Source organism: Lissotriton vulgaris, chromosome 1_1 (genome assembly GCF_964263255.1).
Source record: "Lissotriton vulgaris chromosome 1_1, aLisVul1.2, whole genome shotgun sequence".
Classification (NCBI taxonomy): domain Eukaryota; kingdom Metazoa; phylum Chordata; class Amphibia; order Caudata; family Salamandridae; genus Lissotriton; species Lissotriton vulgaris.
In genome coordinates this window covers 133,012,729-133,084,387 of record NC_141685.1, presented here as the reverse complement: position 1 = coordinate 133,084,387, position 71,659 = coordinate 133,012,729, and the positions used below count along the sequence as shown (strand labels likewise).

At 52.8% G+C, this 71,659-nt stretch overlaps 1 protein-coding gene across 1 annotated transcript; it reads left to right on the top strand.

Annotated features, from left to right (window-relative positions):
- The first annotated feature begins 11,112 nt into the window (after positions 1-11,112).
- On the top strand, positions 11,113-68,922 carry LOC147737778 (uncharacterized). The gene is made up of 3 exons (XM_086924973.1): positions 11,113-11,237; positions 14,922-15,051; positions 67,660-68,922. The coding sequence occupies exons 1-3, from the start codon at positions 11,113-11,115 to the stop codon at positions 68,920-68,922; spliced, it is 1,518 nt and encodes a 505-aa protein (XP_086781099.1).
- Positions 68,923-71,659: the final 2,737 nt, after the last annotated feature.

The following is a 71,659-nucleotide window of genomic DNA, read 5'->3' as shown; positions in this document are numbered from 1 at the left end:
ACCATTAGACTAGCACCAATTTAATACAAAACATTTTTAAAGATTGTTTAAAATTGGACCATTACAATAAGATCAGTTAGCTGAGTTATGTGGAATCAGAATTAATGGCAATTTGGTTGTGAGAATTATTTGAGGATTAAACGGCATGCAGGAAGATTTCAAAACAGAAATTAATTGAGATTTTTATGCGGAGGGCTCATTATCTTCGCAGGGAAAGGAATTACAGAAAAAAGACGGTCCTTGCATATCATCTGATTTCCCCCAGGCCAGAGGGAGGATATTCCTATCTAGCATGAACCACTACGTGCTGGATAGGAACTATTGAGATTTTGTCTGACTCTACTCCCCTTGATGTTAGGTTATACGGAGAGAAGATTCAAACACTCCGATTAATGCTGTGTCCCTGCGTCAACCATTCCCCCCAATGTGACCTGCACCTAGTCTTGTTTTGTGGGTTTTATGAGACAGGAAGAGAAGACTTTATCTTTCCGATTTTAAGGCGCCCCAATTTTAAACAATGCCAGGTGGCACAGTACTTCTTTTAATCTCTGCCTGATCCCGTTGTCTGTTTTTCGATAGCCACCTGTTTGTGGGCCTGTATGAGAAGGAGAAAGGCGCGAGGTTGGTTTTAACTAACAATTATATGCAGAAATTAGTAATTTGATGTAAACTGACTGGATTCGGTCTATGAGGCACATGATGCACTTTATGAGATAAAATGTCCTGTAAAACTATTTGATGTTCTTTTAAAATAATTCTACTTGCTTTAGGATTTTAACTTGTTATGAACTGGGGCTGGTTGTTGATCACTGATTTAAATTGTGCTTTTATGATCTGTATTTAAGAGATTGAATAAAGATTTTATTGATTGATTTTTTAAATGTGTGTCTCAGAGTCTCACCCCTCTGTGCTCCCTCTCCCTGCTGCTTGGAGCTGCTGCAGCAGTGTCCCTATCATGGCATTGAGGCGCTCATGGTAATCCAAGGCCCCGGAGCAGTGTCTGTCCTCAGCGCATGCGCAGCTGTTAATGCAAGTCCGTCTTTAACCCGCGCTCCGATGCGGGAAGCAGTGTCTGTCTTCAGTGCATGCACAGCTGTTAATACAAGGCCCTCTTTAACCCGGGCTCCGTGGCGGGAGGAAGTGTCTGTCCCCAGCGCATGCGCAGCTGTTAACCCATCAAGACCTCTTTAACCCGCGCTCTTAGTTCAGTCCTGGTGTTTTCTGTTTTTCTGAATGGAAGACAGTGTGGACGGTCCCAGTTGCGTCCCCTCTCGGTTGGACTCTGTAGGCCGCGCTTCCCTGCGGGCCGCTCAATGACACACTCTTACAGTTTTATGTGCTTCGCTATTCTCAGCGCATGCGCTGCCATAACGAGCATACATCCTGCGCAAGGACAGCTACAGATCATCAGAGCGGCTCTTGTCCAGCGCGCGGTTTGTTGTCACGGGTGTGTCCCCTCCAACCAGGCTGACACTGTCCCCCCTTCTGCCCGGCCACTCCCCTCTCAAACCCACAAGAGAGGTAACGGGAGATAAGGCCTAGAGGCAGCAGTGGAAGCGGTGGAAGAGCATTAACGTATGAGACCTACAAGGGTGTGGTGTCTGTGGGGGCGGGGCCTGTGGCAATGGGGCGGGGTCTGTGAGTTGGGGGCAGGGCCTGTGGGAGTGGTCAGAACAATACACCTACACAGCCTGGAGGCATTGACTGTTTTGTGTTCCTCACTGGAGACTAGTTTGTCCTTACGCTTCAACTGTGGAATGTGTTTTTTGGGAACCCTAATCGCTCCAACTTTAGTTTGTATCGTGTAATTTTTGGCGGATTTATACTCTGTAAATATGTTACCATAATATCTAATCCTATATACTTTGCTCTATTGTGAAGCGCTCTGACACCGCTGGGTAAAGTATGCGCTATAAAAAAATGCCTAAATAAATCCAATGCCCTGCGACCAGGCTGTTGGAGGCTCGTCGTGGCCTTGGGGCTCCCAGTCACACGTCCTCAGGTCTGTAGACTAAAGACTATTGCACCTTGCAACTCAGAATTGGCAATTCCTCAAGCTCCGGCGGGCTGCTTTTGGAGGCTTCAGGCATGATTCTGAATGCCGCCATAGTCGCCGAATCTCAAGTTGCACATTCTTACCTTTCTCCTGGGACACTGCAACCACAAACTATACCCACTTGCTCCCCGCATCTATAAAATATGTTTTTGACACAAGTGTGTCCACATGAGCATCTTTTAATTTGGCTGATCTGGGGTTTGCAGCAAACATTTTTTTTAACCCTTTGCGTGCGTGCCTCGGCCAACGGCCTTCGCAAACACTACCTCAGTAGTGCTGCGCACGCCCGTTGGCCGACACAGCCCCGCCCGCGCATTCGAAGGCCCACACCGCAGAGGAATTGCCGCCGCAGTAAACGGGTTAAAGCCATGCTCTTGTATTTACAATCAACAGAAGCTTGTGCAGTGAGGGCTGGTGCTGTTCCTGACATCCCGTTCATTTTGTGGAAGTGCCTGGATCAGTCTTCAGCGCATTCCTTGCTCCCAAATGGTGCTTCTCAGGCCCTAGACTCTTGCTGTGGTTCAGTGGGCTCCTAAATCAAGCTTTTGAACTCTTCATGAGTGCAAATAAGCCCATTCGAACCCGAAACCCACTGCTCGCACAGAACTTCAGCACGAGCCCCTGCCGCCATTCTCCTTGCACGGAAAGCATCAATCGATCTGGAAGACCAACAACGTAATCCTCCAGCCCGACCTTCTGCGACACCTGGCCTGCTCTTTGTGCCATGTCCACCACCGCCAACAACTCTCTCCTTACTCCCTGCGATCCTCTCCAATGCGAACGGGGCTCTTGGCTCAAAACTTGAGAAGGTAAACTTTCAGCTGAACTAATCTAGGGCTCTATCTAATTCGCACTCCATCGTGATCAGCGTGAACTTTTGACTTTAACCTGGGCCAGCATGACCAGATTGCCTCGGTTGGCGCTTTATGTTTTTAGGTGCTATATAGAAGTTTATACTTTAAAATTCATATCTCCGGTTATACTGATTGGATTTTTGCCTTTTGGGTTTCGATTTGTTGATGAAACTGAGCTCTGTTGTTCTAACCTGGTGTTGATTTTGTGTGCTGTTTAAACTGTTTTACTGTTGCACAAATATTTACACATTGCCTGTAAATTAAGCCTGACTGCTCCGTACCAAGCTACCAGGGGGTTGACCACAGTTTAATTTGGGGTTTGCGTGTGCCTTATCCTGACTAGGATTGTCAAATTCTGAAAAGGAGCATACAGTTATAACTAGATTCTTTCATCAATTATACTCAAGCATGTAATTAAACCTCATTTCCTTTGCAAACTAAACAAAATATTATAAGATCCACCAAATCATAAAATACAGCGCAGAGTCTTGTGATTTCTTTTTTTCAATGTATTCTTTATTTGTACTCAAATGCATCAGCCCAGCCAACGCGTTTCGTCCAACATGGACTTCATCAGGGTTGGAATAGTCTTTTATAGTAGCTCACCAAGGTGCTATTTCTGTAATCAGATGTAGTATAGATATATAGGCAATCACCGTATAAATCATGATTGATTTAATTCCTTCGATCCATATTGAAATAGTTTTATTGAAAAACACCAAGTCGCTTATTCTTATTAAGAGATGCAATGTCAATAAGCTGGTAATCACCATCGCATCCAGTCAGATAAAATCATGATAGGATTATTGCCTTTGATAAGTCCTAGCATGTAGTCTCGTCGGGTACGCAAAGCCATCTATCCGATCTGATAGACAGACGGTCTTGCATGCAACGGTGATTGGCTATATATCTATCCTACATCTGATTACAGAAATTGCACCTTGGTGAACTTCCTTGCACCTGCTTCACTTATGATTGCTGCTCCTGTGTGGGCGTAGGGTAGGCTTCAGTGAGCTCTTACCCCTTATTTTTTTTAAAACTTTCTTTTGCATTTATGTATGAGTAAAAAAGTACACTAGGACAAGTAAAATCCTGTATAAGTACAGGTAGACATAGTACACACTGTTAAGGGCTCAATCAATGCCGCAGAGTGATCACATGTTACATAAAGCAAGTCCCTCGGCTGCTAACATATTTTCTGTTACAATCGTTTTTGACTCTGATTCACATAAACAATGTTTACCAGCATGGCATGGGAATACATCAACTGTACGAACGTCAAAAAAGGAGTTTAGCATCCGGTGTAGTTGATTATTGACATGTATCTCGGGACAGTCTAAACCACCCCTGTTGGGACTATGCCCTGTTCTTTCCAGGTAGGGGGGGTCTTGCCGCTGCGCCTCTAGGTATGTTCTGAAAGTTCCCCAGATATCTCTGAGCCTGGAGGTGGGGGGGACCGTTATTGCGTATAGGTCGCTGTGTGTGGAACAGGACGCCATGCTCTTCAGCCATCGCTTCACTGAGGGTGCTGTTCTGCCACCCCAATGAATGGATACCTTCCTTTTGGCCAGAAGTAAGCTGATGACAACAAACCTGCGAATTGCTGGTGGGAAATGCTTTACATATCCCAACAGGGCAATCTCGGGCAAGGGGGTCATCGGTACCTTAACCAAGCCACTCACTATCTTATGTATTCCTACCCAGTATGAGTGTTTGCGTGGACAGGTCCAGGCGAGGTGGGCGAAGTCTGCATTTGGAGCGTTGCATCTTGCACAATGGTGCGGTCTGGCAGGGTCTATCCTGTGGAGTCTGGAGGGCGTAATCTATATCCTACAAAGAAACTTAAAGTGTATTAGTTTGTGTCGGCTATTAAGGGAGACATTTTTCGTAACTGCACAGCAGGCAGCTCACTGTTCGTCTGTGATCGGATTACCCAAGTCGGTCTTCCAGGCAGTGCGTACTCTGCCTACGATTGCAGCGCATGCCTTATAGAGCTGGGATATTAGATGTACCCCTCTCTCGCTGCTAATCACTGTTGTGAGTGGGGGGGAAGGAAGGGGGTGCCAGAGGGTAGTCCGGTAAAATAGCTCGCAGGGCAGAACAGATTCGTAGAAGGACGTATCTGTCCATGAAAGTGGCACCAGGGAACAAGGACTCGTAACCTGGGTTTCAAAAATATGTCCATCTGGAAATAGATCGCCTATCTTAGCAATGTCAAATTTAGCGCATGTCTTCTGTATGAGCTTTTTGCTAGTTATAGGTATCCATTTAGGGTTCGAGAGTGGGAGATCTGAAGAATAAAGCAATGGTGTGTGTGTTATGCAACGCAATTTCTCACATGCCCAACTAGTGGTCGATGCTCGTTGGATATCTTTGGGGAAACCCTTCGGTAATATCGCTGCTAAAATGTCCGGGAGGACTAAAGCAGACTCTGGTCGGAGGTGTGGAATTCTGGCATCAGGGTAGTACCATGTCTGTGCAAAACTGCACTGTGCAGCTAAATAGCACAGTTGTAAATCAGGGACCCCAAACCCACCTCTATCGCAGGGGAGTGTCAAAACCCGCCAGTTTACCCTGGCGTATTCGCCACCCCATACTAATCTTATTAAGTGTGATCGAAGGGTCGAAAATAATTTATTCATGAGAGGCATCGGGATGTTTTGAAATAGATATAAAAATTTAGGAAGCACAACCATCTTAATGAGGGAAACTCGTCCAGCCATGGATAGTGGGAGCTTTAGCCATTTCTCTGTTTGAGTCTCTAATTTGGAAACAGCTGTCCGTAATTGCGGCGGATGATCGGCTCTGTTCCTAAGTGTATATGTATGGCCAGGTATTTAACCGAGTCAGTATTCCATTCCTGGGGGCATTCCAAGTCCCACTTGTCTGTCCTGGCAGTGAGTGGAAAAATTACAGATGTGTTCCAATTGATTCCCATTCCGGAATGTCTGCCAAAGCGCAGAATTTCCCGGATAAGGGGATCCAAATTAGTCTGGGGGTTGCGTACATATAAAATCGTGTCATCTGCATACAATGATACTAACAATGGGCCGGTGGTGAAGTGTAAACACTTATGAAGGTGTTTATCTTGGAAGTGCCGTATTGGTGGGTCCGTGGCTAAAATGAAGAACAGAGGCAACAACGGGCAGCCGTGTCTCGTGCCACGTGAAAGTGAGAAGGGAGCCGTCAATGTACCATTTAGTTGGAGTCGGGCCAGCAGTTGACTGTATAGCAGGGCAGTCGTGACAGTGAAACCAAACGCCATCCCCATGCGATCCATGATGGATAAAATAAAAGGCCATTCAAGGGAGTCAAATGCCTTTTCTGTATCCAATAGGATTGCTGCATCAGGGATTTTCGGGTTAATTCTATGCAGAGTGTTAAATAATGTGCGTAGATTGAAGGCTGTCGAGCAATTGGTTATGAAACCAGACTGGGCCGGGGAAATGATAGATTCAATTAAGAGAGACAGGCGACATGCCAGAGCCTTTGCCATTATCTTGTAGTCTAAGTTTAAGAGTGATAACGGTCGATAGGAACCACATAGCAGGGGGTCCTTGCCAGGTTTGGGGAGAAGAATGATGACTGCCTCAAGCAGGGTGGGAGGTAATATCTGCCTCTCCAGGGCTTCTGCATATACTTTAAGGAGATGGGGAATCAATAAATCTTTATAGGCCTTATAAAAATCCGCCGTGAAACCATCAAGCCCCGGGACTGAGGAACTCTTCAGGGCAGAGATGCCTCATCAATGCTCCCCTCAGAGATAGGCTCAACGAGAAAGTCCTGCATAAACTTTTCGAGATAAACTAAAGCGACCTCAGACAAATAACTCTTCTGCTGCGCCCTGTCTTGACCCAATCTAGTGGTGTATAAATGTTTTAAAATAGGACATAAATTTCCCCTGGATATCCAGTGGGTCAGTGATCTGCTGTCCCGACGAAGTTCTCAACTCGGGGATGTATGCCTTACAATATGGACGTCTAATCATCTGTGCTAGGACTCGTCTTGGCCGCTCGCCTTCGCCGCATTTCCTGGCATTGTAGTATTTCCCCATAAAAAGGATCTCCCTCTCACCGGTATCTTTGAATTCTGTGAGCAGGGACAAACTTCACTTGTATATTTTGGGACCTGTCGCCTGGCGTTGTTCAGAGTCTAACGGCCCTAGGTCCTTTTCCTGGCGGGCTAACTTACTGCACAAATCCCGCACTACACCGGCATTTTTGGATATACACACACCCGTCATGTATGCTTTAAAACCCTCCCATAACATTGCAACAGTGTCTACTGAACCAGTGTTAATGACGAAGTAGTCCTCTATCGCTTCTCGTTATTCCTGTCTAAAAACTTCATCATCTAATGCGCGGATGGGGAAACGCGGGACCTTCAATATTAATAATACCGGGGAGTGATCCGAATATGTGCGAGGAAGCGTCCGGATCACATGACACCAGCTGATAAGTTCTGGGGATGCCAGCCAATAGTCGAGCCTCGTCCATGTGGTATGACTGCCAGTGTAGTGAGTATAGTCAGTGCTATGCGGGTTTTGCGTACAACCTATGTCAATTAAGGAGAATTGATCGCAAAGCAAGCTCAATGCCTTTCGTGCTCACGGTTTGGGATCTAGTGCTCTCGAAGTGGTGTTAAGTGACTGGTCCTGCACTATATTAAAATCACCCCCCATTAAAAGGGGAACTGGGCCTAGCTGCGCCAGTTTAGAGAGTAGGGTATATTAAAGTCCAGGGAGTCGCTATTGGGGGCCATACACACAGACCAATGCCACCCTGTGACCCATTAACGTGCCCAGGACAATGATATACCTGCCTTCACTGTCACGTATTACAGAATGCAAATGGAAGGGGAGTCATTTATGTATAAGAATGGCAGTTCCCCTTGCGAAGTTGCTGAAGTTGGCAAAATATCGATGTGTTCCCCAATTTGCGGCAAAGTGGGCCTGATCACTAGGAGGCAGATGAGTTTCCTGTAAGAAAGCTACATCTACCCTGTGACGTAGTAAATACTGTGTTATCTGCCTTTTCTTGTGAGTGTTGTTCAGGCCGCGGACGTTCCATGTCACCAAAACCACCTCTGAAGGTACAGAATTACCCCCTACCTGAGCCATGGTGGTGGTAAAAATGAGTGCTTAATGAAATCAACGGTGCGTACTTACCAGTTACATCCAAGTGTGTACCTAAGAACATCTCAGTGTAGCTAAACAATGTCCCAGCCTCACCCCCCACCCAGCCTCCCCACCCTACCAGAGAGGCAAAAACATTACTATCTAAAAACAGTGCAGTACTAATAGTTCCTCTGCATCGCTGAAAAACAACCATAAATAGTACTTACTAAATTCACACAACAATTGTAAGGTGAACACCATTAGTGGTGGTGGCAGCTGCCCTACAGCTACGTGGCAATAAAAAATGATACTATAAAGTGATTGAATGAAATCCCAACTTATTAAACTCTCCATGTAAAGAAAGGCCATATTAACAGTTTAGCTGTGCCCAGATCCCGGGAATAGTTCCATGCTGGCGTCTGAACCACTCTGCGGAGGGGGAAGTCTTTTGTCCTCAGCTGGGCGTTTGTTGTTAAGTTTGTAAGTGTGACAGAACTCCTGCACCTCCGTAGGATTGTCAAAGACACGGGCTCTCCCATTGATCTCAGCACGTAACCGAGCTGGATAGAGCAGTCCTAGATTTCTGAGTGTTGCCTTAACTCCAGTGTATTTCCGCCTGGCCTCCTGTACCATGATTGTAAAGTCTGGGTATAGGGACAGCTTGGAGCCCTGCCATACCGTTTCACCCCGTTCTCGTGCCAGGCGCAGTGCCGTGTCTCGATCCCTAAAGTTCATGACACGGGCAGTGATGGGTCTGGGCGGGCATCCCGGATTGGGCCTTGGACCTCGTGATCTATGAGCGCGTCCTATCACAAAGCCCATAGTGAAGACTTCTCTACAAAACAAGTCTATCAGGATTGTTTCTACCAAGGTGTCCATGCGACCAGTGGCTGTCGATTCCGGAACACCCAAAATGTGCACGTTATTTTGGGGACTGCGCACCTCTAAGTCCTCTTTCTTGATTGCGACGTCTTTGAGGTTACGTTCCATTTGGCCGAGACTTTTCAAGGATTGAGCCGTTCCATCTCCTAGATGTGATGTATGCGATTCCACCACGTCGAGTTTTCTGTCGTGAACTTGGATCGTCGATCCCAGATCCGCTGGGTGCTTATCTAGGTCATCAAAGCGCACATCTAGGGATCTGAACCCCGCTCTTATCTCTTGTAGCAAGGAACCTAATTGGTTGGTATCACCCTCTGGTGTTGTGTCTTTCTGGCCACCTTCCGCCATGTTGTCAGGGGCTTCTTGGACTACTTCGGTGACCTTTTCGAAGGGGAGAAGGCGCTGTTTGGGGTCTTTGCTGCCCATACCGCAGTTCCACCCGCCAAGTATTAATTAAGCCCAGGCGGAAGTAACTGGCGAAGAGAGATTAGGCAAGCAGAACTAATCAGCAAGGAATGGGCATCCAACCCATGTTTGTATTTTCCTGGCAACAGGGGAGGTTTTGGGTATTTCATCATTGTCTCCCACAATGGAGCTTGTGGCGCAGCAGTGGTCAAGGCACAGTACTTCCACGGAGCAGGTTGTTTGAAGACAAGGCAATGTGCAGTGGGCAGTTAATGTTTCAAGTTTGCTGCAGCATAAATTGGTGGCTGGGGCAGAGACACTGCTGAGGTTTGGATTCAGTTGTTCGCTCCGGGAGCAGCGCAGACACTCCAGGAAGCGTTACAACAATGGAGCCCAGCGGGGGAAGAGAGGGAGAACAGCGCAGGCCGTGGCCGAGCGAGTGCATATGCGGGGAGGAGATCCCAAAGAGCGCTTTGGAAATGCTGTACCAGGTGTCGACGGGGGAGCGATCATAGGCACCGTCCCTGTGTGCCCCTGCGATCAGCGCAGACATAAGAGTGCCGCGCTCAGACCGCCGTAGGTCAAACGGACCTCCCGCCAGTACCGAGCTCTGCTTTGCCCAGATTGTGGCCGATCAACGATCCGGCCCGTGGCCCGGTGACTCGTAGCACCCCAGCTGCTGGCTCAGTCCCTCCGCAGCCTCACCCGGAGTCTCCTCATATCGTCGATGCCGCCATCTTGAAAGTCATCCGTCCGTCTGGAGTCGCCGATTTCTACCATTCCGGTGGTTTTCTCGCAGCACCGCAGGGAGACTTTTAATCAGGATCCCTTCCGCTGCATTATGGCGTCTTTTCCCTGCCCGGTAGCCTCGCTGGATAGCGGGACATCACGTTGTTGCAACGACTGCTGGCAGAGCTTCAAAGCCGAGCGACCATCTTGGTATCTGGCTTGGCCACGCCCCCAGCTCTTACCTCTTCTTCAGCCCTGGTGCCACTGTGCCTGCTGCGCTAATACAAGATGTGAATAAATTCTCTGTCCTAGGAGCATTTTGCACTTTGACCCCTAACTTTTCAGTGCCCTGAGAGTTGGCTGCACTGGGCTGTTTACATTTATGTGCCCTCATGTGACTCCGTCTGCCCTCATATGAACCATACATTAGATAAGACCCTTTCAACTCTGCGACCCGGAAGGGCCTCTCTGAAACCTGATATGCAGAGAATATATATAAGAAAACAAAGCAAGAGAGAAAATGGGGATATAAAAAAGAGTGAATGTTGTAGAAAACAGCAAAGGAGAAACAAAGGTTATGAAGTGCGTGTGTGATTAGGGTGACCAGGTGACCCGGATTTACCAGGACAACCCCGGTTGTTTCAAATTTCAAGAAATTTGTCTTGTGTCCCAGTTTTCATAGGGGGCTAACTGAAAGAGGCACATTTTTATGTATTCAAAAGGAGGACTGGCTAGTTTCTGTTATCAGAAAGCAATTTAATTAGCAGGTATGAAACAGGGTTTAAAATGGCATTTTATTTATTTCCTTGGCATTTCGATGTTGATAAGCACCGTCTTCCCATACCCCTCAGTTGATGTAAAATAGTCGTCCTTCTTTTAGATTTTTTAAAATATAGAGTTTTTTTGTTGTTTTCAAAATCTGGTAGTCTTATGTGTGACCAAAATAGCAAAAGAGATAGAAAGATAGACTAAGAGAATCTGAAAACTAAGTGAGAAATAGCATGCAAAATCAAGGGAATCATAGAATAGAGTGAAAAAGTCAAAGGTTAGCATTTATAATTTGTGAGATGATGGATATCAGCCAGAGATTGTCAGATATGATGTCCCCCTTATTCAGAGTGCTTAAAGGTGCACACTCTGCAAGGAGGGTGGAGAGTGAGAAAGATGAGAATGGAGAGCAAGAGGAAACCCAAAGGTATCAGAACAGAGTGAAAAAGAGGAAAGAAAGAGGGTGATGCAGACAATGGTTGAGAAGAGGAGCAAATAAGGCAAAAATAAAGAGAGAGATAAAAGGAGACAAAGATGAGGATGAGAGAATAACAGAGGGATAAAAAGAGCAGCAGAGCTAGCAGAAGAGAACAAGATCAAGAGAGCGAACATACAACAGACAGTGAGACATAAAAAGTAAAAGCAAGAAAAAAAGAGTGAGAAAAAAACAAGATTGAAAGAAAAAAAGGCTGTTGAAAAAGAGGAAGAGAGTTAAAAGAAAACAGTGAGATAATACGGGAAAAAGAAAGTGAGAAGCTAGAAAGAGAAAGTAAGAGATAAATTAAGAGCATGACGGACCACTAGAGTGAGGGAATGAGAGACTGAAAAGGATAGAAGAGGGACCACATTCGTGAGAGACATGTAAGGAGAGAAAGTAAAGTGGACTGAGAAGAAAGGATGCAGAGAAGGAATTTGTGATGTTAAAGGTTTTTTTCTCATAAATGGACGTACTTTTCATAAATACTATAACCAGGCGCAGGTAGCAATGTCTTTTGCACGGAGATTTACTAATGAAAATCAAAACAATTACACCACCTGTAGGTGGTGGGAATAAAGAAAAATCAGCAATATTGATCCATTAAAAAAATTCAGGATAAACAGTTTTGAAGTTAACTCACAATAGAATGGTACATCGACTTTCAGTGCCAACTAGTTCTCACAAGGAAATACTGTCTGTACACTGCTGTTTTAGGGAAAAAGTATGCCACAGAGTGATCGCAGGCACATCTGTGAAGTATAAATAGTCCAGTAATCATGATCTATACAAGACTTCTTTTGCCAACGTGCTGCACTCCAAAGAGTAGGCAGTCGAAGCAGTTACAAATGGAGGCTGCATAGATTGAGAGAGAGAGAATTTACTAACTAGCCTATGGCTTAAATGGAAGATCCTATTATAAATTGATATCTTTGAGCGGAGAGGTAAGGGCTGAGGAGCACCTTGGGTGTCAGTGAGTACCCGTAAGTGGATAGGATCACTCATCAGTGAGGCAGTAAAGCCAGAGTCTCAGAAAATGCAGACCACTGCCAGCTGGGGATCTGGGTTCGAGTCTCGGTAACAACGCCAAAATCTCCTGTGATTCTGGGCAAATCACTTAATTTCCCCGTGCCTATAATGAATGTATGTCTGTAACGTAACTGGTGCTATGTAAAGTGCTCTGATACCCGATTCGTTTTGGGTCTAGTTCGCGCTATATAAAACTCTGCAAAAAAAAAATAATCACATGTGAGTTTTAATTGCGACAGTGCCCTGTCCCTCAGGGCCAACTAGCCCTCCTGTTACCTCCAGTAAGCCCCATACAGCTGGATTGCTGAGAGTGTTCAAAGGCCACGCCACCTTTTTACACCATTCTACAAACGCGACTCCTGGCGCACTGCTGCTCAGGGGATGAATTTCACTTTAGTCCTGAGGGCACAACAGGACCTCATTGCCCCATCAGCAATGCGCCACAAGGCGCGTTTGCAAAGTGGTGTAAAAAAGGGCGTGGCCTCGGACCACCCCTCAGCAATCCCACTGCGTGGTGCTTGCTGGAGGTACCTGGTGGGCTAGTTGGCCCCTAAAGACCCATAAGATGCACGGGGACTTCATCCCCCAACCCAAAACGTGCCAGAAGGCGTGTTTTCAAGTGGTACAGGGAGAAGGCGAGCCTACGGTGAGATCCAGCTTCGGTTTTCTTTTTCGTTTTTTAGGAGGGGGCTGTGTGGCCCGCCTTCTCTTAACATTTTTTGAGCCCTAGGGATCCCATCTCCCAGGGCCTGAGCATTTAAAAAAAACAGGAAGGGGGCCGTGTGGCCCCGCTTCCCTGGGCCACTATTGGCCCCAGCGACCCCATCCCCCGGGGCCCAGCCTTGTTTTATTTATTTATTTGCAGGGAGGGGATCCCCATGCCCCTGGGTCACTTCCGACCCCGGGGACCCAATCCCCCAGGACCTGGCCTTGTGGTAAAACATTTTGCCGGTAGGGGGGCAGCGTGGCTTCACTCCCCTGGGCCACCTCTAGCCCCCGGGGACCACATCCCCCAGGGCTGCCCTTCCATTAAAAAAAAATCAATAAACTAAATGGGAGGGGTCTTTGTGGCCCTCCGCCCGTGCCATTTGTGGCCCCAGGGACCCCATCCTCGGGCCGACCCTCAATTTGGGGGAGCCCCAATGCCCCACGGTCCCTGCCGGATCCTCCCCTCCTGCGGGAGCCATAATTGCTTTTGGGCAAGGGGAGCTGCTAACAGTCAGCTCCCCTTGCCCATAAGCAATTCTGCTTTGCTTCTTGGAAGCGAGAGCAGGCTTCCTGCTCTCGCTTCCAAGAAGCAAAGCAGAGTTTGCTATGGCATGGCGGGAGACATTGCAGCTGGCCCTAGGGGATGATAGTCCCCAGGCCATCAAGGGCTCTAGAATGGGGGCTGCGCGCCCCCCCCTCCCAATGAGTACAAAGCCCCTTGGAGGTGGTGGTCCCGGGGTCCAGGGTGTCACGAATTCACCCACCTGTACTCTGGTTTGTTCCTTCGTTGATGCTTCTATTACCCAACTCCCTCTGAACTCCACCAAAGAGGCAAGGATAGGATTCACTTGCCGCCCTGATCGAGCCCCGGGGGAAGGGGGAATAGGGACGAGAGAAAAGAGAAGACACACTGGATTCTTGTAGACCGACTTGACAATTCGTGTAGAATGTCTCTCGAGAAAGGCAAAGTGTTACTGGGCTTCAGTTTTCAGCTCGTGTATAATCTGATAAATGTACCCGATTCATCTGAACACCCTAAATCACTTCTTTAGGTCAAACAACTGCTTTGGAACTCTTAATTAGGTATACCTGAATTACCCTTGACCTTTTCTCAAAAGGATTCTTGAAACTAAAAGAAAGAATAAACAAAAAAAACACTACAGGTGCACTAATAATCTGTGATTGCTTAAATTATCTCAAGAGTTACTGATTTCCTTTACAATATTTGCTCCGTAATTTCACATTAAGTGAAATTAGGTGAAGTAGTGTGGCTCACTGGTCAGAGGCGGCAGACCCGAGAGCAGAGCACGGCCGGGACCAGGGTTCGATTCCCGGCGCGGCAGGTTTCTGGACCAGGGACCAGGGTCAGCGGACTCGATAATTCTCTCGCCTCGGTGCCCACTCTGATCAGCGATCACACTCGGCAACTCTGGGCATTAGCTTGCCTCATCTTCACCCTGGAGATACCCATTAAGGGACCATCTCTCAGGGTAGCCAGGAAGGGTTTCGCAGCGGTCGAAGCGCCTTGGGACCCTCTGGGTAAGTAGTGCGCTATATAAATGCCTATACATACATACATACATTAAATATATATAAATAATAACAACAATCGAGCTCACTGTTTCCTTTCAGTCTTCTAATCAGACTCAAGGTATTTACACAAATGTCCGTTTTACTTTAACATTCTTCACTTACTCAATGTCCTTAAAGTCCATGGATTGTTACAGGAAGAGTTTCAAAATGTTCTCTTGATTTATAGAAGGTCAAGAGGTCTGCCACAGTTTTCATAAAGTTTAAATTCTTACTGGTATGCGTTCAAGCATGATAACGCTTTACCATTCAGAGCGAGGTGTTGCTTGGCAACCCTTTGTTGATTCTCTTATCTTTTCTCTTTTGCAGGAAATCAGAAACAGTGCCGGGAGAGGATTTGGAGCCGGAAATTCAGAAACAGGAAGGAACGTCTGAAATGTGCTCTGGGGGAGCAAGAACACAGCCAAAGACACTGAGTGAAGACAGGGAAGGAAGCAGGGTGGAGCGCTAAAGAGCTTCGGATGATCTGCCACCAAGGTCCGGAGTCAGGTGAGTGTTTTTCTTTCAAATGAGTATGTACTTGACTTAATATACCGTCGACTTTGACCAGCTTTGCATATTGATATTTAAATTATGATAAATTTCTGCCAGGTTTCATTTGCTTGCCACTTAATGCATTTTCGGGCAAAGTAATCTTTTATAACTATTTTCTATAATGTTCACCGCACTAAAAGCATTTATTACTGACAGTTTGGTGGTAATTTACATTCTACATTGTAAAAAAAACAGTATTCACAACCATTGTACTAATGCGATCCCCGGTGTACACGCTGACAGATTATATATTTATTGCTCCATTACGTATCCTTTGATGTTGGGAAGGAAGACTTGTGTCAACAAATTTTTTCATACTTCCGTTTCAAATTGGTTAGACACGCTCTAGTAGCTCCAGGGAGTCTCCCATTTCCGGAACTACGCTCCAGTGCGCATGTGCACGGCCATAATTTCACATTTAAGCCGAGTCCTTCGGTCTCATCGGTGATCTCGACCAACGCCGGAGAACTTCCCACGTACTGACATACACGTCAGGTAAGAGTGCATTTCCCTGTTTGGATTCCAAGGCTATGTAACAGAGTACAATTACTGGTGACAGTATCAACTGGAGTCTTACTCATGGCCCCCTTTGTTTTCTTAATACCTACAGGAGATCGTGTGCCTGTCAGACCCGACGGCATTGACGGACCTACTCCTATTTTGACTGCTCGTAGTCCCCGACAAAATACCAGGGACCTCGCGCCAAGTTTCTACTTTACTGGTGAGACTTGGTGTTAGTTATATTCAACCGACCTTGCCACCAGCGCACCATTTTGCCTTCTTTTTATTTACCCTTGCCTCACCTTCTCTTGAACCCCTACAGTTTGCAGCTCGTAGTCCCAGACAAAATACCTGGGACCACGCGCCAAGTTTACATATTACCAGTGAGATTTGTTGCTATGTGTAGTTAGCCGGCCACGCCTTCTGCGTTTACATCGGCCTGATTTCTTACTCGACTCTTCCCTCTTTCTTTAATCCCTACAGCTCAAAGCCATACACATCGCTACAGGTATGGGCACACGAGTCATTTCCTTTTCTTTTTCCACCCCTTACTTATTTACAGCTACTCTCGGGGATCGCATTATAGAATCTGTAGAGCCGCATCCGGCTTTTTGTACTGAGCACATTGTTTCTTGGCATTAGCTACCTTTTTACTTATACGCATTGAACTTGACAGTTGCCGTTTGTTTTGATGTGAAGTGTATTTAACCGTGCATGCACTGTACCGTGACGGAGTTCTACCTTAAGTGCCTCCTTTTCCGCCCTTGTAGATTGTTGATGATGACTTTTCATTCACACTGTTCGGTGCACTTTGCAGATTTCGCGTGTCATCGTATAAATGGTAATAATTGTAATATGATCATTGTGTACCATCATTGCCTTCTAACAACCTTTCGGGGATAATGTCCTAAATTGTGCGATGTTGACTTGTTCGACATAGACGTTCGTGTGTCGTTTTTTATTGTCAGATGTACTAAGTTATGTCACGCCACCACCAGCATGGTCGCACGCCGGCTAGCCCACGTTATGACTTAGACTACCTAAATCATTGCATCGCACAAACGTATAAACCTACGTGGTTCTTTATAATTATCACCTGTTTAACGGTCACTTGAAGCCCTTGGGTCACTCGGGACGTTACACAAACATGTAGGCAATATTTATTTCTCTTCAAGTACTCGGTAAAATAGGGTCTGATCCTTTTACCCTGAACAGTCCTTCACTACACCACTCTCACCATGGACTGGATGCTCTTCATTCACAACGTCACAGGCGATCCACATGGTTTTAATGTGGAGGTCACACGTATTCCCCCTCGTTATTTTGCACATCCCTTTGTGTTATCCCGCACCTTTTCCCACAGTAATGTCTGTACTTTGGTGCACATTCTCACATATGTAGACAATTTCATGCGGAGGTCCAGATTATCACACACGGGCCACTTTACTTTATTTTTTTTCCCCCTTTCTTTTTCGTTCACAGTGCTGCTTGGTTGTTGTAGTGCCTCTACATACCAAAAACTTGTATATTGATTTGTAATTATTTTCCTATTGTTGTATATCCTTCACAGCCCTGATGAGTCACAGGTCATCCTGTTGACGAAACACGTGTCGGCTGATGTTCTATTTTGAAAAACAAAACAAAATGAATTATATGAACTAAAATATATTACCTTCTAAAGAACCCTGGTGTCTCCTTTGTTTGTTGTCACTTACTACTTAACACCAACCAGTGTATTTTTTGTACATTTGACGTGTGCACAGTACTTGCTTAATCAGGTGAGTGTTTAGGCACGAAGCGAAGCATCGGGAACCAAGTGGGTGGGGTTTAAATTGCTTTGGGTTTCAGGTTTTCTCACGTGTGCATGTGAAGGTGATTTGGGCCTTAGATCTTTCCCAAGTAATTCACGTGTACATGCTAAGACCATTTACACATGCAGGAAATGCCTCCTGCCCCCCCAAAGGTCTTCGTATGTGACAGGGTTTTTCCAGATGCAAGGCATGGAAAGATCTGACCAATCTTGGAGTATGTACATGTGTTTCTGTTTCCAGGATCTTTCTGACGCATCATAACCCTTCCAGTCAATTAAATACTGTAATCGACCATGTATACGTTTTGCATCTATAATGCGATTTTCTTCTTATGCAATATTGTCTGCAACGACAACAGGTGGAGGAGGGTTGTCTTTTCGTGTGGACTGATGTAATAAATGATATTTTCCTACGTTTCTGGTGTTTCAGCTAGTTAGCTATAAAGTAATTACTCATCACAGTCCCTTCCCAGAATGCCTAACAACAAAACACCACATTCAGACTACCTATCTGAGAAAGGAATAACATAAAAGCAGAAGAAGACACAGAGCCTCTCCCCGATCTCCTGGGTGCACAAGAGAAAGACGGCTCTGTAGACTGAGTATGGCTCTCCTCCTCCCTCACCCCCGAGCAACGCGAGGGTTGTCGCCAGTTGCTAGGGCAGTTCTGCGACCTTTTCTCCCTCGTCCCCGACGTCACCAGCTGGTGTGTCCACGATGTGGACACCGGGGACAGCCCTCCAATACGGCACAGAGCCTACCACGTTCCTGACAGAGTCCGAGCCTGCATCCAGGCCGAAGTTTCCAAAATGCTAGCCCTGGGAGTGGTCGAGGCCTCTGACAGTCCATGGGCCAGCTCCGTGGTCCTGGTTCCGAAGGCGGCCGCCCCTGGCGAGGCTCCCGAGCTAAGGTTCTGCGTGGACTACCGCGGGCTCAACGCAGTCACCAGGGCCGACGCTCACCCCATTCCCCGAGCAGACAAGCTCATTGACCGCCTGGGGTCGGCTCGCTATCTCAGCACCTTTGACTTGACTAGCGGGTACTGGCAGATCGCACTCAGAGGGGGCCCTGGAGAGATCCGCGTTCTCTACCCCGGATGGTCACTACCACTTCCGGGTGATGCCTTTCGGAATGAAAAATGCCCCCGCCTCCTTCCAGAGGCTGGTTAACCAGGTGCTGGCTGGGTTGGAGGACTTCAGCACCGCATATCTGGACGATATCGCGGTGTTCAGCGCCCACTGGTCCGAACACCTCCAGCACCTCTGGGAGGTGCTGATGGCCCTGCCTCGTGCGGGCCTCACCATCAAGGCCAGTAAATGTCAGATCGGACAGGGGTCCATGGTCTATCTGGGGCACCAGGTCGGAAGCGGCCTAGTGGCCTCTTCCAACCCAAGATCGATGTGATTGTTGCCTGGGAGGCCCCCACGACCCAGACGGAAGTGCAGGCTTTCCTGGGGCTCACGGGGTACTACCGAAGATTTATAAAGGGGTATGGCAGCATCGTAGTCCCCCTCACAGAATTGACCTCCAAAAAGCAGCCACAGAAAGTTAGCTGGACTCCCGCCTGCCAAGAGGCGTTTGACACCTTGAAAGACGCCATGTGCACCGCCCGTACTGCAGGCCCCCGACTACTTCCGAGAGTTTGTGGTCCAAACGGACGCATCCGAGCATGGCATCGGAGCCGTCCCATCTCAGGTAAACGACAAAGGCCTGGACCAGCCCGTAGCCTTCATTAGCCGGAGGTTACTCCCTCGAGAACAAAGGTGGACCACCATCGAGCGGGAAGCCTTTGCTGTGGTTTGGGCCCTGAAGAAGCTGAGGCCCTACCTGTTCGGTACTCACTTCCGGGTCCAAACCGACCATTGACCCCTCCGATGGCTAATGCAAATGAGAGGGGAAAACCCCAAACTGTTGAGATGGTCCATCTCCCTCTAGGGGATGGACTTCACTGTTGAACACCCCGCCTGGTGCTGACCACGCCAACGCGGACGGCCTGTCCCGATTCTTCTGCCTCATTGAAGAGAACCCCCAAGGGGATGGGTAGTTCTCTCTGCCTTTCAGCTGGGGGGACGCGTGTTGGACCCGGCCTCGTGGCGTGGCTCCACCCGTTCCCCAGCACCCCGTTAGCCCCGTCCTGCACCCCGAAGCACCCCTGGTCGTCCAGTTCCCTGTCCGCCCTGCTACCCACACGCCCCTACTGACAGACGATCATCCCCGCATTCCGCCATTCCTCCTTCCCGGTCCCGGGCGCCCTGAACCTGCATTCCCCCCAGGACACCTGGCCGCCATTAACCGTCCCAAGAGGCATGACTCCAGCCCCAGCGGAACTTAGACTTCAGACGCTCCATGCCCGGCTGGGGGGTAGAGGGCCTCCTGAATAAGATAAGCCCAAGGAGTTTCTATTGCACCTCCGACCTCCCCTGGGAGACTAGTTTCTCTCACACCTCTGGCCTCCCCTGTGGGCTGGTTTCGATGGCACCTCTGGCCTCCCCAAGAGCTGGCTCCAGACCATGCTGAGCGTCTGGCAATCCCCAGACGCATCTTCCAAAGGATCAAAGAGCCAACCGACGAGCCCTCCAAAGACCAGCCCCAAGGCCTGAGATCTCCGCCTGCGAGAGTCCGGATATCAAAGGGCTACTGCCCTATTCCAAGCCCCGTCCGAGAACTAGCGGGCAGTTGTATCCTGGACAAGAGAGCCCTGCTGATCTGATCGCAGCATACCTTGAGGAGCAGACTGAACTCTGGAACTATCGAGACCTGCTGACGCTGTTGCGGCTCTACTACGGAAGGAAGGAACTAGAACCTGGGAGCCCTGCTGACCCCATCGCGGCTCGCCCTTAAGACTTAAGGACATTCGTAACACCCTGAGCCCTGCTGACGTGGTCGCGGCTCTGCAAGACCTGTTCAACACTCCGGATCGAGCCCTGCTGACATCGCCGTGGCTCGAGGAGGAACCTGGTCCGGCTGGACCAGCAATGCTACCGACACGACCTGGTATGAGAAGAAATGAGTGGAACAGCAGTACGATCCCCATCTCCGTACCCCACGGCTCGAGGATTGAGAGCTGTGCATAGGGTATGTTGTGTACTGGCCTGATACCGAGACTGTCCCGCTTCCCTCTTCCTTGCCTCAGAGACCTTTGCGATCCCTCGATTGCCTGTAAATACGTGTGCCTTTTACTTGAATTTACTGCTGATAAAGAACTTGTGTACTGAACTCTCAGTGTGGTGTCCGTTCGTAAGTGTGGTGTGAGCTCAGTGTGTATGATCCTAGGCTCCGAATCCTCCCCGGTGAGGATCTCACGTAAAGCCTCGGCAGTGCTGGTGGGAGAGGTGGAACTCGGCGTTGACGGGAGCGCAAATCCTGGCCCCCGGGGACCACCCCTTCTAACACACACTCAGAGCTGGACACACGCACACACATTCCGAGCTGGACACACACACACACACACACTCAGAGCTGGACACACACGCACACTCATTGCTGGGCACACACGCACACTCAGAGCTGGGCACACACGCACACTCAGAGCTGGGCACACACGCACACTCAGAGCTGGGCACACACGCACACTCAGAGCTGGACACACACGCACACTCAGAGCTGGACACACACACACTCAGTGCTGGACACACACACACTCAGTGCTGGACACACACACACTCAGAGCTGGACACACACACACTCAGAGCTGGACACACACACACTCTGAGCTGGACCCACACACTCAGAGCTGGGCACACACGGACACTCAGAGCTGGACACACACACACACTCAGAGCTGGGCACACACGCACACTCATTGCTGGGCACACACGCACACTCAGAGCTGGGCACACACGCACACTCAGAGCTGGGCACACACGCACACTCAGAGCTGGGCACACACGCACACTCAGAGCTGGACACACACGCACACTCAGAGCTGGACACACACACACTCAGTGCTGGACACACACACACTCAGTGCTGGACACACACACACTCAGAGCTGGACACACACACACTCAGAGCTGGACACACACACACTCTGAGCTGGACCCACACACTCAGAGCTGGGCACACACGGACACTCAGAGCTGGACACACACACACACTCAGAGCTGGGCACACACGCACACTCATTGCTGGGCACACACGCACACTCAGAGCTGGGCACACACGCACACTCAGAGCTGGGCACACACGCACACTCAGAGCTGGGCACACACGCACACTCAGAGCTGGACACACACGCACACTCAGAGCTGGACACACACACACTCAGTGCTGGACACACACACACTCAGTGCTGGACACACACACACTCAGAGCTGGACACACACACACTCAGAGCTGGACACACACACACTCTGAGCTGGACCCACACACTCAGAGCTGGGCACACACGGACACTCAGAGCTGGACACACACACACACTCAGAGCTGGGCACACACGCACACTCATTGCTGGGCACACACGCACACTCAGAGCTGGGCACACACGCACACTCAGAGCTGGGCACACACGCACACTCAGAGCTGGGCACACACACATACTCAGAGCTGGGCACACGCACACTCTGAGCTGGGCACACACACACTCCGAGCTGGACACACACTCCGAGCTGGGCACACACGGACACTCAGAGCTGGACACACACACACTCAGAGCTGGGCACACACGCACACTCATTGCTGGGCACACACGCACACTCATTGCTGGGCACACACGCACACTCAGAGCTGGGCACACACGCACACTCAGAGCTGGGCACACATGCACACTCAGAGCTGGGCACACACGCACACTCAGAGCTGGGCACACACGCACACTCAGAGCTGGGCACACACGCACACTCAGAGCTGGGCACACACGCCCACTCATTGCTGGGCACACACGCACACTCAGAGTTGGGCACACACGCACACTCAGAGCTGGACACACACGCACACTCAGAGCTGGACGGACACACACTCAGAGCTGGACACACACATACTCAGAGCTGGACACACACATACTCAGAGCTGGACACACACACACTCAGAGCTGGACACACACACACTCCGAGCTGGACCCACACACTCAGAGCTGGGCACACACGGACACTCAGAGCTGGACACACACACTCAGAGCTGGGCACACACGCACACTCATTGCTGGGCACACACGCACACTCAGAGCTGGGCACACACGCACACTCAGAGCTGGGCACACACGCACACTCAGAGCTGGGCACACACACATACTCAGAGCCGGGCACACGCACACTCAGAGCTGGGCACACACACACTCCGAGCTGGAGTGTGTGTCTAGCTCTGAGTGTGTGTGTGTCCAGCTCTGAGTGTGCGTGTGTGTCCAGCTCTGAGTGTGCGCGTGTCCAGTTCTGAGTGTGCACGTGTCCAGCTCTGAGTGTGCGCGTGTCCAGTTCTGAGTGTGCACGTGTCCAGCTCTGAGTGTGCGCGTGTCCAGCTCTGAGTGTGCGCGTGTCCAGCTCTGAGTGTGCACGTGTCCAGCTCTGAGTGTGCACGTGTCCAGCTCTGAGTGTGCACGTGTCCAGCTCTGACTGTGCACATGTCCAGCTCTGAGTGTGCGCGTGTCCAGCTCTGAGTGTGCGCGTGTCCAGCTCTGAGTGTGCGCGTGTCCAGCTCTGAGTGTGTGTGTGTCCAGCTCTGAGTGTGTGTGTGTCCAGCTCTGAGTGTGTGTGTGTCCAGCTCTGAGTGTGCGTGTGTGCCCAGCTCTGAGTGTGCGTGTGTGCCCAGCAATGAGTGTGCGTGTGTGCCCAGCTCTGAGTGTGTGTGTGTCCAGCTCTGAGTGTCCGTGTGTGCCCAGCTCTGAGTGTGTGTGTCCAGCTCTGAGTGTGCGTGTGTGCCCAGCTCTGAGTGTGCGTGTGTGCCCAGCTCTGAGTGTGCGTGTGTGCCCAGCTCTGAGTGTGCGTGTGTGCCCAGCAATGAGTGTGCGTGTGTGCCCAGCTCTGAGTGTGTGTGTCCAGCTCTGAGTGTCCGTGTGTGCCCAGCTCTGAGTGTGTGGGTCCAGCTCGGAGTGTGTGTGTGTCCAGCTCTGAGTGTGTGTGTGTCCAGCTCTGAGTATGTGTGTGTCCAGCTCTGAGTATGTGTGTGTCCAGCTCTGAGTGTGTGTGTGTCCAGCTCTGAGTGTGCGTGTGTGTCCAGCTCTGAGTGTGCGTGTGTACCCAGCTCTGAGTGTGCGTGTGTGCCCAGCTCTGAGTGTGCGTGTGTGCCCAGCTCTGAGTGTGCGTGTGTGCCCAGCTCTGAGTGTGCGTGTGTGCCCAGCAATGAGTGTGCGTGTGTGCCCAGCTCTGAGTGTGTGTGTGTCCAGCTCTGAGTGTCCGTGTGTGCCCAGCTCGGAGTGTGTGTCCAGCTCGGAGTGTGTGTGTGCCCAGCTCTGAGTGTGCGTGTGCCCAGCTCTGAGTATGTGTGTGTGCCCAGCTCTGAGTGTGCGTGTGTGCCCAGCTCTGAGTGTGCGTGTGTGCCCAGCTCTGAGTGTGCGTGTGTGCCCAGCAATGAGTGTGCGTGTGTGCCCAGCTCTGAGTGTGTGTGTGTCCAGCTCTGAGTGTCCATGTGTGCCCAGCTCTGAGTGTGTGGGTCCAGCTCAGAGTGTGTGTGTGTCCAGCTCTGAGTGTGTGTGTGTCCAGCTCTGAGTATGTGTGTGTCCAGCTCTGAGTGTGTGTGTGTCCAGCTCTGAGTGTGCGTGTGTCCAGCTCTGAGTGTGCGTGTGTGTCCAGCTCTGAGTGTGCATGTTTACCCAGCTCTGAGTGTGTGTGTGTGTCCAGCTCTGAGTGTGTGTGTGTCCAGCTCTGAGTGTGCGTGTGTGTCCAGCTCTGAGTGTGCGTGTGTGCCTGTTGGACAGGCCACATGACGGGCCGCTCTCCCCCGGCTCGACCAGGCCCGAGCCCAGTCACGCAAGCACCACACACCACCATTGCACGCCCTACGTCCCCTCAGGGACCCCTGCCCTCGAACATGATAACCTCGTGGGTCCGATCCACTGCCGGCCCCTGCACCCAGCCCGGGCCGCCATCTTGGACACCTCGCCACGAGGCCGCCTGGCCCCCGATCGACCTCAACCCTGGGCCTAGCCCAGCCTCAGACAATCCGGCACCACCCTCCACCCAGGAGGTGAGCGGGCTACTTGGCAAGTCAATGGGAGAAAGAGGTGCCGATGGCTCTCCCCCCGCCCAGTGCCGCTCGCCCATCGCCTCCCCGGGCGCTGGCTCCACCCCCCTGCTGGGTGTCTGGACTCCCTCATCCCGGACCTCCCGACCTCCAAGTGCGAGGGTCCGGACATCAAAGCACGCCAGCCCTATAACTGGGGCAGCTCCAGAGCAGGAAGTCAGTTGTATCTTGGAGTCGAGAGACGTAAGAGGAACTCATCCTGGACGGACTACTGGCGCTGCCGTAGCTCTGTCCTGTGCACCATCGTCCTGCCTGTTGGCGCTGCCACAGCCGTCGTAACCTTCATCCTTCACCGTCGTCCGGATCTGCTGGCGAGGCCGCGGACCGTTGTAACCGTCATCTTCATCGGGACCTGCTTGGCTTCTCCACGGCCCGTCGACCATCCTTCATCCATCTCGGGACCTGCTTGGCTCCTCCACGGCCCGATCAGCAACCACGCCGAGCTCGAGGATTGAGAGCTATTTAACTCATTGGTAACTAAGACTGTCCCGCTACCCTTTTTCCTCAACCAGAGATCAGAACCGAGGGGACCCCTGAGTCCAGACCTCCTTGTATCATATCGACGTAACCTAAGAATTGCATATAAAGTCTCGTTAACCTTCAATCTTGTGTGGTGTCCGTCTGTGGGGGGGAAGTTACTTATCTGTACAGTCGTTGGAGACGGCTCTCCCTGGAGACCTCTCCCCGTAATCTCGGCCGACCCTCCCGGTCCGTCTAACATTGGTGGCCAGCGGCGCGATCCGAATCACCGCATAACGTACAGAGAGTAGCTCACCCCACAACGAACAACAATGTCGACTAAAGAGAGCGGATCAACTGAGAAGTTCCAAATGGAAAAACTAGAGGAATACAGCCATCGTGAACTAAAGCAGTTCTGCATCGAACTAGGTATCGCTACCACCGGACTAAGTACCAAGGACGATTTTAAGCATGCCCTAGAATCTTGGGCAGAGACCGGGGATGTCGAAGCCCCTGAGCAAAGCACCGCGAAAAATACCAACACGGCCCCTGAGGGGCAAAGAACCAGTCTCTCGCAAGACGAGATCCAAGAAAGAGAAAAAGCCCGACTACACGAACTCGAAATGGCCCGACTCAAGATGGACATAGAACTCAAATTGGCCGAGCAAAAAATAAACTTAGAGCACCTTCGTCTCCGAGAAGAAAGAGAGGAGAAACAGAGGCAAAGGGAGCTCGAGGAAAAAAGACTAACGTACGAGCACGAACGGAACCTAGCCGAGATCAACCTGCGCAAACAGAATAAAGAGTTAGGGGTGCCCGACAGACCGTCCACCCCAGGGACCGCGGAGAAAAAAGTGCACATCCCCAAGGATGTGGTCCGAGAATATTTTCGAGAAGACGACATCCAGCAATGGTTTAAGGCCTATGAAATCGCGATGACTGCGCACCGGATCGATAGAGCCGACTGGGGAGCCGGCCTATGGGGCAAATTCCTCAATGAGGGCCGCGATACTCTGTTACAGCTCCCAGACCACCAGATGACCTCCTACGACCATATGAAAGCGGCCCTCCTCACCCGCTATGGCCTCACGCCCGAGATGTACCGTCAGAGGTTCCGAGACTGCACACGCATTCCAGGTACAACTTGGGTGGACTATGTAACGTACTTTAGCCGAGCCTTCGAAGGCTGGATCAGAGGGAACAACGTCACGACCTACGAGCAGCTGTTCAATCTGATGGTATGGGAGCATCTGTCCAACAATTGCTTCATTGAACTACGCCAACACCTCCTCGACAGCAAGTTAACCGATCCCCGGCAGCTCGCAGCCGAAGCTGACCGGTGGGAGATCACCAGAGTGGGCCGGAATGGGTCCTACGAGCAGAACAGGAACAACAATGGTCACTACCGACCCAGAGGAGGAGGAGGGGGCCAAGGACGAGGAAGAGACAATACTCCGGCCGCCCCCGCTACCAGCACCACCCCCCCGGCCAACCGGGGCAGCACCCCGGCGCGACCGGGATACAGAGCCAATGTTACATGTCACCGATGCCAACGAGTCGGCCACTATGCAAACGACCCAAGCTGCCCGCAGTATCAGAGTCCAAGACCCCGCCAGGTGGCCGCCGCGGCACTAGGGGAAGAACAGATCTCCGAGGAACAAGAAACAGGCGAGCAAGAGTATCAAGAGTGGGAGCCAGCCGCCATGACTCTCGCGTGCTTAGGGGGAAGAGACATGGTCCCGCGGGTCCCCCTACCCGCTAACACCCAGAAGTACAGCCAATGGGTGAGCATCAATGGACAACGGGCCGAAGCCCTTCGAGACACCGGGGCCAGTGTGACAGCCGTCCGCTGTCATCTGGTGACCCCAGAACAATATCTACCGAACGTTCTCTGCCCTGTGCGATCAGCCGACAACTCGGAAAGTCTGTGTCGGATGGCCTGCGTCCCCTTTGAGTGGGGAGGGGTCTCCGGCATGTTGAAGGTAACGGTCCGAGACGACGCCCCCGTGGAATGCCTCCTCGGAAATGACCTGGAAAGCTCCCCGTGGGCAGCCGTGGAGCGAAAAGAACACTTGGGGATGTTGGGCGTCCCAGACTGGGCGTGCGTCACCACCCGGTCCATGGCCGCCCGTGCCAACCATCACCCGGAAGAACCAGAATGGCCGGCGCCACCGCCTCCGGTCGCCCCCGCCGAGACCCCCGACCATGGCATCCCCCTCGAACTTGCTCAACCTTCCGACCTCGCTAATCTTGATCAGTGGGCTCAAGAAGGGGGACCCACACAAGAACAATTTCGTCAGGAACAGAAGACCTGTCCCTCCCTTGAGGGACTCCGACAACAAGCGCTCGCCCAAAGCGCCGGGGATACCTCCGGAACTCATTGGGTCTACTGGGACAATGATCTATTGTACAGCGAGCAACGAATCGCCGAGCTGGGGGCCAACCGAGTACTAGTGGTGCCCCTCCGCTTTAGAGACTTCCTGCTAAACCTGGCCCACGATGTCCCCCTGGCAGGGCACCTGGGACAGGATAAAACCTACAGCCGCCTAGTGACCCACTTCTTCTGGCCCAAAATGAGAAACGATGTGCACCAGCATTGCCGATCTTGCCCCACGTGCCAAGCCAGTGGGAAGAGCGGCCGCAAATTAAAGGCTCCCCTGCAACCCTTTCCAGTAGTCACGACCCCATTTGAGAGGGTCGGGATAGACATTGTGGGACCCCTGGACCCGCGTACAAGACAAGGCCATCGCTTCATCCTGGTACTAGTGGACCACGCCACCCGCTACCCTGAGGCTATTCCTCTCCGGACCGTGACAGCCCCAGTGGTCGGCCGGGCCCTGATGGGGATCTTCTCCCGTGTGGGGTTCCCCCGAGAAGTCGTCAGTGACAGAGGCACGAACTTTATTTCTAAATATATGAAGTCCCTCTGGCAACAGTGTGGGGTCACCTACCGCTTCACGACCCCCTATCACCCCCAAGGAAACGGACTTGTTGAGCGGTTCAATCGCACGCTAAAAGGGATGATCGGGGGATTGGAAGAGCCCCTCCGTCGCCAGTGGGACGTGCTGCTGCCGTGCCTCCTCTTCGCCTACCGGGAGGTCCCACAGAAGTCCCTAGGCTTCAGCCCCTTCGAGCTGCTCTATGGGCACCCAGTACGGGGGCCACTCAGCCTGATCAAAGAAGGCTGGGAGATGCCTCCGGCCAAGAGTCCTCCAGATGTCTTCCGGTACCTCCTCACCCTCCGCAACCAGTCCCGGCGGTTCAGAGACCTAGCAAAAGCCAACCTAGAGGCCAGTCAAGAGGACATGAAGAAATGGTATGACCAGAACGCCTCATCCATTGAATTCGAGCCGGGGCAACAGGTCTGGGTAATGTCCCCCACAGAACCGTGCGCTCTCCAAGACAAATGGACGGGACCCTTCAAGGTAATCGAGCGCAAGGGTCCTGCCACCTATCTGATCGATATGGAGTCCGCCCGGAATCCGCTCCGAGTCCTCCACACCAACAGACTGAAACCCCACTTTGCACGAACAGAACTCAGCCTCTTGATGGCCACAGACAATGGGGTTGAAGACGACTCCGAGCCTCTCCCTGACCTCTTGCGGACCCAGGAGCAAGACGGCTCCGTGGATGGGGTCCGACTCTCGGAGACCCTCACCAGAGAACAACGGCAAGAGTGCCAAGCCCTCCTATCACGGTTCGCCAGTCTGTTCTCCCTCACCCCAGGTGTCACTTCCTGGTGTGTGCACGATGTAGACACCGGAGACAGCCCTCCTATCCGCCACCGGGCCTACCGCGTACCTGATCGGGTACGGGCCTGCATCCAGGCGGAAGTAGCTAAGATGCTCACGCTCGGGGTCATCGAGCCCTCAGACAGTCCATGGGCCAGCCCGGTCGTACTGGTCCCCAAAGCAGCCGCCCCCGGAACCACACCAGAACTCCGGTTCTGTGTCGACTACCGGGGCCTGAATGAAGTCACCAGAACGGACGCACACCCCATCCCCCGGGCAGATGAACTGGTCGACCGAATGGGCGCTGCCCGCTACCTCAGCATCTTCGACCTGACGGCAGGTTATTGGCAGATCGGCCTCACACCCCGAGCACAAGAACGCTCTGCCTTCTCCACCCCCGATGGCCACTATCACTTTACGGTCATGCCCTTCGGCATGAAGAATGCCCCAGCGACGTTCCAACGGCTCGTCAATCAGGTCCTGGCGGGGCTCGAAGAGTTCAGCGCCGCCTACCTGGACGACATCGCTGTGTACAGCCACCATTGGACCGAGCACCTCCACCACCTCCAAGCAGTGCTGCAAGCCCTTCAGCGAGCTGGCCTCACGATCAAGGCCAGCAAATGCCAAATTGGACAAGGGTCGGTGACCTACCTCGGACACCAGGTGGGAAGCGGCCTAGTGGCCCCCCTACAGCTGAAAATTGCCGCCATCCAGAACTGGCAACCCCCTATCACTCAAACTGAGGTGCGAGCCTTCCTGGGCCTCACGGGCTACTACCGAAGGTTCGTGAAAGACTATGGTACCATCGTGGGGCCTCTCACCGAACTCACGTCAAAAAATCAGCCCAAGAAGGTGAACTGGACCCCAGAGTGTCAAGCGGCATTCGAACAGTTAAAGGCCGCCATGTGTTCCGCTCCTGTGCTCCAGGCCCCAGACTACAGCCGGGAGTTCGTCGTCCAGACGGACGCCTCCGACCAGGGCATTGGGGCGGTCCTGTCCCAAGTGAACACCGAAGGCCTCGATCAACCGGTGGCCTTCATCAGCCGGAGACTCCTACCCCGGGAACAACGCTGGAGCACCATAGAGAGGGAAGCCTTCGCTGTGGTATGGGCCCTCAAGAAGCTCCGGCCCTACCTTTTTGGCACCCACTTTCGGGTGCAGACTGACCACCGACCCCTGCAGTGGTTGATGCATATGCGGGGGGAAAACCCAAAATTGCTACGCTGGTCCATCTCCTTACAAGGTATGGACTTCACAGTCGAACACCGGCCTGGGTCCGACCACGCCAACGCCGATGGCCTGTCCCGGTTTTTCCGCCTCGACGAAGAGAGTCCCCAAGAGGATGGGTAACTCTCCCCGCCTTCAGCTGGGGGGGACGCATGTTGGACAGGCCACATGACGGGCCGCTCTCCCCCGGCTCGACCAGGCCCGAGCCCAGTCACGCAAGCACCACACACCACCATTGCACGCCCTACGTCCCCTCAGGGACCCCTGCCCTCGAACATGATAACCTCGTGGGTCCGATCCACTGCCGGCCCCTGCACCCAGCCCGGGCCGCCATCTTGGACACCTCGCCACGAGGCCGCCTGGCCCCCGATCGACCTCAACCCTGGGCCTAGCCCAGCCTCAGACAATCCGGCACCACCCTCCACCCAGGAGGTGAGCGGGCTACTTGGCAAGTCAATGGGAGAAAGAGGTGCCGATGGCTCTCCCCCCGCCCAGTGCCGCTCGCCCATCGCCTCCCCGGGCGCTGGCTCCACCCCCCTGCTGGGTGTCTGGACTCCCTCATCCCGGACCTCCCGACCTCCAAGTGCGAGGGTCCGGACATCAAAGCACGCCAGCCCTATAACTGGGGCAGCTCCAGAGCAGGAAGTCAGTTGTATCTTGGAGTCGAGAGACGTAAGAGGAACTCATCCTGGACGGACTACTGGCGCTGCCGTAGCTCTGTCCTGTGCACCATCGTCCTGCCTGTTGGCGCTGCCACAGCCGTCGTAACCTTCATCCTTCACCGTCGTCCGGATCTGCTGGCGAGGCCGCGGACCGTTGTAACCGTCATCTTCATCGGGACCTGCTTGGCTTCTCCACGGCCCGTCGACCATCCTTCATCCATCTCGGGACCTGCTTGGCTCCTCCACGGCCCGATCAGCAACCACGCCGAGCTCGAGGATTGAGAGCTATTTAACTCATTGGTAACTAAGACTGTCCCGCTACCCTTTTTCCTCAACCAGAGATCAGAACCGAGGGGACCCCTGAGTCCAGACCTCCTTGTATCATATCGACGTAACCTAAGAATTGCATATAAAGTCTCGTTAACCTTCAATCTTGTGTGGTGTCCGTCTGTGGGGGGGAAGTTACTTATCTGTACAGTCGTTGGAGACGGCTCTCCCTGGAGACCTCTCCCCGTAATCTCGGCCGACCCTCCCGGTCCGTCTAACAGTGCCCAGCTCTGAGTGTGCGTGTGTGCCCAGCTCTGAGTGTGCGTGTGTGCCCAGCAATGAGTGTGCGTGTGTGCCCAGCTCTGAGTGTGTGTGTGTCCACCTCTGAGTGTCCGTGTGTGGGGCCCCTGGACCCCCGAACAGCACAAGGGCATCGATTCATCCTGGTCCTGGTGGACCACGCCACCCGCTATCCCGAGGCCGTTCCCCTTCGAACTGTAACAGCACCAGTGGTAGGCCGAGCCTTAATGGGGATCTTCTCTCAAGTGGGCTTCCCCCGGGAGGTCGTCAGCGACAGAGGCACGAACTTTATTTCAAAGTATATGAAATCCCTCTGGCAGCAGTGCGGGGTCACCTACCGATTCACAACCCCCTATTACCCGCAAGGAAACGGACTGGTCGAGCGGTTCAACCGCACTCTCAAGGGGATGATCATGGGGCTAGAAGAACCCCTACGCCGCCAGTGGGACGTGCTACTCCCGTGCCTCCTCTTCGCCTACCGAGAAGTCTCCCAGAAGTCCCTCGGCTTCAGCCCCTTCGAACTCCTGTACGGACACTCCGTTCGAGGGCCTCTCAGCCTAGTGAAAGAAGAATGGGAAATGGCCCCCCTGAAGACCCCTCCAGACGTCTACAAGTACCTCCTGACCCTCCGCAATCAGACCAGGCGATTCAGAGAGATCGCCAAAGCCAATCTTGAGGCCAGTCAGGAGGACATGAAGAAATGGTACGATCAACATGCCTCCTCCATCGAGTTCGAGCCTGGACAGCAGGTATGGGTGATGTCCCCCACCGAACCTTGTGCCTTGCAGGACAAATGGACGGGGCCCTTCAAGGTGGTCGAGCGCAAGAGCCCCGTCACCTATCTCATCGACATGGAATCCCCCCGGAACCCCCTCCGGGTCCTCCACGCCAACAGACTCAAACCACACTTCGTGCGCTCGGAGCTCAGCCTGCTGATGGCTACGGACAGTGGGGCGGAAGAGGACTCTGAGCCCCTCCCTGATCTACTGGGGACCCGTGAAAAAGATGGTTCGGTGGACGGGGTCCGACTCTCCGATGCCCTGACCCCGGAGCAGCGCCAAGACTGTCGGGCCCTCCTGCGGCAATTTGCAAACCTCTTTTCCCTCACCCCTGGGGTCACCCCCTGGTGCCTGCACGACGTAGACACTGGGGACAGTCCCCCTATCCGACACCGGGCGTACCGAGTGCCAGATCGGGTGCGCGCCTGCATCCAAGAAGAAGTCTCCAAGATGCTCGCACTCGGAGTCATCGAACCCTCGGACAGCCCCTGGGCCAGCCCAGTCGTACTGGTCCCCAAGGCTGCTGCCCCGGGCACCACCCCCGAGCTCCGATTCTGCGTCGACTATCTGGGTCTGAACGCTGTCACCCGAACCGACGCTCACCCCATTCCCCGAGCAGATGAACTGGTTGACCGCATGGGGGCTGCCCGCTACCTAAGCATCTTCGATCTGACAGCGGGCTACTGGCAGATCGGCCTCACTCCCAGAGCCCAAGAACGATCCGCTTTCTCCACCCCGGATGGACACTACCATTTCACGGTGATGCCATTCGGCATGAAAAACGCTCCAGCCACCTTTCAACGACTGGTGAACCAGGTATTGGCGGGCCTCGAAGAGTTCAGCGCCGCCTACCTGGACGATATCGCGGTGTACAGCCGCCACTGGTCAGACCACCTCCGCCACCTCCGAGAGGTCCTGCAGGCCCTCCAACAGGCCGGCCTCACAATCAAGGCCAGCAAGTGCCAGATTGGCCAAGGGTCCGTGACCTACCTCGGACACCAAGTGGGAAGCGGTCTGGTGGCCCTCCTCCAGCTCAAGATCACTGCCATCCAGTCCTGGCAGCCCCCCGTAACCCAAACCGAGGTCCGAGCCTTCTTGGGGCTCACCGGATACTACCAGCGGTTCGTGAAGGACTATGGCAGCATTGTGGGGCCCCTCACGGAACTCACATCCAAGAACCACCCAAAAACAGTCAACTGGACTCCCGACTGTCAAGCGGCCTTCGAGAAGCTGAAGGCCGCCATGTGCACCGCCCCTGTGCTCCAGGCCCCCGACTACAGCCGCGAGTTCATCGTTCAGACGGATGCCTCGGACCATGGCATTGGGGCCGTCCTCTCCCAACTGAACCCAGAGGGAGTCGACCAACCAGTGGCCTTCATCAGCAGACGCCTACTGGCCCGAGAACAGCGCTGGAGCACCATCGAGCGGGAGGCCTTTGCAGTCGTATGGGCCCTTAAGAAGCTCCGGCCCTACCTCTTTGGTACCCACTTTCGGGTGCAAACAGATCATCGCCCCCTGCAATGGTTGATGCAGATGCGGGGGGAGAATCCCAAACTATTGCGATGGTCCATCTCCCTGCAGGGGATGGACTTCACTGTGGAACATCGCCCTGGCCAAGACCACGCCAACGCGGATGGCCTGTCCCGCTTTTTCCGCCTCGACGAGGAGAGTCCCCAAGAGGATGGGTGACTCTCCCCGCCTTCAGCTGGGGGGGACGCATGTTGGACAGGCCCCATGAAGGGCTCGCTCCCTCCCCGCATGACAGGGCCCAGACACCGGCTCTCCCCAGTGCTACCCACAGAAGCACCCCACAACCCGTCCCCTACGGGACGCCTGCTCCCGGACATCTCTGTATCCTTCAGCACCATTGCCCGGACCAGCCGCCATCTTGGACACTGCACCACGAGGCCGCGTGGCCTCAACTCGACCCTAACCCTGGGCCTGGCCAGGCCCCGACATCCCGGCACCACCATCCACCAGGAGGTGAACGACCCACTTGGCAGGTCAATGGGAGAAAGAAGTGTCGATGGCTCTCCCCCGTCAGGTGCCGATCGCCCCCAGCCTCCCCGGGCGCTGGCTCCACCCCCCGGCTGGGTGTCTGGACTCCCTCATCCCGGACCTCCCGACCTCCAAGTGCGAGGGTCCGGACATCAAAGGGCGCCAGACCTATAACTGAGGCAACTCCAGAGCAGGAAGGCAGTTGTATCCTGGAGTCGAGAGACACCGTGAAGAACTCATCCTTGACGGACTACTGGCGCTGCCGTAGCCCTGCCTTGTGAACTGTCGTCCTGCCTGCTGGCGCTGCCGCGGCCTTCTGCAACCTTCATCCTCGTGGGACCTGCCGGCGCTGCCGCGGCCCATTGTAACCTTCATCCTCGTGGGGACCTGCTGGCGCTGCCGCGGCCTCTTGCAACCACCATCTTCGTCGGGACCTGCTGGCGCTGCCGCGGCCCGTTGCTACCTACGACCTTCTCGGGACCTGCTGGCGCTGCGGCGGCCCGACCTGCCGAAGGCCGAGCTCGAGGATTGTGAGCTACCCATCGTCTCATCTCAATACCAGATTGGTAACAAGACTGTCCCGCTACCCCCTTTCCCTTCCAGAGACTAGAATTGAGAGGACCCTCGTGGCCTGACCTCATTGTACCGTGCTACCTTAATCCAAGAACTGCATATAAAGAGCGTTAACCTTATCTTCGTGTGGTGTCCATCTGTGGAGGGGCAAGTTACTTGTCTGTACGATCGCTGGAGACGGCCCTCACCGGAGGCCTCTCCCCTTGTCCTCGGCCGACCCTCCAGGTCCCTGTCTAACAGCTGCCAACCACAGGGGCTGTGCCCACAGTGCCAACCGAGGGGTGAGACCAGCTATGGGGAGGTCAGTGCGCCCAGCAGAGGGCTGCCAACCACAGAGTCAGTGCCCACAGTGCCAACCAAGGGGTGAGACCAGCTATGGGGAGGTCAGTGCGCCCAGCAGAGGGCTGCCAACCACAGAGGCAGTGCCAACCAAGGGGTGAGACCAGCTCTGGGGAGGGCAGTGCGCCCAGCAGAGGGCTGCCAACCACAGGGGCAGTGCCCACAGTGCCCACAAGGGGTGAGACCAGCTATGGGGAGGTCAGTGCGCCCAGCAGAGGGCTGGCAACCACAGAGGCAGTGCCCACAGTGCCAACCAAGAGGTGAGACCAGCTATGGGGAGGTCAGTGCGCCCAGCAGAGGGCTGGCAACCACAGAGGCAGTGCCCACAGTGCCAACCAGGAGGTGAGACCAGCTATGGGGAGGTCAGTGCGCCCAGCAGAGGGCTGCCAACCACAGAGGCAGTGCCCACAGTGCCACCCAAGGGGTGAGACCAGCTATGGGGAGGTCAGTGCGCCCAGCAGAGGGCTGCCAACCACATGGGCAGTGCCCACAGTGCCAACCAAGGGGTGAGACCAGCTCTGGGGAGGACAGTGCGCCCAGCAGAGGGCTGCCAACCACAGGGGCAGTGCCCACAGTGCCCACAAGGGGTGAGACCAGCTATGGGGAGGTCAGTGCGCCCAGCAGAGGGCTGCCAACCACAGAGCCAGTGCCCACAGTGCCAACCAAGGGGTGAGACCAGCTATGGGGAGGTCAGTGCGCCCAGCAGAGGGCTGCCAACCACAGAGGCAGTGCCCACAGTGCCAATCAAGGGGTGAGACCAGCTCTGGGGAGGACAGTGCGCCCAGCAGAGGGCTGCCAACCACAGAGGCAGTGCCCACAGTGCCAACCGAGGGGTGAGACCAGCTCTGCGGAGGACAGTGCACCCAGCAGAGGGCTGCCAACCACAGGGGCTGTGCCCACAGTGCCAACCGAGGGGTGAGACCAGCTATGGGGAGGTCAGTGCGCCCAGCAGAGGGCTGCCAACCACAGAGGCAGTGCCCACAGTGCCAACCAAGGGGTGAGACCAGCTATGGGGAGGTCAGTGCGCCCAGCAGAGGACTGCCAACCACAGAGGCAGTGCCACACAGTGCCAACCGAGGGGTGAGACCAGCTCTGCGGAGGACAGTGTGCCCAGCAGAGGGCTGCCAACCATAGAGGCAGTGCCCACAGTACCAACTGAGGGGCGAGACCAGCTCTGGGGAGGACTGTGCGCCCAGCAGAGGGCTGCCAACCACAGAGGCAGTGCCCACAGTGCCAACCGAGGGGTGAGACCACCTCTGGGGAGGTCAGTGCGCCCGGCAGAGGGCTGTCAGCCGCAGAGGCAGTGTCCACAGTGCCAACCAAAGGGTGAGACCAGCTCTGGGGAAGACAGTGCGCACAGCAGAGGGTTGCCAACCATAGAGGCAGTGCCCACAGTGCCAACCAAGGGGTGCGACGAGCTCTGGGGAAGACAGTGCGCCCAGCAGAGGCCTGTCAACCACAGAGGCAGTGCCCACAATGCCAACCGCGGGGTGAGAGCAGCTCTGGGGAGGACAGTGCGCCCAGCAGAGGACTGCCAACCACAGAGGCAGTGCCACACAGTGCCAACCGAGGGGTGAGACCAGCTCTGCGGAGGACAGTGTGCCCAGCAGAGGGCTGCCAACCATAGAGGCAGTGCCCACAGTACCAACTGAGGGGCGAGACCAGCTCTGGGGAGGACTGTGCGCCCAGCAGAGGGCTGCCAACCACAGAGGCAGTGCCCACAGTGCCAACCGAGGGGTGAGAGCAGCTCTGCGGAGGACAGTGCGCCCAGCAGAGGGCTGCTAACCACAGAGGAAGTGCCCACAAGGGGTGGGACCAGCTCTGTGGACGAAAGTGCGCCCAGCAGAGGGCTGCCAACCACAGGGGCTGTGCCCACAGTGCCAACCGAGGAGTAAGACCAGCTATGGGGAGGTCAGTGCGCCCAGCAGAGGGCTGCCAACCACAGAGGCAGTGCCAACCAAGGGGTGAGACCAGCTATGGGGAGGTCAGTGCACCCAGTAGAGGGCTGCCAACCACAGAGGTAGTGCCCACAGTGCCAACCATGGGGTGAGACCAACTCTGGGGAGGACAGTGCGCCCAGCAGAGGGCTGCCAACCACAGAGGCAGTGCCCACAGTGCCAACCGCGGGGTGAGAGCAGCTCTGGGGAGGACAGTGCGCCCAGCAGAGGACTGCCAACCACAGAGGCAGTGCCACACAGTGCCAACCGAGGGGTGAGACCAGCTCTGCGGAGGACAGTGTGCCCAGCAGAGGGCTGCCAACCATAGAGGCAGTGCCCACAGTACCAACTGATGGGCGAGACCAGCTCTGGGGAGGACTGTGCGCCCAGCAGAGGGCTGCCAACCACAGAGGCAGTGCCCACAGTGCCAACCGAGGGGTGAGACCACCTCTGGGGAGGTCAGTGCGCCCAGCAGAGGGCTGCCAACCACAGAGGCAGTGCCAACCAAGGGGTGAGACCAGCTATGGGGAGGTCAGTGCACCCAGTAGAGGGCTGCCAACCACAGAGGTAGTGCCCACAGTGCCAACCATGGGGTGAGACCAACTCTGGGGAGGACAGTGCGCCCAGCAGAGGGCTGCCAACCACAGAGGAAGTGCCCACAGTGCAACCAAGGGGTGAGACCAGCTATGGGGAGGGCAGTGCGCCCAGCAGAGGGCTGCCAACCACAGAAACAGTGCCCACAGTGCCAACCAAGGGGTGAGACCAGCTATGGGGAGGTCAGTGCGCCCAGCAGAGGGCTGCCAACCACAGAGGCAGTGCCCACAGTGCCAATCAAGGGATGAGACCAGCTCTGGGGAGGACAGTGCGCCCAGCAGAGGGCTGCCAACCACAGAGGCAGTGCCCACAGTGCCAACCGAGGGGTGAGACCAGCTCTGCGGAGGACAGTGCACCCAGCAGAGGGCTGCCAACCACAGGGGCTGTGCCCACAGTGCCAACCGAGGGGTGAGACCAGCTATGGGGAGGTCAGTGCGCCCAGCAGAGGGCTGCCAACCACAGAGGCAGTGCCCACAGTGCCAACCAAGGGGTGAGACCAGCTATGGGGAGGTCAATGCGCCCAGCAGAGGGCTGCCAACCACAGGGGCAGTGCCCACAGTGCCAACCAAGGGGTGAAACCAGCTCTGGGGAGGACAGTGCGCCCAGCAGAGGACTGCCAACCACAGAGGCAGTGCCCACAGTGCCAACCGAGGGGTGAGAGCAGCTCTGCGGAGGACAGTGCGCCCAGCAGAGGGCTGCTAACCACAGAGGAAGTGCCCACAAGGGGTGGGACCAGCTCTGTGGACGAAAGTGCGCCCAGCAGAGGGCTGCCAACCACAGGGGCTGTGCCCACAGTGCCAACCGAGGAGTGAGACCAGCTATGGGGAGGTCAGTGCGCCCAGCAGAGGGCTGCCAACCACAGAGGCAGTGCCAACCAAGGGGTGAGACCAGCTATGGGGAGGTCAGTGCACCCAGTAGAGGGCTGCCAACCACAGAGGTAGTGCCCACAGTGCCAACCATGGGGTGAGACCAACTCTGGGGAGGACAGTGCGCCCAGCAGAGGGCTGCCAACCACAGAGGCAGTGCCCACAGTGCCAACCGCGGGGTGAGAGCAGCTCTGGGGAGGACAGGGCGCCCAGCAGAGGACTGCCAACCACAGAGGCAGGGCCACACAGTGCCAACCGAGGGGTGAGACCAGCTCTGCGGAGGACAGTGTGCCCAGCAGAGGGCTGCCAACCATAGAGGCAGTGCCCACAGTACCAACTGAGGGGCGAGACCAGCTCTGGGGAGGACTGTGCGCCCAGCAGAGGGCTGCCAACCACAGAGGCAGTGCCCACAGTGCCAACCGAGGGGTGAGACCACCTCTGGGGAGGTCAGTGCGCCCGGCAGAGGGCTGTCAGCCGCAGAGGCAGTGCCCACAGTGCCAACCAAAGGGTGAGACCAGCTCTGGGGAAGACAGTGCGCACAGCAGAGGGTTGCCAACCATAGAGGCAGTGCCCACAGTGCCAACCAAGGGGTGCGACGAGCTCTGGGGAGGACAGTGAGCCCAGCAGAGGCCTGTCAACCACAGAGGCAGTGCCCACAGTGCAACCAAGGGGTGAGACCAGCTATGGGGAGGGCAGTGCGCCCAGCAGAGGGCTGCCAACCACAGAAACAGTGCCCACAGTGCCAACCAAGGGGTGAGACCAGCTATGGGGAGGTCAGTGCTCCCAGCAGAGGGCTGCCAACCACAGAGGCAGTGCCCACAGTGCCAACCAAGGGGTGAGACCAGCTCTGGGGAGGACAGTGCGCCCAGCAGAGGGCTGCCAACCACAGGGGCAGTGCCCACAGTGCCCACAAGGGGTGAGGCCAGCTATAGGGAGGTCAGTGCGCCCAGCAGAGGGCTGCCAACCACAGAGGCAGTGCCCACAGTGCCAACCAAGGGGTGAGCCCAGCTATGGGGAGGTCAGTGCGCCCAGAAGAGGGCTGCCAACCACAGAGGCAGTGTCCACAGTGCCAACCAAGGGGTGAGACCAGCTATGGGGAGGCCAGGGCGCCCAGCAGAGGGCTGCCAACCACAGGGGCAGTGCCCACAGTGCCAACCAAGGGGTGAGACCAGTTCTGGGGAGGAAAGTGCGCCCAGCAGAGGGCTGCCAACCACAGGGGCTGTGCCCACAGTGCCAACCGAGGGGTGAGACCAGCTATGGGGAGGTCAGTGCGCCCAGCAGAGGGCTGCCAACCACAGAGTCAGTGCCCACAGTGCCAACCAAGGGGTGAGACCAGCTATGTGGAGGTCAGTGCGCCCAGCATAGGGCTGCCAACCACAGAGGCAGTGCCAACCAAGGGGTGAGACCAGCTCTGGGGAGGACAGTGCGCCCAGCAGAGGGCTGCCAACCACAGGGGCAGTGCCCACAGTGCCCACAAGGGGTGAGACCAGCTATGGGGAGGTCAGTGCGCCCAGCAGAGGGCTGGCAACCACAGAGGCAGTGCCCACAGTGCCAACCAAGGGGTGAGACCAGCTATGGGGAGGTCAGTGCGCCCAGCAGAGGGCTGCCAACCACAGAGGCAGTGCCCACAGTGCCACCCAAGGGGTGAGACCAGCTATGGGGAGGCCAGTGCGCCCAGCAGAGGGCTGCCAACCACATGGGCAGTGCCCACAGTGCCAACCAAGGGGTGAGACCAGCTCTGGGGAGGACAGTGCGCCCAGCAGAGGGCTGCCAACCACAGGGGCAGTGCCCACAGTGCCCACAAGGGGTGAGACCAGCTATGGGGAGGTCAGTGCGCCCAGCAGAGGGCTGCCAACCACAGAGCCAGTGCCCACAGTGCCAACCAAGGGGTGAGACCAGCTATGGGGAGGTCAGTGCGCCCAGCAGAGGGCTGCCAACCACAGAGGCAGTGCCCACAGTGCCAATAAAGGGGTGAGACCAGCTCTGGGGAGGACAGTGCGCCCAGCAGAGGGCTGCCAACCACAGAGGCAGTGCCCACAGTGCCAACCGCGGGGTGAGACCAGCTCTGGGGAGGACAGTGCGCCCAGCAGAGGACTGCTAACCACAGAGGCAGTGCCCACAGTGCCAACCGAGGGGTGAGACCAGCTCTGCGGAGAACAGTGCGCCCAGCAGAGGGCTGCCAACCACAGGGGCTGTGCCCACAGTGCCAACCGAGGGGTTAGACCAGCTATGGGGAGGTCAGTGCGCCCAGCAGAGGGCTGCCAACCACAGAGGCAGTGCCCACAGTGCCAAACAAGGGGTGAGACCAGCTATGGGGAGGTAAGTGCGCCCAGCAGAGGGCTGCCAACCACAGGGGCAGTGCCCACAGTGCAAACCAAGGGGTGAAACCAGCTCTGGGGAGGACAGTGCGCCCAGCAGAGGACTGCCAACCACAAAGGCAGTGCCCACAGTGCCAACCGAGGGGTGAGAGCAGCTCTGCGGAGGACAGTGCGCCCAGCAGAGGGCTGCTAACCACAGAGGAAGTGCCCACAAGGGGTGGGACCAGCTTTGTGGAGGAAAGTGTGCCCAGCAGAGGGCTGCCAACCACAGGGGCTGTGCCCACAGTGCCAACCGAGGAGTGAGACCAGCTATGGGGAGGTCAGTGCACCCAGCAGAGGGCTGCCAACCACAGAGGCAGTGCCAACCAAGGGGTGAGACCAGCTATGGGGAGGTCAGTGCGCCCAGTAGAGGGCTGCCAACCACAGAGGTAGTGCCCACAGTGCCAACCAAGGGGTGAGACCAACTCTGGGGGGGACAGTGCGCCCAGCAGAGGGCTGCCAACCACAGAGGCAGTGCCCACAGTGCCAACCGCGGGGTGAGAGCAGCTCTGGGGAGGACAGTGCGCCCAGCAGAGGACTGCCAACCACAGAGGCAGTGCCCACAGTGCCAACCGAGGGGTGAGACCAGCTCTGCGGAGGACAGTGCGCCCAGCAGAGGGCTGCCAACCACAGAGGCAGTGCCCACAGTGCCAACTGAGGGGCGAGACCAGCTCTGGGGAGGACTGTTGTTAGACGGACCGGGAGGGTCGGCCGAGTATAAGGGGAGAGGTCTCCAGGGAGAGCCGTCTCCAGCGATCGTACAGACAAGTAACTTCCCCCCCACAGACGGACACCACACAAGGATAAGGTTAAACGATACTTTATCAGCAATTCTTTGAGTACGGCCAAATGATACAAGGAGGTCTGGACTCAGGGGTCCCCTCGGTTCTAGTCTCTGGTTTGGGGAGGGGGTAGCGGGACAGTCTTGTTACCAAATGGGTGGATGGATAGCTCTCAATCCTCGAGCTCGGCGTTCTAGATGGTCGGGCCGCGGCGGAGCCAGCAGGTCCCGAGATGGTTGAAGGTAGCGACGGTCCTCGGCGGAGCCAGCAGGTCCCGATGGAGATGGAGGTACAAACGGTCCGCGGCCACGCCAGCAGGTCCCGACGACGATGAAGGTTTACGAAGGTTGCGGCAGCGCCAGCAGGCAGGACGATAGTTCACAAAGTAGGGCTACGGCAGCGCCAGTAGTCCGTCAAGGATGAGTTCTTCTCTGCGTCTCTCGACTCCAGGATACAACTGCCTTCCTGCTCTGGAGCTGCCTCAGTTATAGGGCCGTTGCCCTTTGATGTCCGGACCCTCGCACTTGGAGGTCGGGGGGTCCAGGATGAGGGAGTTCAGACACCCAGCAGGGGGGTGGAGCCGGCGCCCGGGGAGGCTGGGGGCGAGCGGTACCTGGCGGGGGAGAGCCATCGACACCTCTTTCTCCCATTGACCTGCCAAGTAGTCCGCTCACCTCCTGGGTGGGTGGTGGTGCCGGGATGTCTGAGGCCTGGCCAGGCCCAGGGTTAGGGTCGATCGGAGGCCACGCGGCCTCGTGGTGCATTGTCCAAGATGGCGCCCAGGTCGGCCGCGCGGGCCAGTAGTGGATCGGGCCCAAGAGGTCGAGATGTTCAGAGGCAGGGGTCCCGGAGGGGACGGAAAACGTGAAGTGGTGGTGTGTAACACTTGAGGGACCGGGCTCGGGCCTGGTCGAGCAGAGGGGGAGCGGGCCCTTCATGTGGCCTGTCCAACATGCGTCCCCCCCCAGCTGAAGGCGGGGAGAGTCACCCATCCTCTTGGGGACTCTCCTCGTCGAGGCGGAAAAAGCGTGACAGGCCATCCGCGTTGGCGTGGTCTTGTCCAGGTCGATGTTCCACAGTGAAGTCCATCCCCTGTAGGGAGATGGACCAACGTAGTAGTTTTGGGTTCTCCCCCCGCATCTGCATCAGCCACTGCAGGGGTCGATGGTCGGTCTGTACCCGAAAGTGTGTGCCAAAAAGATAGGGCCGGAGCTTTTTGAGAGCCCATACCACGGCGAAGGCCTCCCTCTCGATGGTGCTCCAGCGTTGTTCTCGAGGCAGGAGTCGCCGGCTGATGAAGGCCACTGGCTGATCAAGGCCTTCGGGGTTCAATTGAGACAGGACCGCCCCAATGCCGTGGTCGGAGGCATCCGTCTGGACGACGAATTCCCGGCTGTAGTCGGGGGCCTGGAGCACAGGGGCGGAGCACATGGCGGCCTTCAGTTGTTCGAAGGCTGTTTGACAATCTGGGGTCCAGTTGACCTTCTGTGGTTGATTTTTGGACGTGAGTTCTGTGTGGGGCCCCACTATGCTACCATAGTCCTTCACGAACCGTCGGTAATAGCCCGTGAGTCCCAGAAAGGCGCGTACCTCGGTCTGGGTGATGGGGGGCTGCCAGGACTGGATGGCGGCGATCTTGAGCTGTAGAGGGGCCACCAGGCCGCTTCCCACCTGGTGTCCGAGGTAGGTCACGGACCCCTGACCAATCTGGCATTTGCTGGCCTTGATCGTGAGGCCAGCTCGCTGAAGGGCCTGTAGCACCTCTCGGAGGTGGTGGAGGTGGTCGGACCAGTGGTGGCTGTATACAGCGATGTCGTCTAGGTAGGCGGCACTGAATCCTTCGAGTCCGGCCAAGACCTGATTAACGAGTCGCTGAAACGTTGCTGGGGCATTCTTCATGCCGAAGGGCATGACTTTGAAATGATAATGGCCGTCAGGAGTGGAAAACGCAGATCGTTCTTGGGCCCGGGGTGTGAGGCCGATCTGCCAGTAGCCCGCCGTCAGGTCGAAAATGCTGAGGTAGCGGGCAGCTCCCATGCGGTCGATTAGCTCATCTGCCCGGGGGATGGGATGTGCGTCTGTTCTGGTGACCGCATTCAAGCCCCGGTAGTCGACGCAGAACCGGAGTTCCGGTGTGGTGCCGGGGGTGGCTGCTTTGGGGACCAGTACTACTGGGCTGGCCCAGGGGCTGTCTGAGGGCTCAATGACCCCGAGCGTGAGCATCTTGGTTACTTCTTCTTGAATGCAGGCCCGTACCCGATCTGGTACGCGGTAGGCCCGGTGGCGGATAGGGGGGCTGTCCCCCGTGTCCACGTCGTGCACACACCAGGAGGTGACACCTGGGGTGAGGGAGAACAGGCTGGCGAACTGCAGCAGGAGGTCTCGACATTCTTGGCGTTGTCCCAGGGTGAGGGCCTCCGAGAGTCGGACCCCGTCCACGGAGCCGTCTTTCTCCCGAGTCCGTAGGAGGTCAGGGAGGGGTTCGGAGTCTTCTTCGGCTCCATTGTCTGTGGCCATCAGGAGGCTGAGTTCTGAACGCACGAAATGGGGTTTCAGTCTATTAGCGTGGAGGACCCGGAGGGGGTTCCGTGAAGATTCCATGTCGATGAGATAGGTGACAGGGCCCTTGCGCTCAACTACTTTGAAGGGCCCCGTCCACTTGTCTTGCAGGGCACATGGTTCGGTGGGGGACATCACCCATACTTGTTGGCCGGGTTCAAATTCGATGGAGGAGGCATTTTGGTCATACCACTTTTTCATGTCCTCTTGACTGGCCTCCAAGTTTGCTTTTGCCAGCTCTCTGAACCGTCGGGTCTGGTTGCGGAGGGTTAGGAGGTATTTGAAGACATCTGGAGGGTTCTTTAGAGGGGGCATTTCCCAGCCTTCCTTGACTAGGCTGAGCGGCCCCCGTACGGGGTGTCCATACAACAGTTCAAACGGGCTGAAGCCGAGGGACTTCTGGGGGACTTCTCGATATGCGAAGAGGAGGCACGGCAGTAGCACATCCCACTGGCGACGGAGGGGCTCTTCCAACCCCCCAATCATCCCTTTGAGCGTGCGGTTGAACCGCTCAACGAGTCCGTTTCCTTGAGGGTGATAGGGGGTCGTGAATCGGTAGGTGACTCCACACTGTTGCCAGAGGGACTTCATATATTTTGAAATAAAGTTCGTGCCTCTGTCGCTGACGACTTCTCGGGGGAAGCCCACACGGGAGAAGATCCCCATCAGGGCCCGGCCGACTACCGGGGCTGTCACAGTTCGCAGGGGAACAGCCTCGGTGTAGCGGGTGGCGTGGTCCACCAGTACCAGGATGAACCGATGTCCTTGTGCGGTGCGGGGGTCCAGGGGCCCCACAATGTCTATCCCGACCCTCTCGAACGGGGTGGTGACCACTGGAAATGGTTGCAGGGGGGCTTTTAGTTTGCGGCCGCTCTTCCCACCGGCTTGGCACGTGGGGCAAGATCGGCAATGCTGGAGTACATCATTCCTCATTTTAGGCCAGAAGAAGTGGGTCACTAGGCGGCTGTAAGTTTTATCCTGACCCAGGTGTCCAGCCAGGGGGACATCGTGGGCCAGATTTAGCAAGAAGTCTCTAAAACGGAGGGGCACTACTAGCACTCGACTGGCCCCCAACTCCGCGATCCTTTGTTCACTGTATAGCAGATCATTGTCCCAATAGACCCAGTGTGTTCCGGAGGTATCCCCTGCGTTCTGGGCGAGGGCTTGTTGGCGGAGTCCCTCGAGGGAGGGACAGGTCTTCTGCTCTTGGCGAAACTGCTCCTGTGTGGGCCCCCCCTCTTGATGCCACTGGTCGAGGCCCGAGAGGCCCGGAGGTTGAGCTGGTTCTGGGGGGACGGCACGGTCGGCGTCTTCGACTGGAGCGACCGGGGGAGGAGGCGCCGGCCATTCAGGTTCCTCGGGTCGGAGATTGGCACGGGCGGCCATGGACCGGGTGGTGACGCACGCCCAGTCCGGGATGCCTAACATCCCCAGGTGTTCCCTTCGTTCTACGGCTGCCCACGGAGAGCTTTCAAGGTCATTCCCCAGGAGGCAGTCTACGGGGGCATCATCTCGGACCGTCACCTTCAACATGCCGGAGACCCCTCCCTATTCGAAAGGGACGCAGGCCATCCGACACAGACTCTCCGAGTTATCGGCTGAACGGACAGGGCAGAGAATATTTGGTAGGAACTGTTCTGGGGTCACCAGGTGACAGCGGACGGCTGTCACACTGGCCCCGGTGTCACGGAGGGCTTCGGCCCGGCGTCCATTGATGCTCACCCATTGGCTGTACTTCCGGGTGTTAGCGGGTAGGGGGACCCGCTGGACCATGTCTTTCCCCCCTAAGCAAGCTAGAGCCATGGCGGCTGGCTCCCATTCTTGATGTTCTTGCTCATATTCTTCTTGTTCCTCGGAGATCTGTTCTTCCCCCAGGGCAGCGGCAGCCACCTGGCGGGGTCTCGGGCTCTGGTTCTGTGGGCAATTTGGGTCGTTTGCGTAGTGGCCGACTCGATGGCATCGGTGACACGTGACATTGGCCCTATATCCTGGTCGTGCCGGGGTGCTGCCCCGGTTGGCCGGGGGAGGGGTGCTGGCAGCGGGGGCGGCCGGAGTGCTGTCTTTTCCTCTTCCTTGGCCCCCCCCTCCTCCTCCTCGGGGACGGTGCTGACCGTGGTGGTTTCGGTTCTGTTCATAGGACCCATTTCGGCCCACTCTGGTGATTTCCCACCGGTCAGCTTCGGCTGCGAGCTGCCGTGGATCAGACAATTTGCTGTCGAGGAGGTGCTGCCGGAGTTCGATGAAGCAATTGTTTGACAGATGCTCCCACACCATGAGATTGAAGAGCTGTTCGTAAGTTGTGACATTGCTTCCTTTGATCCAACCCTCGAAGGCTCTGCTGAAATAGTTAACGTACTCCACCCAAGTTGTACCCGGGATGCGGGTGCAGTCTCTGAACCTCTGGCGGTACATCTCGGGTGTGAGCCCATAGCGGGTGAGGAGGGCCGCTTTCATATGGTCATAGGAGGTCATCAGATGGTCCGGGAGCTGTAGCAGGGCATCGCGGCCCTCATTGAGGAATCTCCCCCATAGACCGGCTCCCCAGTCGCTTCGATCGATCCGGTGGGAGGTCATAGCTATTTCGTAGGCCTTGAACCATTGTTGGATGGCGTCCTCTCGGAAGTATTCTCGAACGACATCCTTGGGGATGTGTACCTTCTTATCTGTTGCTCCTGGGGTGCGGGGTTGCTCGGTCACCCCGGATTCCTTGTTCTGCTTGCGTAAGTCTACCTCAGCTAATTTGCGCTCATGTTCATATGCCAGTCTTTTTTCCTCGAGCTCTCTTTGTCTCTGTTTTTCCTCTCTTTCTTCTCGGAGCCTCAGATGTTCTAAGTTCAGTTTCTGTTCGGCCAACTTGAGTTCCCCATCCATTTTGAGCCGGGTCATTTCTAGTTCATGTAGTCTTGTTTTTTCTCGTTCCTGGATCTCGTCTTGCGAGAGACCCGTTCTTCGCTCCTCGGGAGCCGCGGTGTCTACTGCTGCGATATTTTGGTCCGGGGGTCTGACGGCCCCGGTTTCTGCCCAGGACTCCAGGGCCTGTTTGAAATCATCTTTGGTACTTAGACCGGTGGTAGCGATACCTAGTTCGATGCAGAATTGTTTTAATTCACGATGGCTGTATTCTTCCAATTTCTCCATCTGAAATTTCTCGGTGGATTCGCTTTCTTTGGTTGTCATCGTGATTTCGTCGTGGGGTGAGCTACTCTCTGTACGATTATGCGGTGATTCGGATCGCGCCGCTGGCCACCAATGTTAGACGGACCGGGAGGGTCGGCCGAGTATAAGGGGAGAGGTCTCCAGGGAGAGCCGTCTCCAGCGATCGTACAGACAAGTAACTTCCCCCCCACAGACGGACACCACACAAGGATAAGGTTAAACGATACTTTATCAGCAATTCTTTGAGTACGGCCAAATGATACAAGGAGGTCTGGACTCAGGGGTCCCCTCGGTTCTAGTCTCTGGTTTGGGGAGGGGGTAGCGGGACAGTCTTGTTACCAAATGGGTGGATGGATAGCTCTCAATCCTCGAGCTCGGCGTTCTAGATGGTCGGGCCGCGGCGGAGCCAGCAGGTCCCGAGATGGTTGAAGGTAGCGACGGTCCTCGGCGGAGCCAGCAGGTCCCGATGGAGATGGAGGTACAAACGGTCCGCGGCCACGCCAGCAGGTCCCGACGACGATGAAGGTTTACGAAGGTTGCGGCAGCGCCAGCAGGCAGGACGATAGTTCACAAAGTAGGGCTACGGCAGCGCCAGTAGTCCGTCAAGGATGAGTTCTTCTCTGCGTCTCTCGACTCCAGGATACAACTGCCTTCCTGCTCTGGAGCTGCCTCAGTTATAGGGCCGTTGCCCTTTGATGTCCGGACCCTCGCACTTGGAGGTCGGGGGGTCCAGGATGAGGGAGTTCAGACACCCAGCAGGGGGGTGGAGCCGGCGCCCGGGGAGGCTGGGGGCGAGCGGTACCTGGCGGGGGAGAGCCATCGACACCTCTTTCTCCCATTGACCTGCCAAGTAGTCCGCTCACCTCCTGGGTGGGTGGTGGTGCCGGGATGTCTGAGGCCTGGCCAGGCCCAGGGTTAGGGTCGATCGGAGGCCACGCGGCCTCGTGGTGCATTGTCCAAGATGGCGCCCAGGTCGGCCGCGCGGGCCAGTAGTGGATCGGGCCCAAGAGGTCGAGATGTTCAGAGGCAGGGGTCCCGGAGGGGACGGAAAACGTGAAGTGGTGGTGTGTAACACTTGAGGGACCGGGCTCGGGCCTGGTCGAGCAGAGGGGGAGCGGGCCCTTCATGTGGCCTGTCCAACAACTGTGCGCCCAGCAGAGGGCTGCCAACCACAGAGGCAGTGTCCACAGTGCCAACCGAGGGGTGAGACCAGCTATGGGGAGGTCAGTGCGCCCAGCAGAGAGCTGCCAACCACAGAGGCAGTGCCCACAGTGCCAACCGAGGGGCATGCCACCTCTGGGGAGGACAGTGCACCCAGCAGAGGCCTGTCAACCACAGAGGCAGTGCCCACCGTGCCAACCGAGGGGTGAGACCACCTCTGGGGAGGTCAGTGCGCCCGGCAGAGGGCTGTCAACCACAGAGGCAGTGCCCACCGTGCCAACCGAGGGGTGAGACCAGCCTGGGGAGGACGGTGCGCCCGGCAGAGGGCTGTCAACCACAGAGGCAGTGCCCACCGTGCCAACCGAGGGGTGAGACCAGCCTGGGGAGGACAGTGCGCCCGGCAGAGGGCTGCCAACCACAGAGGCAGTGCCCACAGTGCCAACCGAGGGGCGAGACCACCTCTGGGGAGGACAGTGCACCCAGCAGAGGCCTGTCAACCACAGAGGCAGTGCCCACAGTGCCAACCGAGGGGTGAGACCAGCTCTGGGGAGGACAGTGAGCCCAGCAGAGGGCTGGAACAGTGCCATGGATGGGAGATACCCGCACTTCTCGGCACTCTGAGACAGCGGGTACCAGCACTTTTATATCTCACTCAAGAACTGAGAGCCAAAATTACGAGGGCGCGCCACCACAGGAGGGTGGTAAGACATAATGGGTACGGAAAGCCTTGCTCCGGGAGGGGGGGCAGTGCGGTGCTGCAGCGCAGGAAGCAACGGCACCTGTGGGCTTGGGCGGCAGGGCACAGCTGGTGCGCCCCCCCCCTAGATTAACACCGTTATCCAAGGGAAAGTAGGTTAGACGACGGGGGGAGGGGCTGCGGGTTTAGACACGAGCATCCATCAGGCCCCGCAGCTCAAGAATTCCAGTCAGGACCCCCCCACCCCCCAGACCTCTCCCGAGCCCGCCTTTGGACAGGCACGCCCCTCCCCTATTTATGGACAATATATAAAACCAATAACACGTCATCACTCGCGAGATAGCCCAGTGAGTCAGCGCTTGCACCGACATCCCACTGACCTACAAGTCACGAATTCAGGCATGGCTGGATCGGACTGCCATCTTTCTAAAGTTGGTAAATTGAGTAGCATAAACTAAAGTAACACTTCCGGCGGCTCATTACAGTGCTCAGAAATGGCAATGTGCCGTGTCAAGCACTACATAATGTTTTATTAAATATGTACCGAACACATCCATCAATCCCCTAGAGCAGCCAGGCAAGATCAGAAGACACCCCCACGCCCCCCAAAAAATTAAACACACATCAATAACACATAAGAACATAGTAGCTCTGCCTCGTTCAGTCACCTCCCGCTCCCATCACCCCCACCCTGAAAGCGAAAAGCCTCTGCCACCACCTTACCAAGAAAAGAAAACAAGCACTGGTAAAGCCAACAGGTCTTGCCTTTGGGTCTCATTGGCATTGCCAAGGCTTCTGGGCGATGCTGTGCAAAAAAAATGTGTTGCTGATCCTATGCACGCCTGATGGCAGATGCCAGTCTATGAAATGATGTGGGCGCTATTCCTTTTTAGGTCTCATCTAAGCCATCCCGTAGGGATGGTTGGCGAGATTATAGTAATGCTTTCGAAAAGTTTCCCCAAACTGCGGATTAGGTAGGGTTCATGTGAGCTGGGCGCGTGCACATCTGCAGCAACATCGCACACCCACACCATTTGTCTGAGCCTCGGCATCAGACTTCAAAGGAAGCTGCTCCCCTGCCCGCAATGCAGAGAGCTTGTTTTTCTCCTCATTACTGTTTTGCCGACTGTCTTTCAGTATGTGGAAAACCTCTGTAAACCACAGTGAAACTGTGACATGGAAATAGTACATATACTCCCCCCATCTCCATAAATTAAAGACTAATAGTGGCAGATCCAGTCCGACCAATAGGTTTCGGGAATTTAATATTAAATATGACTTGCAAAAAAGAAGAGTGTAAAGCTTGCTGTAATGAGCTTTAAATTTCAACATTACTTTTTTTTGGTAACTGAAAATATTAAATTGACCATCATCCCCGCCCCTCCTTCTAAACGTGGCTTTGCCAACAGCCAGATACTCTTGATGACTAGAGCCCTTTAGCTTAAATCCCCATGCTTTCGCTTTATGTTGAGTTTCTCTCCCTCAGTACTTCAGAAGAAATGTCACCACTTTGCAAATTGTCTGATGCAATGATTGTCCCTTTGATGTGGCTTGTGTGTGATTTACATGTTGGAGACTCAGGGCCGGAGCAGGCGCCTGCCTCAAGACTCCTCTTGCTTCGCCTCTCCGTGTTAATTTGTTGGCTCACCACCTCTCAGCATCCTCCTCGCCGTGCCACAGCTCGCCAACATTCACCCCCTTCCCTCGCTCGCTCTCTCCCTATTCAGCTCCTCCCCATTGCTTTCTCCCTCCTTCTCACTTCCCCGTTCCTCCTCCACAATCTGAGCTTAATCACGGCATCTCTGCTTCTGCATTGTGTGATTTGTGGCAAGTTGAACTGCAGCATGAAACTAGAAAATCCAAGCTTAATCACGGCCACAACCCCACACACACACAACGACACACCCAACCACACACACAACACCACACACACAACGCCACACACACAAAACTACACACACAACCACACACACACAACCACTAGGCACAGACACCATCAGTCATCAGTGCACGCTTTCACCAGGCACACACACCACCAGCTGTCAGTGCACGCTTCCACCAGGCATACACCACCAGCCGTCAGTGCACACTTCCACCAGGCACACACCACCAGACGTCAGTGCACGCTTTCACCAGGCACACACATACAACCAGCCGTCAGTGCACGCTTTCACCAGGCACACACATACCACCAGCTATCAGTGCACGCTTTCACCAGGCTCACACACACCACCAGCCGTCAATGCACACTTCCACCAGGCCATCAGTGCACACTTCCACCAGGCACACACACCACCAGCCATCAAGGCACAATTTCTACAGGCACACACATACCACCACCCGTCCGTGCACACATCAATTGTTAACGCATCCACAATTAACTATTGTAGCAATAGCAGTATGGCACACTTTACTTTTCATCTAAAGTGCAGCATGCCACCATTACTACAAAAAGAAATAACTTTTTTTGGCCTATGATTTATAGACTTTTGTTGCAATTGGTGTTGCAATATTTAGCAATGCCAATAGCTCAAACTTAATTAATGCGAGACCTATTGCATTGCAAATGCTTGTTCTCTTATTCAGGAACACCAGGGAATACCTGGCAGTCGTGATGTGAATTTGTTTTTAAATGAATCCCACTTCCTGGGAGTAAGTTAATCAGGGAGAAAGTTCCATGGGTGTGAAGGTGATTAGTTATTGGTTTTTAAAAACCAACTCCAGCTTTAGAAGCTTGTTTTTGAAAAACGTAAAAGTTGGTGAATGGCCGCCTGAAATATCCCCAAGGGATCCAGAGAATTGTAGATCAACTTCCCTATAGATGGTTTAGATTGCTTTTTCGGTCAGGGGATTAGTTAGCAGCTGGTTCTCCAGTGGGGATGCATCAGGCAACTTCCCCCCCTTCCCAGATGTGACCTTGCAGAGCGTGATCCACCTATTTATTTATGTATTTCATTTATATGGTTCAACAGCTACCCTGAGGGTTTCCCGGCGCCTTGGATCTGAGTAGAGATTTTTTAAGGTGGAGGCTACTACAAGGAGTAAGGAATCTATTGGTTAAATAGCCAAGTTTGTACGTCCTTTCTGAACTGAAGACAGCTTGATTCAAGACGCAGCTCGAGCAGCAGTGAGTTCCACAGAACTGGTGCCAAATAGGCGAAGGAGCGCCCGCCCAATCGTGCCCGTTTGAATCTAGGGACGGAAAATTTGGCCTGGTGCATTGACCGCAAGTTTCTAGAGGGTAGATATTTCTGCGCCAGCTTACAAAGATAGGCAGGAGCTTCCCCCGTGCTGATCCTAAACATATAGCATAGAGCTTTAAACTTGACCCTATTGGCTATCTTTAGCCAATGCAATTTCTTAAGATGATCGCCAATACTCGTGCGTCCAGAAAGATGGAGAAGCAGCCTTGCGGCCGCATTTTGAACGACCTGAAGTCGATTGGTGATAGCTTTATTGGCTCCTAGATATAGGATATTCCCATAATCAAGTCTGGAGCCAATAAGAGCCTGTAAGACTGTTCTCTGCGCCCCTCCTGGAAGTTGCCATAGGATTTTCCTCAGCCAGTTTAGGATTGCGAAACAGGTTGAGGCCGTTGTGGCAGTTTGGACACGCCTAGACAGTTTATCATCAATTATCACACCCAGGTTGCGCGCAGATTGGACCGCAACCGGGGGAGGACCCATTTCTGTCTGCCAGTGCGTGGACCCCAGAGTTCCCTATGTTCCCCAAAAATGATCAACTCAGTTTTGTCCCCGTTAAGTTTTAATTTCTTAGTGTGTAACCAGTCTGCCATTCTCAAGAGCCCACAGCAGAGAGAAGGGGTGTTGGACTTATCGGTGGTTGATAGAGGGTACACTAGTTGAGTATCGTCCGCATAGGAGTAAATTGTGAGGCCCATTTCCTCAGCTATTTTGGCCAGCTGCGTCACATAAATATTAAAGAGCAGCAGGCTCAGTATGGAGCCCTGGGGAACGCCGTACGGGGAGTTTAGGACGTCTGAGGCATTGTTTTTAGAGAAGACCTGGAAGGTCCGGTGAGAGAGGAATTGTTCCAGCCATTCCAGTGCTTTGCCTCTTACCCCTATGTCCTCTAGGTTCGGGAGCAAAGTTTTGTGGGAAATGGTGTCAAAGGCTGCACTCAAATCTAAAAGAATGAGTGCCACCGTGCCACCACTGTCTAATTCCTGCCGGATCGCTTCCGTTACCCCTAATAGGGTGGACTCAGTAGAGTGGCCCCTTCTGAAGCCTGATTGGGAGGGATGTAATAACTTGTTGTTGTTTACAAACTCCGCTAGTAGTTTGTGCACACGTTTCTCCAGAATTTTAGAAAAGATAGGCAGAAGCGATATTGGGCGAAAGTTAGAAATAAGCTCCAGGTCTCCGTTCGCCTTTTTCAGCAGAGGCACCACCATGGCATGCTTCCAGTCTGCGGGTACCACTGCTTCCACTAGGGAAGTATTTAACAGTGTTCTAATTATATCCAAAATGTATGGATCAAGCTGTTTCAGGATACGTGCAGGCATAGGGTCCAAAGGTGAGCCTGAGGAGATACTGTTTAGTATTCCCATGAAAGTAATAGTGTCTAGTGGGTGCCAGGCAGCGAGTCGATTTTCGGGAGTACTGTCCCTGTCAGCAGACTTCTTAGGAGCTGGGGGCACCAGTGGGATGGCTGTAGGACCACATCCTTCATTGAAATTAGAGTAGATCTTGTCTATTTTCTCATTGAAATAATTAGCAATAGAATTACATTGTGTGGTAGACCGTGTCGGGGGCTCTGGTTGGAGTGCAGCTCCTGCTAGGTTCTTTAGGACTTTGAAAAGCGTGCTGGAATTGCATTGGGCTTCTAAAATAGTTTTTTTGGTATGAGCTCCCTTGGCTATTTTGCAGGCTAGGTCGTAGGCATTGAGTGCCAGCTTATAAACTTCCTTGCTGGTTGTATCACCTACAAATGTCAGAACCGTTTTTAGTCACCTAATTCATACCTTTGTTGTAGGATCGTGAAGGACACAAGCGCCTGTCCCCTCCACACATTTCCCGGCCGTTCTAAGCTAATCAATCCTCATTTTGTGAAGCCCTGCAATCCTCCCACTGCACTTAAGAGATCACCATCATACAGTGGAGTAATTTCAGTCCACTTACCTTCTCAGCCTAAATACTTGGTAGCCTCTCCACACCCTTACCACTGTTTGGGTATGAGTAGGTAGGGTGCACTCATACTTTCTTCGATACAGCACCGGGGTGGGGTAACCTCTCTTGTCCATGGCCAATCTATCTACCCAGTAAGCAGGATCCTCACAGTCTGCAAAAACCCAGTTGTTGACTGCCACCCGCTGCGTGACCCAATGATACCTGCGAATGCTCCGGACCGCCAGTCCACCTTAATCTCTCCTCTGCACCTTACTAAGCACGAAGTGCCACCATCCCACAGCAGGAGCCAAAGTTCTCAGACTACCTTTTGAAAGAAAATGTCTGGTGGGATCTTAAAGGACGTTTTTTGCACGATGTACAGGAGACCCTGGAGGGTCACTTTAAATAGGGCAACTCGGCCCAGTAAGGAGAGCGGGAGCGCCCGCAAGTGTGGGGCATCCCAGCGAAGCCGGTCTAATTTCTGGAGTATGTTCCTGCCTGCGGCTCCCTCGTAATAAACACGCCCAAATATTTATAGTTTAAATCTTTTTATAAATTTTTAGACAGAAGAAAAACAGGACCCTCGGCTCTCACAACAGAATGCAAAGGCGACCACAAGGTCGCAATGTATAACATTACCACAGGCAAGAAGCAAGGAGCGGGTCGACAGAATGAACAAGAGAAGAACAAATAATGAATTTCCCAAACTAACCCCCACCCGTCCCTTGTCCACCAAAAAACTTAAAATTGGAAGGGAAGATGGAAAAAGGGGAAGGCTACGCCCTGATCAGCGTCGTCTTGTATGACTTTTCGTGGAACTGTCACTGGGAATCTGCGTGTCTGGGAGATGCAGTAGTCGAAGATATCTGGGGCATGCCAACTCTCAAAATTCGGACACCAGGAGGGTCAAGAAGGGTCGTCACAACTCTGGGAACTCCAACCCCCTATCAGCCAGTGTGAGTGTGAGTTTCTCCATACCCAGTATCATCCAAAGCCGTTGAAGCCAGCCGGAGAGTGTAGGGATTCTGGCGGTGCGCCAGGGAATGAAGATGTTCTTCAAGGCCGCCCCCATGGCACTCACTATTAGTCGTCCCCTTCGGGATTTAAGTGGATACATCAATGGATTAGGCAGGCCCAGGAGGATATAGGAGGGAAAACGAGGGAGCCGAGTTTCTAAGTGAAGATCTATTTCATCCAGTACTTGGGACCAGTATGGCTGTATGTGGGTGCAACTCCAGATGATGTGTTCCAATGTTGCTTTCTCCCCGCACTCCCTCCAGCAACAGATCACTTCGTCGAGGGTCAAAGCGATGCACGCGCTCCGGCGTATAGTACTAGTTAGTAACTATCTTGGTCAAGGTCTCCGTGAGACCCATATGGTACGCCGAGTGCCGTGCCCTGTGATAAATACCCTCCCATTCCGTATGACTGAAGGTTCTCACCTGGCCCCTCTCCCATCGGGCGCGGCCTGCATTATAGGTATGAATGGTGGGCCCCAGGAGCATCTTATAGAGATCAGATATAATACTCTTATCAGAGGTGCGAGTTATCAGCCATTTTTCGTAAGGGGATAATAGCCGTTGCGCTTGTGGCCTAATGTGAGGATGTAGTGCCCAGTGTCAGACCTGAAGGTATGACAGGCGTTCTGTTTCGGGGAGGCCATAGTTTTCCCTAAGCTGTGGAAACTGGATAATACCCTCTAAGTCAAAAAGGTGTCCCAGGGATCTGCATGGGGAGGAACGCCAGGCTCAAAGCTCGGGCTTCAGTACCGGGTTGAAACTCCCGGTTGGCGAATAGCGGTGTGAGAGGTGATGGGAACGTGGTCAATTGTGCATGAGTATTGGTGTGATCCCAGGATTCCAAAATGGTGCTTGTGATGTGTGATGCCTAAAGATTGGCTGGCCGGTGAGTCTTGTGTAGAAAGGGGATCCCTTGTAGCGGTCTGCCAGCCACTGCCTGGTCTTGAAACAGCCAATGCTTTCCTGATTCCAGCCGCTGCCACTCCACCAGATGGCTCTGAGCTGAGCGGCATGAAAATATGTATGAAGGTCGGGCACCCCTACTCCTCCCTTTTCCGGACGTAGAAATGCGACCTGGTGGCGGAAGCGCGGCTTACGGCCGTGCCATATAAAACATGAGAGGTCTGCCTGTGTTTGCTGGATCCAACCAGACGGTGGTTGAAGGGGAAGGGTCTGAAATATGTATATAATTTGGGGGAGGACAGTCATTTTGATAGCTGCTATCCTACCCAGCCTAGATATTGTGCAGTGTTTTCACCTGTTCAATTCCTTTCTGACACGTGTTCGAAGGTTGGAGTAATTAATGTCGGAGGTGGCCTGAGTGGTGGGAGCAAGCTGGATGGCTAGGTATGGAATTGCTTCATTTGACCACTGCATCGGGTGTTCCTCTTGGAGGTGGGCAAGGACATGTGGAGAAAGGGAGAGATTAAGGGCCAGAGATTTAGCCATGTTAATTTTAAAGCCCGACGCCTGGGTAAAATTGTGTAGTTCTATGAAGAGGGCTCGCACGGACGTGATCGGGTCGGAAAGGGAAAGTAGGACATTGACAGCATAAAGGCTGATGGTATAGGTATCCCCTCCAAACTTAATCCCATTAATTAGGGGATGGCGACGGATTTTGATTGCTAGGGGTTCCATATAAAGTGCAAAAATAAGGGGAGACAGGGGGCAACCCTGTTTAGTGCCCCTCCCTATAGAGAACCGGGAAGACGTGTGGCAGTTAACGCGGACTGTCGCCATTGGCGACCTGAAGCAGTTTAGGATGCAGGTGCGGAGCTTTTCACCAAAGCCAGCTGCGATCAACACCATCTCCAGATAGGGCCAGTGCACCACCTCAAAGGCCTTCTCTGCATCAATGGCCAGAAGCATATATTCGCCTTGGGTGCGGGACGCTTTCTCTATTAGGTGTAATATGTGCTTAGTGTTGTCGCTGATCTGCCTCTGTGAAATAAATCCGGCCTGGTCAGGTTAGACCAATTGCGTCATGTAAGGCGCCAATCGGGTCGCCAGGATGCCGGTGTAAAGTTTAGTACCGATATTAAGCAGTGAGGTAGGTCTTTATGCGCTACAGGTCGTCTTCTCTTTTCCGGGTTTCAGGATTATGACCACTGCTGCCTCCAGCATCTCCCCTGGGATCACGCCCGTGTGTTCGAAAGAGTTGAACAGCCGTGTTAGAGTGGGAGCCAATTGGGTGCAGAAGGTCTTGTAGAAGGCGGCAGTATAGCCATCTGGGCCTGGCGATTTACCCACTTTGAGGCGGGAAATAGCCGAGCTGACCTCCTCCACCTGTATGGGCCTGTCTAGATACTCAGCCTGCGCTGAGGAAAGGGAGGGCATGCTAGATCCAGCGATGTAGTCTGCACTACATTGGGGATCAAGCGGGTCTCCGGTGTAGACGTCCACATAGAAATCCCAAAAGATTTCAGCTATAGTCGCATCATCTGTCACTGGCTCGCCCCTTGGCGTATGTATGGTCTGGACCCCTTGTAGCTGTCTAACCTCACGGAGTTTGTTGGCAAGAAGGCAACTGCACCTGTCCCCCCCCCGGTTTAGTAAGAATGGCACAGCCGAAGGGCTGCGTATTCCTCTTTATCTTGATCTAGGGCTGCAAGTTGTTTTCTCTCTAGGCAAAGCTGGCGCCATGCTCTGGCCGCCCCCGTCCTCTGATGTAGCTGCTCAAGGTCTGAGACTATCTGGGTGAGTTCCGCTCTCTTATGTTCCCTATCTTGATTTTGAGCCGAAGAGATCACTATGAATTCCCCCCGGAAGACTGCCTTTAGGGCCGCCCACTGCTTAGCTAGGGAAGTGTCTGGAGTAGTGTTGACGGAATGAAAATCTGTGATGGCTTTCTGGATTTGAGTCAGTACAGGTGGGAGCTGCAGCAGCGTGTCACGCAAGCGCCAGTGTCTGAGGGGGCGCGGTGAGCAAGGGAGGTGAAAATTGGCCAGGACAGGGGAATGATCCAAGAGAGTTACCGTCAAAATATCAATGTTGGTCATATGGGTCAGGAGGGAGGAGGAGCCTATAAGATGGTCCAGGCGTGCATAGGTTGTGTGTGCCCCTGAGTAAAAGGTGTAGCTACGAGTACGGGGGTGGGAATGTCACCAAAGGTCAGATAATCCCATCTCCTGAAGCAATGCTTGCCCTGAAGGCAGGAAGACCCCGGCTTGGGTCATCCTCTGGCAGGAGCGATCTAGGTCATTGTCAAAAACAACATTAAGGTCTCCCCCAATCGGCAAATGCCTATCTGCGGCAGCAGCCGCCTCCCTTATAGCCTTGAGAAGGAACGTCATCTGCACCTCGTTAGGTGCATAAATAGATCCTATGACAAAGGTTGTGTCCCCCAACAAAAACTGGTATGTCAGTAAGCGACCCCTGAGCTCTGCTTGCTTCTGTAGCACCCTCCCCTAGAAGGATCGGGAGACTAGGATGGCCACCCCTGCTGATTTTGTGGTGTTGGAGGAGAACAACTGGATGGGGAATGCCCTAGCCTTCAATCTGTGATGATCTTTGGAGAGGAGGTGGGTCTCTTGGAGTAAGCATATTTCCGCCTTAGAATGCTCAAGGTAATTTAGTATAGCCCTGCGATTGATTGGGTTGTTCAGGCCACGCACGTTAAGGGTAAGGACTTTAAGAGAATTGTGCGCCATAAGAGATCTGGAATCGAGGAAAAACGCAATGCATGGCGCTGGTCATGTTGTGCAGCCACTAACCTATTAAGGTGGAAGGGAACGTAAAGTGGCCAGCGGTATAGAACAGGACAGTTCGTTAAGGGCACCCAGGGGAGGTGGACGAGGAAACCCAAACCCAAACCCAACATTAAAAAACCCAAACAGTTCCAGTAGCACTAATGTTTCAGCCAACAACATAAAGTTCAAAAATGCAGAAAAAGCCCAGTCTTTAGGGTGTAGTCCACCAACCCGGAGGAGCCGGGTACTCGTTGAGTGAGGGCTCATAACGTGACCAAGGGGAGTGGACCAGGTCCCCCCGCCATCCGCCAGAAATCAGAGTATTGCAGCAAGGGTACATAATGGCAAGTGTCTTACTCTGTGCCGGGTTTCGTTCTGTCCAGGGCATCGGCTGCGGAGGCGATGGCCTCCTGTTGCCCCCTTACAACATCTGCCTTATTCGGCTTTCGGACTCGCCGCCTCCTACTCTGGTTCTGCCATCCTGAGGGTGTGATCTCGGGCCCTGGGCTGCCGTTGTGCCGATCATCGTCCTCATCATCCGGCACCGTCCAGCCCAGCAGGTGACAGGACTCTGTGAGAGAGCGCATCTGGTGAAGCTTGCCACCATAGCGGAAGATGAGACAGAATGGGTGCCCCCAGGAGTAGGTGATGTTGTGTTGTCTAAGGTGGTCCGTCACCGGGCGGAATTGCCTGCAGCTTTAGGGTGACTAGGACTAGGTCCTGGTACAGCACAGGAGAGTGACCTTGATAGGAGAGAGGGTGGAGGGTTCTCGCCTTTGTCAGAATGGCTTCCTTGGTTTTGAAGTCCTGCAGGCATACTAAAATGTCCGCCGGGGGGTTGTTGGGCGCCCTTGGGGTCCGACTCTGTGTGCTCTATCCAAGACAATTTCTACACCCTGAGCAACAGCCAAGATATGGCGGAAGAGGCCCTGTGTGAAGGCAAAGAGATCTTTGGTATACTCCGTCATCTTTACCCCTGGGATCCGGGTGTTGTGTCGGCGCGATCTGTTCTCGAGGTCCTCCACGTGCGTTTGGAGATCCAGCTATTGATCTTGGAGCCTCAGTATCTCCTGTTGGAGCATTATCACCTCCATCGTGGTGGAGTCGTGCTTGGTATCCAGCATTGCGACTCGCTCCCCCACCTCATCTACGTCTCTGCGTATTTCCCACATCTCAGCCTTCAGATCCGTCTTCACTGTCAGTATGTCAACTCTGAGAGTGTTGAAGAGCGATTCTAGGAATGCCTTAGTGATAGGCTCCGCTCCGGCCCAGCTCCACAGGTCCAGGTGTCACAAGGGGTGTTGTGCTCCCAATCTCCGGTTCCACGGACCCTCGACTAGGAATGCGACCCCCGCCGTGCAGCAGATGGCCGAGGCGGGCAGAAGCCGCGCTGTTGAGAGCTGGCCTCGGCGGTCTCTGTCACGGGCTGCCCCTGTTGTTAGGCTTCTGCCACGTTGGTGATGCAGCCGCTGGACTCGCATCTCTTCGCCCCGTATTTGGCACCCGCTGCCCGTCATCAGTCCACCGACGGTAGGGACAGACTGGTCTCCGCTACCGATTTTGGCGCTTCCCAGCTGTCGTAGGAGCCATCTTGGCCACGCCCACGCCACGCCCACGCCCACGCCAACCGACCAAATATTTAAAGCCATGTAGTGCCACAAGAACTGTGCACCTAGAGTGCAGCCGCAGGGTCCCTGATTCCAGCAGGATTATTAGGGACTTCTTCCAATTGATCTTCTATCCTGAATAATCTCTAAATATGTGAAAAATGTGTAGGATTCGTTCACTCGAGAAGGCTGATTACGTGTCCTACAGCAACACGTCAACATAGAGGGAGATTCTCTCATCCCACTCCTGATCAACTGGAATACCCCATATGAGAGGTCCTGTAGAACCCACGCACGTGTGAAGAGCATAGGAGACAAGGAGCATCCATGTTGGATGGCAAAGACTCAGGAGACTCTATTATTGACGCGCATGCATGCTAGAGGGGCCACATACAAGAGCTTAACAGCAGCGCCACTGGTTCAGCAAAGGAATCCCCTGTTGCATGTGGTACTCCATTAAGGTGTCGGAGATTTAAGCGCCTACCCTGGTGTGACATAAAGCCCGGTTGATCAGGATGAACCACTGTTGTAATTAATATCCGCAGGCAGATCACCAGGGACTACGCAAGGACCTTAGTCTCAAAATTAAGCAGGGAGATAGGTCTATAAGACCCAAACTCACTTGCTGGTTCTTCCTTTTTTGGGATGACCACCACCTCAGACATTCTTTGGGCCTCTGGGAGACACCCTTATTTTCAGGCAGTCTGAAACCTCCTCTGGAGTCACTCCCTGATTTTATCCATCATGCTTGTATATAATTCTAAGGGGAGCTCATCAGGCCCGTCGCGTGCCCTGTTTGCAAGGTTCCTATTGTCTTATTTATTTAGTCTACTGTCGGGTCTTGCTCTAGTGCGTCTCGGTCCTCATTCGTTAGCATTGGCAGGGTCAGGTCTTTCAGGAAGTCTCTCCCAGTATTTCCGTCCCCTTGATGTCAGTGTCCTCAAGGATCACTGGCTTGAATTCATCCTATAGCACGCAAGCTGATTCAGCAGGCCGCTCGAATTCTGCTCTATCTCTCATACGAGCTTTGTACGTCTTGTCTTTTAAATATCATGGATCGACCCTTGGGGGTAGGATGAAGTTCACAACCGGACCATCGAGTTGCAACTCCACCAGCGAATGGTCTGTGATTCCCACTGCTATCTGCGTAGCGGCTCTAAAATCATCTTTATGGACAGTCTGGGTGAAAAGATAGTGCAGGCACGCCAGACTACCATGTGCTGCAGGCAGGTGCGTCCGGTTCTGATCCCCTCTTCCCCTCTAGGGGCATTTAGGAGTAGCATGAATATAGTATATGTGCAGTTCTGTCACTCAAGTCACCCCAATGCGTATATGCTCTGTCGTAAGCGTCTTACCCTTTCACAGGATGAGTCAGTCTTGTCTGGGTCTCTTTCCTGTTTCCCGACACTTGAATGGCACGCCTGAAGACTCGAGAGAGCAGTGACCCACCAGCAGGCTTTTGTGGAGTGCTTTTGTCCTGGATGTAGGGCGGCATTCAGTAGGGCACCCACTCTGTCTTTTCTTTGCAGTTGCCTGAAGATCAGCAGTCCCAAGGTAGAAGTCACACCTGGCCTGTCGGTAAGTGCAGCCCCTCTGGAGGCCCGACCATCAGCAATTGAACCCACACTATGGCCGGTTGGACCACAGGCGTAAGCTCAGACAGGGTGTTCGACACTGGAGTAGTTGTAGTCCCTCATGGACCTCTGACACAGAGTAGTCAGAAATTTCAGCAGCTAAAAGCCCAACATAGGCTCTCCAGGAAGTCAGTAGATTCAGACTAAGGAATTTGACAAGTGCAACCTTGAACGGGCCTGTTGGCAGCACACAATCGTCCTACTGGGCCTCAACAATCACGTTGTCGTAAAGTTTTATATTCTGCCTTGAACTGTTGGGAGAGTATTGGCGGGGCGGGTTCCCCCAGACTAGCTGGTCCTGCTGGATGGCTTGCCGGCCCGCCCTACAGATAACAGGGATGTGTCGGACCTTGCTTCTTCCAGGACAGCCTTGTCCTCCTGCTGGATAGTCAAACTCCCTTCCCTTTCTCACCAGACAGGCAGGCTTCTAGGCAGAGTTCTAGGATCTGCAGGACAGGTACACAGTTTCTCCATTAAGTAATTCAGCCTGCAGGTGATGTCCCTTCAACTTAGATAAACTGTCAGGCTCGCACCATCCCTGCTGGTACAGCAGGCATCTGAGTACTTTGTAGAGCACATTATTTCTTGGTAACAGAGGACTTTGAACTAGAGTATAAAAGAGGGTTAGATGGTCCCACTTGTATACACAACTGGTAGGCAGGAGATGCGGTTTACTCTGTTGCGGTTTACTCTGTCGCACTCTCACATTGCATTTATGCTACGCAAACCAACACCCTAAACATGCCCTTGATGTTAGCGCAAAGTCTGGGCACAGGAATAGAAATGGAGCATAACATGGGTGTGTCAGTAGAAAGCCACTCCACTGACCATGATGCAAAGATCGCATCAGGCTATTGATCCTTACAACATGGTGCATTGCCACCACTGCTCTATCTGGTAAACCCATGACAGTCCTCTGCCTTAAATAAGGACACACTTGGTGTGACCCTCCAGGTCACAGGACCGGTCCAAGACCTCTCATAGTCCCTTGTTAGAAGTTGCACAGTACTGGGGTGGCAGAAAAATCTAATGTAATTGTTTTGTGGTAGATTTACCCCAGTAACGTACAGTTAATAGTTTGGCGCTATGGACTGGGGAGTTGCCACGAGGAACAGATTCTCCTGCCTGTCATACCACATGCCATTCACTATTTCATAGTGTTTTTCTTCTTTTATTTACCACTTGTTTTAAGCAGGTGGTATATATATATATATATATATATATATATATATATATATATATATATATATATATATATATATATATATATATATATATATATATATATGCATGTGGTTGGTTGGGGGTATATGGGTGAAGCAGGGGAGGGAAGAGGAAAGCATTTTCTAACAGAGGGAATAATTGTGGGTTTCCCCCAGTTAGTAAAAAAAACTGGATAAGTCTTGGCTGCTTCTGCTGCACCCAGAGTCTTGTGCGTCTTTTCAGTCTAATTTTTCTGTCTGGAAAAAATGGTGTCCTGTTTTTCTGCACCTGATACATCCAGGTGCAGAAAAACCTAACCACTGATTTTTTTTTTTGTAAAACATTTTTATTGATTTTTGTTAATGGAAATAATGTTCACAGTACATAATAATGCGACGAAGGTGATACAATAGTACAGACATGTCCGTTAGATGTATACAATATTCCACGGGCGCGTGGAGTAGGGGCATGGGCCGCTTAGAACTGATGTAGCTTGAGCGCAAGGAGAATTTGGTGGAAAGAAACAGGGGGACTACGTGTGGGGTGAGGGAACTTGGTAAAGAGAGCAGTGTCCCTGCGAAAGGAGGGAGAGAGAAACGAGAAAGCCCCGGAAGGGAATTAACTAACTGGGGAGGAGGGGGGGGGGGAGAGGAATGTGGACTGAGCCAAGGGAGCTGGACAGGCGAATTGCACTGAGGGCATCTACGGAGTGGGAAGAGTGGGGTAGAACAGAGCAGAGGTCGGAGGGGTGGATTCGGAAATGGGGGGGGGGCATGTTGATTATTCCCTATGAGGGCATCGATGCCGTCCGGGGCGCGGGGTGTGTTGGGAAGGGCTTGGGGTATCACGCTGGTGATCTGACAGAGATTTGTGGGATAGGGTGGCCCATTCTAGGGAGATAGGACGCTTGCGCTGACCTGTAGCTTCCTCCTCCCGAAGGGCATCCTCTTCCGCTGCAGCCCACTTTCTCACTGCGCCCGCCCACGTCTCTAGTGAGGGTCCAGCTGGCGCACGCCATTGCATGGCTATGTTCCTTTTGGCTAGAAGCAAGCATAGTGCAGCATATCTGAACTGCACCTTGTGTGTTTTTGGCCTGCGGAATGTCCCTAGGGGGACTGCCTCCCAGGAATGCAGGCCGGTGAGGCCTGTGAGGGTGCTAATGGAGTCAAGTATGGCTGACCAGTTGGGCTGAAGGGTTGGGCAGTCCTAGAACAAGTCGTGGAAGTGTGCGTACGGGGAGTGACACCTGGGGCATAAGAACTGAGTGTCAGGATAGAAACGCTGGAGGCGTGCCGGTGTCTGGTAAGCCCTATGTAAAATGTAGTATTGTATGTTTTTGAACTGCACGTTTCTCTACACCTTCTTTGGGAATTCCAGCGCTCTGTCCCACTCCCGGTCATGTAATTGTCTCCCAATCTCGTCCTCCCACACCGTCCTAAGAGTGAGTACCGGCTTGTGTGTAAGTTCCCGGATGGACTTGTACAACCAAGTGACTAGGTGTCTTCCGCTCCCCATGTAGAGGATAGTGTGTATTACGGGGTGTGTCGCGGGCTCACTGACCGTTAGATCACCATGTGGGCGATAGCCGTCGATGAGTTGGGGATGTGTCAGGAGCGTCCCTAGGGGGAGGCCAAGGTCCTCCATAAGTTGTGCGAACGGGCGAAGCTGGCCCTCCTCAAATAGTGCCTCCGCCTCCGTGACCTCAGAGTCCATCCATGCTCCTACCATGGCGCTCGTAAAGTAGGAGACGCCGCGTGGCCACCCCGCTAGTGGCAGCCGTGGGGAGTGGTCCTCGTTGCCATGCGGTGAATTTGCAACATACATTGGCGGGTCACAGACACCTGCAAGGGGTAGGTCCGGCAGGGTTTGATGCCAGGGAGCAGCAGCCGACAGAGTTCCGGGATGGGGCGGTGCGTTGTATGAGTCTGCCCAGAATGTCTTCCTGCCGTCCAATACGAGAGCCACTGAAGTTGCGCTGCTAGGAAGTACGATTCAAAGTCGGGGGCACCCAGGCCCCCCTGTGTGGTGGATAGTCTAAGTTTGGCGAGGGCTATTCTATGCCGACCATTTCCCCATATAAGGGTGCGGAGCAGCAAGTCCAGTTCGCGGAAAAAACTTCTGTGAGGCACCACCGGGAGGTTGGTGAAATAATACAGTAAGCGAGGGACAATGATCATTTTTACCAGGGCTACTCGCCCGATGGGGGCTAGTGGGAGGTGTTTCCAGAAGCCCACCGAGGCGCGGATGCCAGCGAGAAGAGAACCTTGCCATGATTGCCCTCAAAGATGTCGGCGGGTGAACGATACAGGCGAATCCTCAGATAACGGGGGGGAGGGGGAAACCTAACAACTGATAATCAGGTGGAATAAAATGAACACATGAAAGTACGCCTTCATTTCATTGCCCTTGATTCATACTCTGGACCATAGTTGAGGGATAGGTCTAGGCATAGTCCTCGCAGCACACAATAGATTTGTGTGCGGCAGAGGCCAGAACTCAAAAGTCAGGATACCAGAGACAAGTTGGTGGTAACTCAGGGCAGGGGAAAACACCTGTTGTCCGTGGAGGGGAAATTCCCATCTCAAAAATCTACATTAAAAATTAATTAATAGTATTCTTTTTTAAATATCTGTTTGGTGCCAGTCCATATGACTTTAATTTCTGCTTTGGGATTCTATGTCCATAGGGTACATGTATCCTTTGTGAGCTTAATAAAATGTTGGAAATTCTACAAATCCTCACTCCTACATCCAAGTACTCTCAGGCTACCATTCTACACTCTGCTCTGTCTGAAGAACAGCTCAACATTTTCAAAATTCTGCAATTCTGCTTTGATATGGCTTGTAAATTATTTATGGGGAAATTTACATGTATTATGTATTAACTATTTAATTTTAATACTATAGGTGATTGAAATTACGGACGAAGAAAGCAAGATTTAGCACCAGGCAACTGAATGTTAGTGCCATAAGAAGAATTATTTTGAAAAACTGAAGGACATCCAGTATTCTAAGTTTAAACAATTTCCAAAATCTAGATGTGGCGAGGAAGTGGGAGCTGAGGAAAGTACTATACCTGTAAGTGAAGTCTCAAATTTAGCATTTCATTAACCCAGAGCAAAGTCATATCTGTCCACACAACATCAGAAATAATCCCAGAAAGACCAATCACAACATCCTCATCTGAAATATTATCAGAAAGACAAATTGCCTCAGCATGACAGAATAACGTTCATCTAAAGTACACATGATCTAAAGCATCATGTAATTCCAGAGAGGAAGCACACACTGCATAAAAGAAATATATAACTAAAGGTTTCTTCTGCAAACCATCAAAGAAAAGACTCTGAAAGAAGACTCCGAAGCTGACACGTTACCAACCAAAAGATTGGAAATCGCCTTTGTTCAACAACCGTTTTTAACCAGTTACACAAGTTTGAGACTATCTGCCTCGGGATATAACACCTCGACCCACTCTGCTCACTCTGGCGAAAACCTTAAAAATCCACCACTTTATTGTTTTCATGACCATCTCAGATTGTTTCCTTTTTAATGTGTACTGTTCTGTAATTCTATGTAAATCACCTCAACATTCTGTTGTGCAGGAGTGATATGTAAAAACTGATTAAATGAGCACCGTTGCGCTATAGCTAATGTAAATAAATCCTCGTCTTCAGAACTACACCTTACACCAAACATAGAAAGGGTAAAATTAACTGATGTTCTGCGACTGGTGAGCCACAATAGTACTGTGCATGTTCTAATATTCTCAGTTACTGCCATTACGTCAGTGCAAAAAGGTACTTCTCAGTTTAATCATTAAATATCAGACTAACACCTTATCACTGCATTGCTAAGAACCTATACAAATAGATTTGAGAAAAACTTCAGTCACAAAATAAGTTGCTGCCGGAGAGGCTATAACCAAAAGACTATTATCGGCTAGAAACATTTCAACAGGTGTTACAGGGCTGCATCCAGACATATTTTGCTCAATTCAAGTGTTCAGAAGATTACACACAATTTCTTCTAGAGATAAATACTAAACATTATCTAAACAAGCCCGACTCTAAAATCGGATTCACTCCTACCGTGGCATATAAGCAAGAGAAAACTAAATGTAACTCTAGGAATACACCTTATAAAAACACGTGCTGTGAGAACAAATTCAGTGTTCAAACCCGCCTCAATCAAAGCAAAATAACCCAAGTTGGGGAAATAAGTTACCTGTGCCAAAAAAGATTCAGCCATCAATCTCATCTCACTGAATTTGAGAGAATGCACACTGGGAAAAACATCTCTCAGTGCTCTGAATGCCAAAAAAGTTTCAGCAGTAAATATTATCTCACTGAGCATATAAGAATCCACACTGGGGAAAAACCTTATCAGTGCTCTGAATGCCAAAAATGTCTCAGCCTTAAATCTAGTCTCACTGCACATGTGAGAACACACACTGGGGAAAAGCATCAGTGCTCTGAATGCCCAAAAAGTTTCAGCTGGAAATCTCATCTCACTGCACATGTGAGAATCCACACTGGGGAAAAACCTTATCAGTGCTCTGAATGCCAGAAAAGGTTTAGTATGAAACCAAGTCTATATCGACATGCATTAACCCACTCTGTGGAAAAACCTTACCAGTGCTCTGAATGCCCAAAAGGTTTCAACCGTAAATCTTATCTCACTGAACATATGAGAATCCACACTGGGAAAAACCTCTCTCAGTGCTCAGTGTGCCCAAAAAGTTTCAGCTGTGAATCTCATCTCACTGAACATATGATAATCCACACTGGGAAAAACCTCTCTCAGTGCTCAGTATGCCCAAAAAGTTTCAGCAGTAAATCTTATCTCACTGAGCATATGAGAATCCACACTGGGGAAAAACCTCATCAGTGCTCTGAATGCCAGAAAAGGTTTAGTATCAAACGGAGTCTTTATCGACATGCATTAACCCACTCTGTGGAAAACCCTTATCAGTGCTCTGAATGCCCAAAACATTTCAAACTTAAATCACTTCTAACTGCACATTTGAGATTCCACACTGGGGAAAAACCTTATCAGTGCTCTGAATGCCAGAAATGTTTCATTGACAGAAACAGGCTCACACTGCATATAAAAACCCACACTGGGGAAAAACCTTATCAGTGCTCTGAATGCCCAAAATTTTTCTGTCACAAAGGAAGACTCACTAAACATACTAGGACCCACACTGGGGAAAAACCTTATCAGTGCATTGAATGCGACAAATGTTTCAGTAATAAAAGCCGTCTCACTCATCATATAAGAACCCACACTGGGGAAAAACCTTATCAGTGCTCTGAATGCCAGAAATGTTTCTTTGACAAAAGAAGACCCACTAAACATACTTGGACCCACACTGGGGAAAAACCTTATCAGTGCATTGAATGCAACAAATGTTTCAGTGATAAACGCAATCTCACTCAGCATATAAGAACCCACACTGGGGAAAAACCTTATCAGTGCTCCGAATGCCAAAAATGTTTCATCCGTAAACCTGATCTCACTGCACATGTGAGAATCCACACTGGGGGAAAAACATCAGTGCTCTAAATGTCAGAAAAGATTCAGAGGTAGAGATGGTTACATGCGCCATAAGAAAACTCACCATCAAAAATGATTAAGTGCTCCAAATGCGAGAAAAGCATCAATTTTAAACTCAATCGCACACTACATGAGCAGACGCACACAGGGAAAAAGCATTACCAATGCTGTGAATGCCAGAAATTCCTATTTAATAGGCACAGCCTCACTAACCATAAGCGACTCCATACTGATGAAAAACCTTATGAGTGCTCTGAATGCCAGATAAGCTGCAGAGAAAAACACAATCTCACCATGAGAAATGTGGTATCCTCAAATAAGTAACAATTAGTCTTGAATTAGTTAGGTTGAGATAAAGCTTTAATTAAAGCCTCAGCCACAGGAACAAGCTTCAACTGCAAACGGAATCCCTTCATGTATTCTAGAATCTCACATGAGATCAGAATACTAGAGTAGGGAGTTCCATAACTTAAAGGTACATGCAACAATATGAAGAACAACATCACACATCTCCCTCCTAATGAAAGGCATAAAATAACATATTATTAACAGGTAAATTCTCAATTAAACAGAAGATAAAGAGGGAAAATTATAACGAATAATCTCTTAAATACACAGGAAGTCTACGAACTCTCTGGCTCCTAGAAGAAGAAGAAGCAGGTGAATTAGAACTTTTAATCACATTAAAAGTAGAAAGATGTGAATTTTGTTTCCCATCAACTCGAACAGGAATTCTTGACTTAACTACAACTACTCTGCTCTTGTTCCAAATTCTACCATCTTCTGTTTTGATAGCATTTCTAAAGACTTTCACCACAGCTCTTACATCGGTATATTTTGACCAGGATCTGCAACCAACAGGAGCTTTTATCCGAACTAGGTCACCAACCAAAACCTTCTGTACACTCACACGATTATTTTTTATCATAATAAGATTTCCTTTCCTCAAGTTTTCTTTCTTCCTTCTTACGCCAGTCACCAATCCCATTATCAACCAAACCTTTATTCAGATTCATCCATCCAGGACACATCCAAGTGTTAGGGACCCTCCCTTTGAACAGTTCAAATGGAGATCTACCAGTTGTGGAATGAGGTGCAAAACGGTACACACTTATTCTTTCTTGAAGAACAGACTTCCAATTCAAGCCAGATGACCTAGCTAGCTGTATGGCCTCTTTTAAAGTTTTATTGACCCTCTCAACCGCACCATTAGTTTCTGGGTGGTATAAAGAACATTTCTTATGTACTACACCGGATTTTCTCAAATAATCCTCAAAGAGTCTAGAACAGAATTGTGGGCCGTTATCAGAAAGAAGACTATTTGGAAAACTTTCTTTCTTAAAGAGAGAATCTAGAAACTTTATCACTTCTTCTGAAGTAATCTCTCTCATGGCACAGACCTCAATCCACCTTGAATATAAATCAATAAGAACAAAGAGATAAGGTGTATCACTTACACCTGACAGGGGACCAACTATATCTACAGCTACCTCATACCAAGGATGTTTAGGTAGCAACCTCTTAACCATTGGCATTTGTTTAGTTTTTAATATTTTATCACTAGCACAGCACTCTGGACAATCTCTCACCAACCTCTCAATCTCTAAATCCATGCCGGGCCACCAAAACTGTAAACGTAAAATCTCTTTTGTCTTCACAATTCCAAGATGACCAGAATGTGCATGGGATAGCAGTTTCTTTCTGATTCCAAGAGGTGGTACCATTTTTGTTCCACGAGTTAAGAAACCAGAGTTTATGGAAAGCTCATCAGAAACAAGAGTCCAAGGTTTCTCTAGGCAAGAATTAGTACTCAAGGAAAGCATAACCTTCTTAACTTCTACATCCTTTTCAAGCTCATCTCTCCATTCCTTTTCTTCAATAGCTCCTTCTGTAATCTCACAAACATTTATGGAATCATCACAAAAACTAAACACATCCTCTTCATCAAAATTCTCTTTTCCAACCATCCTTGAAAGACAATCAGCTGATTTATTTGACACACCAGGAACATAGTCAACAGAGAAATTGAATTCTTGTAAAGAAACAATCCATCTTCTGATTCTTGATGAAATAGAATCTAGACCCTTTTTGTCAAATATCTCTTTTAGGGGTTTATGATCCGAAAAAATGAGTAATTTCGTCCCCCAAATTAAATTCTTCAATTTCCTCAGTGCCCAAAAAATGGCAAGAGCCTCTCTTTCTATAACGGAATAATTTAATTCTGACCCTCTTAAGCAACGTGAAGAACAACAGATCAAATAATCCTTTCCCTCTCTTTTCTGAACTAAGACAGCACCTAGACCTTTTTCACTTGCATCAGTATAAAGAATGGTAGGCAGACCAGGTACAAACGCTTAAAGAGAGGGAGCCTTATTCAGTTCAGACTTGATTCCCTCAAATTCATTTTTACATACCTCAGACCAAACATATTCAACATTTCTTGCTGTCAACCTTCTCAAGTTCTGAGTTTTATCTGCAAAATTACAAATAAATTTTCCATAAAACTCCACCATGCCAAGAAAGGAAATTAGTTCCTCTTTGTTTTCAGGCTCTTTTACCTTATTGATGGTATCCACCAACTCTTTTTTTGGAAAGATTCCTTGATCAGTTATCCTGTGACCCAAATAATTCACCTCTCTCACTCCAAATTTACACTTACTTTTCTTGAGAGTCATTCCTGCATCTTCCAAACGTTTAAGAACAGCACACACATGAACATAATGTTCTTTCGTATTGTCACCATAAA

Coding starts and splice junctions, on each gene's coding strand:
- LOC147737778 (XM_086924973.1), top strand. CDS start 11,113: ATGGATATCAGCCAGAGATTGTCAGATATGATGTCCCCCTTATTCAGA. Junction 11,238..14,921: donor GAGCAAGAGGAAACCCAAAG/GTATCAGAACAG, acceptor TCTCTTTTGCAG/GAAATCAGAAACAGTGCCGG. Junction 15,052..67,659: donor AAGACAGGGAAGGAAGCAGG/GTGGAGCGCTAA, acceptor AACATCTCTCAG/TGCTCTGAATGCCAAAAAAG.